The 72089-nt window shown below is 46.5% G+C and overlaps 2 protein-coding genes across 2 annotated transcripts; one reads left to right on the forward strand and one right to left on the reverse strand.

Annotated features, from left to right (window-relative positions):
• The first annotated feature begins 25640 nt into the window (after nucleotides 1–25640).
• Nucleotides 25641–29465, forward strand: LOC109778717 (asparagine synthetase [glutamine-hydrolyzing] 1). The gene is made up of 12 exons (XM_020337280.4): nucleotides 25641–25866; nucleotides 26290–26428; nucleotides 26551–26649; nucleotides 26770–26911; nucleotides 26997–27187; nucleotides 27308–27469; nucleotides 27572–27652; nucleotides 27889–28110; nucleotides 28221–28355; nucleotides 28449–28529; nucleotides 28628–28822; nucleotides 28933–29465. The coding sequence occupies exons 1-12, from the start codon at nucleotides 25787–25789 to the stop codon at nucleotides 29176–29178; spliced, it is 1773 nt and encodes a 590-aa protein (XP_020192869.1). The 5' UTR covers nucleotides 25641–25786; the 3' UTR covers nucleotides 29179–29465.
• A 9807-nt stretch (nucleotides 29466–39272) lies between these two features.
• On the reverse strand, nucleotides 39273–41279 carry LOC109778718 (protein PMR5). The gene is made up of 5 exons (XM_020337281.4): nucleotides 40781–41279; nucleotides 40483–40654; nucleotides 40203–40381; nucleotides 39938–40096; nucleotides 39273–39799 (listed from the first exon to the last, which is right to left on the reverse strand). The coding sequence occupies exons 1-5, from the start codon at nucleotides 41077–41079 to the stop codon at nucleotides 39475–39477; spliced, it is 1134 nt and encodes a 377-aa protein (XP_020192870.1). The 5' UTR covers nucleotides 41080–41279; the 3' UTR covers nucleotides 39273–39474.
• Nucleotides 41280–72089: the final 30810 nt, after the last annotated feature.

Below are 72089 nucleotides of genomic sequence, written 5' to 3' on the forward strand. Positions count from 1 at the left end.
TTTTGTTTTCTACTATGTTTCCCAACAAGTATCCACTATGTTCTGGCATTGTTGTTGTTATGACTTTGCTATGCTTAATGTTTCTCACTAAGGCCCGGGTGCCATGATTTCAGATCTGAACATATTATGCTTTCATGAATATACTCTCTCCGTCCGAAAAAGCTTGTCCCTCAAATGGATGTATTTAGCACCAAGTTAGTGTTAGATACATTCATTTGAGGGACAAGTTTGGGACAAGCTTTTTCGAAATGAGGGAGTATTTAGATGTTGATTTTACCTGCAAGTTGTATGCACCTGTTATTGTTCTGAACCCTAGACCCCCAAGGTGACAAGAATTGGGATATTGATGGGGATGCCTTTAACTGGAGGAGTTCATGTATTCACCATGTGTTAATGCTTTGTTTCGACTCTCTATTAAATGGAGCGCATTAATTACCCTTAGTTTCCATTAGGACCCTGCTGCCATGGGAGGATGGGACAAAACATTCCATGCAAGTTCTTACTGCAAGCACGTATGACTATATATGGAATACATGCCTACATATGATTGATGAATTGGAGCTATTGTGCATTGCTCTAGGTTGTGATAGTTACCTATTAAATCTCATCTAAATATCCATTGCTACTCCATGCCTACACTTTAATAGTATTGCCTTTTCTCACGTTACTACTACTCTACTGGATACAAATTTGCTATTACTTCCATTACTGCTACTGTTACTTTGCTATCATTGCTATCATATTACTGTGCTACTAATAAATAGTTGCAAGGAAGTGATTCTCAAGTGTGGTTGAATTGACAACTCAACTGCTAAGGCTTATAAATACTCTTTGGTCCCCGGTGTCGAATCAAGAAACTTGGGTGAAATACTGCCCTCGAAGACTATTGCGACCCCATACTTGTGGGTCATCAGTCACCTAAGACACGATCTTGCATGACGGAAAAAGTGGTACCGTCAAGAATTTATTTTCTTTGATGGAGCTTCAATGACGATAGGGGTGATGGCCGAAAAATGTCACCAGGCCATTTTTGGTGACGAAAATCATGTTTACCTGACACAAGGGAAAGGTCACAGAATAGGTGGCATTTTGTAGTGCTAGGGTTGACGTAGATTATATAGCCGGCCTCCACCGATTTCCTCCATGGATGTGGACTCTCCTCTTTGATTCAAGGGCTCTAGATGACCCAAGTTCAATCCCAATACCCCCCCCCCCACCACCACCACCACCACCTATGGCTAAGGACGTCGTGGAACAACCAGGAATGAAGTTCACGAACAATCGTGTGAGATCTAGGTGATTTAGCAGCTTTCTGGGGGTGGTACGATCGAGCCCGGTCGTACCTGACATCGTCATTCTCTTTGGACCCCTTTAGTATATTGTTCGACATTTATTCATACAAACTCCAATTTGGATGTTTTTTGGCTCGTTGGAATCACGTGAATGAGCCAGACACACCCATGGCATTGGCATTGGATGTTCAATTCCAGCACTTTGAAAAATGTGATAGTTGACACTCCAAGATGAGTAAGTCTAGTGCATGGAAGTCTTCCATATTGATCCCAACCTTGGTCTTTTCATCATTCTTGGTATTGCTACAAAACACCTATGGACACACCAAAACAAAGGAAACTAATAAAAACTAACAAAAACTATAAACTATGTAATGCTCATAGTGAAAAGTGTTCAAACTGGAAATCATGCATAATGGACAAGTAATTGGCTCAATAGGACATGATATATGGACATAAATGAAAAAAATGAGCTTTAAATGTGTATAAAATAGAGCCATCACCCTCCCCAAGTTTAAACCTTGCTCGTCCTTGAGTAAGAAGGTTTCCTACCTAAGCTCTTTGTTGCCAACTCTAAAGCTCCTATTGAAATCCAAATTCATATCCATATCGTTCGTGCAAGCTTGCAAAATTTAACTAACATGAGAGTAATACATGTAATCCACTTAGTTTCATTGGCATGGACGTCAAGAAAGAGGAAATATTTTCGTGAAGTTCAAATTCCCATTGCCAAAGGTTTAGGGAGAATGTCAAAATTATGTTCGGAACAAAGCAATGCGCGTCATAGACAAAATAAATATTGCATTAGTTATCGCTTGAAAAACACCAACCTAAGGCATACCAGATACAGTAGCAAGACCGTCTGTCTGCGTTAATCAATGTTCAACTACATATCTAGAGCTAAGCGCAAGCCTATGCCTCACACTTATTTGGGAAGATAGAATAATGACTGAGGTTGTAAGAAGTCAAAACTAAAGAGGCCTTGCATCAACGCAGATGACCATTAGGCAATGGAGAAGGCCTTATGATCGATGTTAATGCAAGGGGTAGGGATCTCCATGCAAGTAGGATGCACAAAGAGCTAAGAATATGGGATAGCTCTCATATGGACTAAGTGGGGGTTCATCCGACTTGCTTGCTCATGAAGACCTCGAGCTTTTGAGGAAGCTCATTATCAGAACATGCAAGCCAAGTTCTGTAATGTAGGTTCCCCACTAGTATATTATATGCATGAAACTTTCTACTTGAAAATGCATGAAGTGGTGCTACTTTGAAGCACTTTTGTGTATACTAAAAAGGATAATGGTGTTGATCCTTCTCTCTTCCTCACTGAAAGGATTGGTATGGTCGACTAGAGAGGGGTGATTAGGGGACTACAATTTTTTTAACTTCCTTTACAAAATTTAGGCTTAATAAGCAAGTAGGTTGTCTAGATACTCAACTAGGTGGACAACCTATATGAAAATTTCAATAACAAGTACAAGCTAGAGGTAGACAAATAATACACGCTTGCACAACGAAAGTAAAGATATAAGTAACCGCATGTTGAGGCAAGGATGTTTTTGAGCATATATTCAGTCCTCCGCGAGTATAAGGAATAAAACTCTGCATATTTGGGAGGCGGCGGTTGACCGCGAAAACAAAGATATTTTTTCTCTTAAATCCCAAAAAAGGAGATATGTTCTGATAAACCTGAAACTAGGCATGGTGTCATGATATGCCCTCATTAGGCCGTAGTAAATTTTTTAGCCGGGTTGAGGAAGTTTGTCATGCCACGTGCTTACAAGACGCAGCATCAGAGAGGAAGACTCGTAGTTACGAGAGGGGACGGCTCAAGTTTGAGGGCAAACCGGCGGTCCCTTCGTCGGACGGTCCTGAAACTTTTTTTCTGCCCCCGTAGGCCATTTTAAGTTGTATGTCAATTTTTGCCATTTTTCAAGGTTCATTTGATATTCTTAGGACATTATGTTCATTTCTATGCATTTTTTTGGCCAGCGTGCGTGCTTTTCATGTTTTTGGTTGTTTTGGAGCCATTTTGGCCTTTTGCCCCATTTTTGAAAAATGACAGAAGAGATTAAAAAATAAATGGGTCATGTCGTATCGGCCCGCGGACCTCACCTCAGGGATGAGCACATCACACGGCGTACCACGGGCTAGGCGGAAACATGTTTAGTCATGTGCCAAGCACGCGTGCTCGTGGGCCAGTCCACAAAAACGGCCCATTTGGTCAGCTATAGACATGATAACTGATGTAAGAATACCATGATAACTTTGCCCCCGATGGGGAGGGGGATTTGTTAATATATACAACGCAAAGTCGTACGATAATAAATGAACCGCGGACTTGATAATTTATGTACAAACACCGCGATAATTTTCGATGGGGCATAGGCTCCCTAGATCGACAAAAGCAAGTGACAAATTTGTCAGGTACGATCCAAACTTTATGAGCCGTATTTGTCTTCAGTTCCAAAGTTCCTATGCGGCAATACATCGCCTGACAGAAAAGAAAACTCAAAAAAGGAGAGGAACGCGTCATCGCGCGAGTATAACATAGGTTCTTCTTTTAGATTTTTTATGAGAGTATGCCCGTACCATACTTTTATAGAAGGGAGATGTCAGGACCGGTTTTCGGGATATTAATTTCCCAGAAAATGGCCCTTGTGCTCACCAGCCCCAGGATTACTGTTAGCTGATGAGGCACCAACTTGATACAAAAATTCCAAGCAAGGTACAAAATATGTAGTACAAGACCATTGTGGCCTATGAGTACAACAATTGGTTTCTAGTGGTTAAAGGCGGAAGCGGTTTGTGGTTCATCTGCGTCTATGGGACTCCATTTCCCACAGGAACAGCTGACCAGGATAACTCCTATCTTCGCGAGGCTGCTATCATTGCGTAGGTTCCGGGGCTGTCATCGCAATGCTCCTCTCCATGCAAGAAATATGGCCAAGACAATAGCCAGGGACAAGCCAGTGAGTACTTTTGAATGTACTTGCAAACATTATGAACACAGGTATAATATAACAAATGATGATTCATGCTCTGAAATATTCTATGATCACAACGTCCGTCACAAATTAAACAAAATCCATGAAGCACGCGAGCAGATTATTTATATAAAGCATGAGTATGCAATGTGGAAGTAGAAATAGAATGCACCGATCGGGTGTCTGAAGCGACACCTCGAAAAGATAATAATATAAATCATGCCTCAGTCGGGCGTCTGAGCGACACCACATAAAGGGCTTATAATTAAAAGAAATAACAAGCATGCCACAGTCGAGCGTCTAAGCGACACCACATAAAGGGCTTATAAATAAAAGAAATAACAAGCACGCCACAATCGGGCGTCTAAGCGACACCACATAAAGGGCTTATAAATAGAATATTCACAGTGAATATCCAGGAGGTAGAACCATCCCAGGGATACTCAATATTTCAAATAATATAATGGGTTAGTCGGTAATAATAATAATCATAATCATCACAAGTCACAAGTCATGGTCCAAGTTCTGGTTTGACAGTTTTCTCCTCCGAAGACCGACACTAAGACCAACACTAAGACTGACACTAGGCCCATCTCAGGCTGTAGTCCTTACCCATGGACATGGCTATACGAATAGGTTTAACCTCTGCAGAGGGTGTACTCTTTACCCACGAGTAACGGATTTCTATAGTCCATCGGGACTAGTTCCATTTACGGTCTTTTAATTGAAAACACACCTGACCCGCACACACCAGCTTAACTTACCGGTGTCTGGAATCACCCACGACACCTGTCAAGCAAAACTCTAAGTGGGGAGGCTACAACCTCGACTTAGCATGGGATCAAATTTATATCGCGCGCTCTAAGGGGTGCCCCCCTCTCGGTCCCAACCGGAAACACCCATGCCCCCGGACCAGGTGGCATGCCTACCGGATGCATCCGGTATCTTCCGCCATGGCCTCTCTGTACGGTGTGTGCTTGGAAGGGGTTGACAACTTACTGAACCGTACCCTACCTGCGGCAGGGACAAGTGGTAGCACGAAACAAGTATGAGGGTTACTGGAACGAGACTCGATCTACGGTCGACTCAGGAGGTTCAAGTATTCCCTGTATGATTAGCATAACAATTATATTTCAACTAACCGACAGAATCACCACTCATCATACCTCATCATGCCATACCGGACACACTCGTCTCGACGAGGAACTAGGGACAAGCTCGTGTCTACCCAAGACATCGACTTTCCCGGCTTCCTTCCGGTATGCATGAAAAGCTCACGAGGATGATCACTATCACCAGCATATCCATTTCTAACCGCAAAGAATCTCCATTATGCACTCATGCGTATGATTTTATCGTCACATAAAATAACGAATGCTCCATGTCAAGGTGGTGTTGTAACCGTATTCAAACAACACACAAAAATATTATGCCAGGGTTCAGAATGCTTGCCTTCAAGAGTATGCAAGAGGGAGTGCACTTTTTGGAAGTTGCCTTCTTCTTCAAAATCCTATTTTATGAAAATTTAAATTAACACGTAGTTTTAAAACAGTACAAAAGAGTTGTTTGGAAAATTTTCAAATAAATACTAAAATAAACTAGACAGAATTTGAGAAAGGTAGGAAAAGGAATCAACTCATTTGGAGTTATATTTAAAAAGTTACAGCCAGTCAAAGTTTAGTCAAAGTTCTGTTTTTAAATAAAACAGAAAAGAAAACGGTTCGAATACGTTTTCGAGACGGAGGAGACGTACTTTAGGGTTTGCGCTTTCACTTAAAACAGTGCGGGCCGTCGTTTTGCCACTGACAGTGGGTCCAGGGGCCCCACTGGTCAGGTTTGACCAGTCGTCTCTCCCTCCTCTTCCTTTGCCCGAGCGGAGGCGGGACTCCGGCGATCGACGCCGGCGAACGACGGCTCCTCGAGGGCATCCGAGGGCAGGGATGGACCCGCCAGACCGGGACGGTCCTCCCGGTGGTCGTTGGGTCGTCGGGGGTGGAAGGAGTCGCCGGCGGCGAGCTCCGCGGCGGAGGAGGCTTCGGGTGGTTTGGGGTTCTGGGCTGCGGTGGTTTTCGAGCGAGTTTGAGGTGTTGGGTGGCTCCGCAAGATCGAGGGGAAACGGGTGGTGGTGTTGGATGGACGGGGGAGGGTCTGGTTGCGACGAACGGCACCGGAAGGCGGCGGCGGCCGAACCGGCCGGAGTCGAGGAAGACGGCTACCAACCGCCGATTGCTGGCTGAGGGGGTGCTATGGGGGTGGCCTGGGGTCGCCTGAGTGCTCGGAGGAGCTCGGGGGCCTCCTTTTATAGCGCAACGAGGTTGGTTCCGCGGTGGTGGATAAGAACGACGGCGAACCGCCGTTCTGTAGTGGCCAGGGCGACGTGGCGGCGACGAGCACTAGCAGACGGGCTTGAGGATAGGCTCGGGCTGTACAAGGGGGCAGCTGGCGCGCTGCTGCGGCTCGGGCGGCGCCGTCCATGGCAGGAGTCCACTGTGGCCGGCCGCTAGCCGCCGTGGCCGACCTGACGGCGGCGCTGTAGGGCGCCAGGGGCGGCTCTGCGGCGAGGGAGGGGGCGGGCGTGCTGGCTGCGAGTGGGGAGAGGCCAGAGCGGGCGCGGGGAGGCGGCCGTGCGACGCGGCGGCTCGGGCGCCCGCACGTGCAAAACGCGCGCTCTGGGCGCGCCCAGAGCACGCACGAGACGTGCTCGACATAATGCCAGGGCAGCCTAGAGTGCTTGAGCGAGGCTAGCAAATAACAGGACTAGGTTAGAGCTAGTAAGGAGATCAAGGGACATGGTGGTTAGGTCAGGGGATCAAGTTCATCATGTAAACTTAAAATCGTGCCAAATCTGGCTATGCACACAGGGTGTTCGTCAGAATGCTAAGTGCATCTAGGCAACTCTTGGAGTGGCCACAAACTCCAGATCATAGTCTCTCTAGATGATAAAGAGGGTGGCAAGGTTAGTTGGTCAAGACCAGAAACTTGTTAGTGCAAATATTTGAGAAAATCATTTTTGAGCAGAAACTAAAAGCTATCATCTCATGAACCAAAAATACTCCAATGGGTCCATCCTCCTGGTCTTAAGGGTTTTGTAGGGAGGACTATAAGCAGGAAAAAGCTCATGGGCACTAGAGCAAAATAAATTAGGGTTGCAGTAGAAAAAGCCAAACTGGACCAGAGAGCCAAAGAGGATGATTTGCTCAAATTTTACAAAGAACACTCATGGGTTTTTGCATGAAGTTGAATTATATGCATCTACTGACATCCCCAAACACTTGGAAGATTTTTTAAAGAATATTTAAATAGGTTGTAGTGCAAAAATACCTACTGGACCAGATTTGAAAAGTTGGTGTAGAGCTCAAAATCTCCAATAACCAAAAGATATTTTTGCATAAAAGTGATGTGGAAACATCACATGACATCCCCAAATTTTGGTGAAAATTTTCAAGAATTTTCTGAAAGGGTTGTAGTGCAAATAGAGCTCTGAGACTCATGACAAATCCCTTTTAAGGAAATAAAGCTCAGAAGAAATAATTATGCAAACAACTCCACTGATAACAGAAATGTTTTATTGAGAGAGTATACAAGTCCAATAATATTTTTGGAAAGTTTCCACTTGAGGTAAAACCCCACAATATTAAAGAGAAGAGGGGTTCTGAAATCAAAAGATAAATCCAGAAAATAAAAATTTATTTTCCTGGCAAAATTTTAATTAATAAAACAAGGTCAAAATTTTGGGGTGTTACAACACTACCCCCCTTAAGAAAAATCTCGTCCTCGAGATTTGCTAAAAGTTGTTTTGCACATACATCGCTCTTACCAAAAGAAAAAAAATCATCCTACTTATGCAATAAAATGCGGCTATAGTGAGAGGGCAATAAGTGGTGTAAAACTACAGTGTGGTATACTGGCGTTGCGCGGGAAAAATCCACGGTTGGGGAAAACGAGATATTTCTACGTTGGATACAGTAAATTTAGAATAAATTCTAAATTTCTAAAATACGATGGTCGCACCCGAGAGCACAGTGCTCTCTCTGGCTGACAGGTGGACCCAGGGCCCACTGTCGGCCTCTTCTTCTACCTCTGGCTCTCTCCTCTTTCTCTCTCTCGCGTGCTTTCCCGCACTTTCTCCACCGGCGACGCCTAGCGCGTAGGGCATCTAGGCCGTACCGCGGTAGTGCGCGGCGTGCTAGCTGCCGGTGCAGCGTGCACTCACCTCGCGGGCCAGTGCACTGTCGGCACTGCTCGCGGATTCGCCTCCGAACACCGGTGATCGGGCGACGAGCGGCGCTGGTGGACCTCGCCCACCGTACACCGATCTCGAGCTATAAAAATGATCGCGGTGCTCCTTTCTTCTTCCTCACACCTGCCTCGCTTCCTCTTCTCCTTCCTTCTCCTCCATTGCTGTTTGCAGGAGCTCGAGACGAGGCTCTAATGGCGGAGGCGATGCCGGACTGGTACTTGATCCTGGTGTGCGAAGGTTTGGTGACGCTGATGGGGTTCTCCGTGCTCCTGTGCGCGATGATCCTTGATGATCGCCGTGATGCTGCCGCTCGAGTGTTAGCTCTTCGCGGTGGCGGTGATCACGAGGATTAGGTGCGGCATCGAGTGCTAACTGCTGTTAGTGTGTTGGGGCAACTTGCGCCCGAATGATTACTCACAAATCTCCCTTACTGAGACTGTGGTGTCCTCGGGTGTGATCAGTTAGGTGCAAAAAGTGCACGAGGATTTGTAGTTAGCGCACGAGGTCGAGTGGTTGTGGTTGTGAGTCTGCTGTTATGGTGCTGCGTGATTAAAAATCTATGTCGTGAAGAGGTATATGCTGCAGCAACTCAGGGAAAGAAATCTCACTTCAAAATTTATCGTGAGTGAAAATTAGTTACAGCAGTAAAACTACTCACATAACTGAAACCAAATATTTGATCCGTCGCACAAATTCAGGATACCACGCACAAGTTACAACACATAAATAAATGCTGGGATAATAAACATAGTGGTGACGTCTACAATAAAAACGGTAAATGGACAGGTTCCTGAGAAAACGTCTCTGGTACTGGGACACACTCCTCTTCTATCGGGGGAAGCGGATTGACTAGCCGATGAATGCGTCTCTCCTGGTCGGGTCTCAGTGGTCTGCCAATAGCTATCTGAGGATTTAAATCAGCGAGGCTTTGGAGATAACCCATTACCCGCTGAGTCAAACGTTCTTGAGCGATAACATACTGGGCAAGGTTGGCCAGTACTGGGTCTCTTTCAATTTGTCCACCAGGAAAAGATGCTACTTCTCCAGGTGCTGCATGACTCGGAAAATAATAATACCCTCGTTCGCTGGCATAGGGTACCGCGAATCGAAGACAAGCAAGCGCCTCGTATGCAGCAGCTTCTATGGCCATATGCGGAGTCGGCATGGATTTCCCCGCGAAGGAGACTTCCGTTGGGTCTTGGTTTGGGTTTGCGGGAGGGATGTGCACCACTGCCCAATATTTCGAGGTGGATGAGGTGATCCTCGATTTGAGCAACTCGTACTGGGGTGGATGGATAGCACTCATGGTACTGCAGGTAAAGTCCCACAATATTTTGACGAAACTACCTGGGGTTGCGTCTGGAGTTCTCAGGTAAATACTGGGGGTCGGCATGGCAAAGAAATGGTTGTGAGTGTTGTGCACAAGGTGAGGGGCACTTGGCAAGGTCACGAGGTGGCCTTTTATATAGCATTGGGGCTGGGTTATTTACCGCGATGAAGGATAACTAGTTTGCCGGTACTGCTCTATGGGGTTGGGGTCAATGCCACAGATACACATATCTCATAAATGTGACGCATTACTGTGGGTGTCGTCGGGGTGGCTTTGGTAGCTGCGCCCGGAATTAAAAATGCAACTGTACACTGACGTACTTATGCATGGCTACTATTCAAAAATAGGGGCGCACAAGCAGACAGCAATTAATTATGGTGATAAAGAATCACACAATTGCAAGGCGTAGAAATACCAAGGCTCGGTACTACTCGAGCGACTTAGTCTACTTCGTTAATGTCTAAGCGGGCTGGCCTTGCGGACGTCGAGGCTTCCCCACGGTTTTCACCGTCGGGATTAGCTGGATGAGGTTGAGGGTCTGCAGGGTCGGGGTAGCGATGATGACCATCGCGGGGTTTGTTGGCCACAATCCCGTTGGAGCGTGTTCCCAAAAGGCGACGAAGTGCTTCTGGGGACACCAACGTATTTTGGGCGATGACTGGGGCAGACCTCAAGGACTCGATCGGCTGTCCGAACAGCACGACTCGGTTGACGGCGTCGGGCTCATCTTCTCCTCTTGCCGGGGCTCGGCGAACCAGTTCTCCACGAGCTGCGATCAGATCAAGGGCGATTTGATCGAACAGTTCATCCAGTGCACTTACATAGCGCACCAGATGCAACAATGCAGGATCCGTCTCGTGATCTCCGTTGGTAACCTGGGGCGGCCTACCATACCCGTTACGGCTGGGGTAGTAGTAGAACGAGCGACAGTTAACTCTGGGCGACAAGTGCCGGAGTTGAACTATAGCCTCTCGAGCTGCTAGCTGGATGGCTTGTGGCTCAAAGGAAGTTGTCCTTTCAGTGAACCTGTAGGGGCGTTCTGGCGATAGACCCCTACCATAGATGTGTACAGTGGCCCAGAATTGACGGCTCTCACCGCTCATGAGTCCTTGGTACACAACATATTCTGGGGGCTCTTCTAATGCATAGGCACGGCGGGTGAGGTTTGCGAGCACGGTCACAAAACCTCCAAGGTTGGTTGCTGTGGTCTCATTGTGAACAATGGGGCCAGGCATTGTGGCTTGGTTTGGGGGTAGAGGCTGTGCTGTGCTGGGTTGAGGCTAGCGTGCCCTTTTTATAGAAAAGGGGACGGAGTCTTCCTTCGCACGCTTGCGGATGAGACATTCTAGGTGTCGGTCACTGGCGCGTGATCGACGGGCTAGGCTGATAGGTTGGGCACCGACTGCCAAAGGTGTCGGGGTCACTGTGTGGCTATATTACACGAGAAGCTTGGCCGGGGTTGGGTTATGGTCTGGTGGGTTGGTTAACCTAGGTTTATTGACCTGGCACAGATAGGATTAGCCAATGGTCAGCCTGGCTCTGATACCAAGTCTGTCAGGACCGATTTTCGGGATATTAATTTCCCAGAAAATGGCCCTTGTGCTCACCAACCCCAGGATTACTGTTAGCTGATGAGGCACCAACTTGATACAGAAATTCCAAGCAAGGTACAAAATATGTAGTACAAGACCATTGTGGCCTATGAGTACAACAATTGGTTTCTAGTGGTTAAAGGCGGAAGCGGTTTGTGGTTCATCTGCGTCAATGGGACTCCATTTCCCACACGAACAGCTGACCAGGATAACTCCTATCTTCGCGAGGCTGCTATCATTGCGTAGGTTCCGGGGCTGTCATCGCAACGCTCCTCTCCATGCAAGAAATCTGGCCAAGACAATAGCCAGGGACAAGCCAGTGAGTACTTTTGAATGTACTCGCAAACATTATGAACACAGGTATAATATAACAAATGATGATTCATGCTCTGAAATATTCTATGATCACAACGTCCGTCACAAATTAAACAAAATCCATGAAGCACGCGAGCAGATTATTTATATAAAGCATGAGTATGCAATGTGGAAGTAGAAATAGAATGCACCGATCGGGTGTCTGAAACGACACCTCGAAAAGATAATAATATAAATCATGCCTCAGTCGGGCGTCTGAGCGACACCACATAAAGGGCTTATAATTAAAAGAAATAACAAGCATGCCACAGTCGGGCGTCTAAGCGACACCACATAAAGGGCTTATAAATAAAAGAAATAACAAGCACGCCACAGTCGGGCGTCTAAGCGACACCACATAAAGGGCTTATAAATAGAATATTCACAGTGAATATCCAGGAGGTAGAACCATCCCAGGGATACTCAATATTTCAAATAATATAATGGGTTAGTCGGTAATAATAATAATAATAATCACAATCATCACAAGTCACAAGTCATGGTCCAAGTTCTGGTTTGACAGTTTTCTCCTCCGAAGACCGACACTAAGACCAACACTAAGACTGACACTAGGCCCATCTCAGGCTGTAGTCCTTACCCATGGACATGGCTATACGAATAGGTTTAACCTCTGCAGAGGGTGTACTCTTTACCCACGAGTAACGGATTTCTTTAGTCCATCGGGACTAGTTCCATTTACGGTCTTTTAATTGAAAACACGCCTGACCCGCACACACCAGCTTAACTTACCGGTGTCTGGAATCACCCACCACACCTGTCAAGCAAAACTCTAAGTGGGGAGGCTACAACCTCGACTTAGCATGGGATCAAATTTATATCGCGCGCTCTAAGGGGTGCCCCCCTCTCGGTCCCAACCGGAAACACCCATGCCCCCGGACCAGGTGGCATGCCTACCGGATGCATCCGGTATCTTCCGCCATGGCCTCTCTGTACGGTGTGTGCTTGGAAGGGGTTGACAACTTACTGAACCGTACCCTACCTGCGGCAGGGACAAGTGGTAGCACGAAACAAGTATGGGGGTTACTGGAATGAGACTCGATCTACGGTCGACTCAGGAGGTTCAAGTATTCCCTGTATGATTAGCATAACAATTATATTTCAACTAACCGACAGAATCACCACTCATCATACCTCATCATGCCATACCGGACACACTCGTCTCGACGAGGAACTAGGGACAAGCTCGTGTCTACCCAAGACAGCGACTTTCCCGGCTTCCTTCCGGTATGCATGAAAAGCTCAGGAGGATGATCACTATCACCAGCATATCCATTTCTAACCGCAAAGAATCTCCATTATGCACTCATGCGTATGATTTTATCGTCACATAAAATAACGAATGCTCCATGTCAAGGTGGTGTTGTAACCGTATTCAAACAACACCCAAAAATATTATGCCAGGGTTCAGAATGCTTGCCTTCAAGAGTATGCAAGAGGGAGTGCACTTTTTGGAAGTTGCCGTCTTCTTCAAAATCCTATTTTATGAAAATTTAAATTAACACGTAGTTTTAAAACAGTACAAAAGAGTTGTTTGGAAAATTTTCAAATAAATACTAAAATAAACTAGACAGAATTTGAGAAAGGTAGGAAAAGGAATCAACTCATTTGGAGTTATATTTAAAAAGTTACAGCCAGTCAAAGTTTAGTCAAAGTTCTGTTTTTAAATAAAACAGAAAAGAAAACGGTTCGAATACGTTTTCGAGACGGAGGAGACGTACTTCGGGTTTGCGCTTTCACTTAAAACAGCGCGGGCCGTCGCTGTGCCACTGACAGTGGGTCCAGGGGCCCCACTGGTCAGGTTTGACCAGTCGTCTCTCCCTCCTCTTCCTTTGCCCGAGCGGAGGCGGGACTCCGGCGATCGACGCCGACGAACGACGGCTCCTCGAGGGCATCCGAGGGCAGGGATGGACCCGCCAGACCGGGACGGTCCTCCCGGTGGTCGTTGGGTCGTCAGGGGTGGAAGGAGTCGCCGGCGGCGAGCTCCGCGGCGGAGGAGGCTTCGGGTGGTTTGGGGTTCTGGGCTGCGGTGGTTTTCGAGCGAGTTTGAGGTGTAGGGTGGCTCCGCAAGATCGAGGGGAAACGGGTGGTGGTGTTGGATGGACGGGGGAGGGTCTGGTTGCGACGAACGGCACCGGAAGGCGGCGGCGGCCGAACCGGCCGGAGTCGAGGAAGACGGCTACCAACCGCCGATTGCTGGCTGAGGGGGTGCTATGGGGGTGGCCTGGGGTCGCCTGAGTGCTCGGAGGAGCTCGGGGGCCTCCTTTTATAGCGCAACGAGGTTGGTTCCGCGGTGGTGGATAAGAACGACGGCGAACCGCCGTTCTGTAGTGGCCAGGGCGACGTGGCGGCGACGAGCACTAGCAGACGGGCTTGAGGATAGGCTCGGGCTGTACAAGGGGGCAGCTGGCGCGCTGCTGCGGCTCGGGCGGCGCCGTCCATGGCAGGAGCCCACTGTGGCCGGCCGCTAGCCGCCGTGGCCGACCTGACGGCGGCGCTGAGGGCGCCAGGGGCGGCTCTGCGGCGAGGGAGGGGCGGGCGTGCTGGCTGTGAGTGGGGAGAGGCCAGAGCGGGCGCGGGGAGGCGACCGTGCGACGCGGCCGCTCGGGCGCCCGCACGTGCAAAACGCGCGCTCTGGGCGCGCCCAGAGCACGCACGAGACGTGCTCGACATAATGCCAGGGCAGCCTAGAGTGCTTGAGCGAGGCTAGCAAATAACAGGACTAGGTTAGAGCTAGTAAGGAGATCAAGGGACATGGTGGTTAGGTCAGGGGATCAAGTTCATCATGTAAACTTAAAATCGTGCCAAATCTGGCTATGCACACAGGGTGTTCATCAGAATGCTAAGTGCATCTAGGCAACTCTTGGAGTAGCCACAAACTCTAGATCATAGTCTCTCTAGATGATAAAGAGGGTGGCAAGGTTAGTTGGTCAAGACCAGAAACTTGTTAGTGCAAATATTTGAGAAAATCATTTTTGAACAGAAACTAAAAGCTATCATCTCATGAACCAAAAATACTCCAATGGGTCCATCCTCCTGGTCTTAAGGGTTTTGTAGGGAGGACTATAAGCAGGAAAAAGCTCATGGGCACTAGAGCAAAATAAATTAGGGTTGCAGTAGAAAAAGCCAAACTGGACCAGAGAGCCAAAGAGGATGATTTGCTCAAATTTTACAAAGAACACTCATGGGTTTTTGCATGAAGTTGAATTATATGCATCTACTGACATCCCCAAACACTTGGAAGAATTTTTTTAAAGAATATTTAAATAGGTTGTAGTGCAAAAATACCTACTGGACCAGATTTGAAAAGTTGGTGTAGAGCTCAAAATCTCCAATAACCAAAAGATATTTTTGCATAAAAGTGATGTGGAAACATCACATGGCATCCCCAAATTTTGGTGAAAATTTTCAAGAATTTTCTGAAAGGGTTGTAGTGCAAATAGAGCTCTGAGACTCATGACAAATCCCTTTTAAGGAAATAAAGCTCAGAAGAAATAATTATGCAAACAACTCCACTGATAACAGAAATGTTTTATTGAGAGAGTATACAAGTCCAATAATATTTTTGGAAAGTTTCCACTTGAGGTAAAAACCCACAATATTAAAGAGAAGAGGGGTTCTGAAATCAAAAGATAAATCCAGAAAATAAAAATTTATTTTCCTGGCAAAATTTTAATTAATAAAACAAGGTCAAAATTTTGGGGTGTTACAGGAGATACTATAGCACGATGCGAACAGAAGCTCTAGCACACCATACCCAACAATAAACAAAAAGACTACTTTATTCACAAAATGTTGTAACCCTCCAACACCGGCAAGCTTCCAGTTAGTGATCTCCTCCGCAATATGTAAAACCACCTGCTAGGGGCCTAGTTGTTGCTCCCTCCGCCTGAACACCCATGCATTTCTTTGCTTCCAGAGCGACCAAAACGTTAGCACCACTAGTGAGTCGAATCCTTTCCTGTCCCTACCACCGAAAGCACTGCGAGTGTTGAGCCACCACTGCACCAATGTGTCTGAAGAGGAAGGCCTAGTGAAGAGGAAGGCCTAGTGAAGGCCAGGCTATAGTGGTCGAACACACGATGCCACACCTCCCCGGCATAGCAACATTGTATGAGTATGTTGTCTGCGTTACCCTCCTCTTGCAATCACGTGTAACAACGGATGGAGCATCTTGCAAGCCATGGCGAGCGCGACGATCTGAGGTCTAGATGCGGTACTGCACAGCCAACCAGATGAATATCTTGCACTTCAATGGAGCCCGACATCTCCAGATGCATGGGGTGGGAGGGAATCTCGTTAGACCTTGGCACAGCCTGGTGTGCGTGGAGAGAACAGAGTAGGACCCGGCTGTGTCGCAAGGCCAACTGAAGGCGTCGGGGGTCGGGGTGCCTTTGGGAACCTGGTCAATGGCATGCCGCAGGAGGTAGAACTGCATCTGTGTCGTCAAGTTCAGATCGCCTTGAATGTCATACTCCCAACAAGTGTCTATCAGGGCCTGCCTAACTGTATGCCTATTCCTCGTTTTGGTCAGCACCAACGATGAGATCAGCGGTGCTATGTTCTCTGGTGACAGGCCGTTTATCCATCTATCATGCCAAAACAACACCCGGTCTCCATCTCCAACTCTGAACCGGACCAAGCTATTGAAGAAAACCCTAGCATCTGTGTCTATCATCCAGCCATGCCCATGCCAAGGCATGTCCGTGTCGGTTCTCCGCAACCACTCCCATCTGAGCGAAGTGCCAGGCCCTGTAGCTGAAGGTTCTTGACCCTGAGCCCTCCAAAGTTCAGTGGGTGACAAATTGAGTTCCAGGCCACTAGGAATTGTCTGCCATTGCAGGTGGTTTTGTCATCCCAGAAGAAGGATCCCAAGCAGGCGTCGATCTCCTCAAAGACCCAAAGGGGTGCATCCATGATCAAGAGGTGATGAATGGGCTGCGTGGAAAGAATGGATTTCACCAGGGTTAGCCTTCCCGCTCTCTGGATCATGTCGCGTTGCCATGTCGGGAGTATGTGTCTAACCTGATCGATAAGAGGCTGCCACTCCGTCCTTGTTAATTGATGGATAGAGAGCTGGAGGCCTAGATACTTGCGAGGGAAATCACCGAGCTCGCAGTTTAGGATTCCCACCACTTTGTTCCTGTCGATGTCTGATCCCCTAGTCAACGTGGCTGTAGTTTTCGGGTAGTTCACCCTATGGCCTGAGCTCCCCAAATATATCCAGGGTCGATCTGACGAAGCTGAGGTCCTGGACAGTAGAATTGATAAATAACGCGACATTGTCCGCATATAGGGACATCCTTTGCGTGGACTTAATGCCCATGATCATGTTGACCACTCCTTCCTCCATCGCCTTCGAGAACATGCCTAATAAGGCATCCAGAGCAATTACGAATAGTAGCGGCGAGATGGGGACTCCCTGCCGCAGACCGCACGCATGGACGAAGCTTTCTTCCGGCCACTCCATTGACCATGACCTTAGTACTTTATGATTGGAGAAGAATGGCGATCCAGCCAAGCCAAGCCAAAACCTTTCTTACGGAGCACCTTGAAGAGAAAAGGCCACGAGAGGGAATGAACGTGGAATGAAAAGCTCTTGAGATGTCCAGCTTGAGGAACACACCTGGTGATTTCTGATCATAGATCTTCCGAGTCACTTTGCGCACCAACAAAAAATTGTCATTATATTGTGCCCCTTAATGAATGCCAATTGATTAGCTCGTACAATGTCCTTCTACGCGGCCTTGCCCAATTTGCCAAAAGCTTTGTGAATAGCTTGGAGAAGCTGTGCAGCAAGCTTATAGGCCTGAAATCATGAACCTCAGTCGCATTTGGCCTTTTGAGGATCAACACGATGAGTGCCTTGTTGAGCTTGCCGAAACCGTGGCCATCACCCAAGTGCAACTTAAGCAGTCCAGCCATGATGTCATTTTTAATAATCGGCCACGCCTTTTGGTAGAACGCCCCTATGAACCCATATGGTCCGGGAGCGTGGTCAGGGGGTAGCTCCTTTATGATAGCCCAGACTTCCTCCATGGTGAAAATTTGCTCCAAGTTTTGTAGGGAAATCGCCTCCATCCCAACATAGTCAAGGTCTAGCGTGTGATTCTGAGCCTTGTCAGTTACAAGTAGGTTTTCATAAGCCTCCGAGAAGATCTCAAGTTTGTGCTCCTAGTCCGTAACCACATCGTTGTTATGATGAATGTGTGCGATGAAGTTTTTGGATCTTCTACATTAGCTACTGCTTGGAATAACTTGGAGTTCACATTTCCCTCCCGTAGCCATTTGACCCTCAATCTCTGCCTCTGAATTGTCCTCTTGAGGGATGCCAAACCCAATCGTGAATGCTTTAGCGTGCGGCAAAGCCATAACTCTTCCATGGTGAGACGGCGGTTTTCTTGCACCTGATCAAAGCGAAGGATGATCCATTATGCAACCGCCATCATGATCTTTACATTACTAGTCTTCTTTTCCCCCAAAGCCTGTAACGCCACTACCGTCTTTCTAAAGAGGGCAGCGAGCCTTTTAAACGGGTCGACAATATGGTCGTCAAAGATCCAAGCATCCTTGACAGCTTGCTCGAAACCTTAAAACTTTGTCCAATACAGCTCGAAGCGAAAGCGCCTCTTAGCGCAACATAGCGCGTTTGTGGAGAGGTGTAGAGGTGCGTGGTCCGAGATTCCTGAGGACAGCGCTTGAAGCAAATTTTCTGTATATTCAAGCTCCATATCAACCGAGACTAGCATGTGATATATCTTAGTCATGGTTAGCGCCTCCCGCTCGTTTGTCCATGTGAATCACCCCCGGTGCATATAGAGCTCCTTTAACTCATGTTAATCCACAAAGCTCCGAACCTGTTCTTGATGTTCCTGTTGAGATTATTGTTGTTCTATTCGGAAGCTCTTAAGATCATGTTAAATTCTCCCAGAAGCATCCATGGTCTCGGGCAGACCATGCGCCTTGCCGTCAGCTCGTCGAGGAACGCAATCTTTGCCTCGTCACCTTGAGGTCCGTACACCGCCATGATCCACCAGGAAATCCCCTCCTTTGTGTGCACTTTCTGGTGATACTATGAGTGTCGAGAATGATGTTGTCCACCTCAACTATAGTTGAATACCAAGCCAAAAGGATCCCCCCACGTGTCTCGTGGGCCAATAAGTAAGCGAACCATCCACCGATGGCCCAAGACATTGCATTACTAGGAATTGGTCAATTACATCCAGCTTTGTTTCTTGCAAGCATACCATGTTCACCTTAGTCGATCCTATGAATTCTCTCGGCACCTTCCTTTTAGCCGGGCTGTTTAACCCATGCACATTCCAACACAAAAGCTCCGGGTTGTAATCCATGAATAACAATGGATGCCCGACACCGGAAGAAGCTGCCCTCTCATGCACACGGTAGGGCGACACAACCCCTCTCTAGCTCCTCACGGGAAGGCATGGACTTGCCGAAGATTGCAGCGAAGACACCCACGTGCTGCTCCCTAAGTGGGGAATCGAAAAGCTCCTTGAGATCCTTGACCTCTTCTCCATCGACTTCAAGGTCCTCATCAAGGTCCTCATCCCCTATACCAAGCACGTGCAAGAGCACGTTATCCGCTGATGAGGCCTTGGAAGCATTTGTTGCTGGCCGTTTGGAAGCCCTCGTGTTCTGCCTTGGCATGAAGAGTTCCGCCTAAGGTCGAAGCTTGGAGGCTTGCACCTCGTGGATGAGTGGCAGCACCAATTTAAAGATGATGTTGGAGCAAAATGCCTTAAACCAATCGTAAGCCAGCGTTTCCCGGGGGATCATTCCATCCATGCTGTTAAGGGCGCTGGAGGGCAGAACAGGTGCGTCCAAATTTGAAGGCGCCACACGTGCATGACTGTATGTGCATGCCTCCATGCACGGGCCATATGCATGATTCCAATAAAGGGTCCCGCCCGATGGCATCGATGCATGCTCCTCCTCCACGCCTTCATTAGTCTCCGTGCCCGTGTGGGTAGCAATCGCATCATCCTCGACACCAACTGTGTGATCCAACCTCGTGGCTGTGTCAAACAGGTTGTCCTTTTCCTGAGGGCCCACCAATAGCCTATCTTCCAATGCCACCTTGCTGCCCTTGGGATTACAACCTGGCCCGCCGGCCCCGCAGACATGATGCTACATGGGCCCACATCAGATGGTAGAGGAGGCAGCTGCAACTCTGCCACCCGCGTAGGATCTGAAGCCGGATCCACCCCATTGGGCAGGACCCCACCTAGGATCTCCATCAGCGCGGGAGCAGGCCCACCAAAGGTGTCTACGGGCTCCACCACCAAAGCACTCGAACCTGTTGTCCTCTCGTCCATTGGCTGACGGGTAATCATGGGCTCCGTCACCCTTTGGATTGCCACTCCACTCCCCTCGCTCTGTAGGAGAGCCGTTGAGGGGGCCACCAGCTGCAACGACACCAACCGCTCCACGCCCAAGTTTTGTTGCTGCACCAAAACCACAGGCAGTGCCGAAGAATTCTTTTAGTTTTTAATTGGGAGAGAATTAGAACTCTTGTTTCTTACACCTAGTGAAAAGTTTGTTTCTGCTTAAGGAAAAAAAGCTTACAGTTCTAAGATAAAAATGTTAGTGATCCTAAATAAGGAAATAAACAGAAATATGAGTAATAATAATAAAGTAGTTAGCACAATTAGTCACCATATTGATAATAACATTTTTTCAAAACTGGTTTCCAGTTTTAGCATTAGAACTTCAGTAATCACCGTAGAAATCAAAGATGCTAGGAGTGAAAGAAAAAAACAAGTGGCGGATTCATCGAATCTTGGCAGCATTAGAAAGCGCCCACGTTCAGAAATAGAAACGAACATCCCGGAATATCTTAATCATATCCAAGATGCTCCCAATAATGGCATTGTCTGCATCATCCATATGGTCATCGCAGATCCAAGCATCCCTGACAGCTTGCCCGAAACCTTCCAACTTTCTCCAGTACAGCTCGAAGCAAAAGCGCCTCTTAGCGCAGCATAGCGCGCTTGTGGAGAGGTGTAGAGGTGCGTGGTCTGAGATTCCTGAGGACAGCGCTTGAAGCAAACTGTCTGTATGTTCCAACTATCAACCGAGACTAGCACGTGATCGATCTTGGCCATGGTTAGAGCCTCCCGCTGATTTAACCATGTCAATCGCCTCCCGTGCATATAGAGCTCCTTTAACTCATGTTCATCCACAAAGCTCCGCAACTTGTTTATGATGTTACTTTTGAGGTTATTGTTGTTCTTGTCAGAAGCTCTTAAGATCATGTTCAAATGTCCCAAAAGCATCCATTGGCCCAGGCAGACCATGCGCCTTGCCCTCGGCTCTTCGAGGAATGCAATCTTTGCCTCATCGCCTTGAGGCCCGTACACCACCGTGATCCACCAAGAAATCCCCTCCTTTGTGTGCACTTTCCTGATGATACTATGAGTATCGAGAATGATGATGTCCACCTCAACTTTAGTTTAATCCCAAGCCAAAACGACCCTCCCACATGTCTCATCGCCGAAAAGTAAGTGAAGCCATCCAACGATGGCCCAAGACATTGCATTACTAGGAATTGGTCCAAATTTCATTACGAGAATGATGATGTCCACCTTTCTTTCTTGCAAACACACCATGTTCACCTTAGTTGAGCCTATGAACTCCCTCACCCCTTCCTTTTAGCCAGGGTTTTTAACCGACGCACATTCCAACACAAAAGCTTCGAGTTGTAATCCATGAAGAACAATGGACACGTGACACTAGAAGAAGTCGCCCTCTCATGCACACAGCAGGGTGACACAACCCCTCTCTAGCTCCCCACGGGAAGGCATGAACTTGCCCAAGATTGCAGCGAAAAAGCACACGTGTTGCTCCGTGAGTGGGGAATCGAACAACTCCTTGAGATCCTTGACCAATCCCAAGCGCGTGCAGGAGCATGTTCTCCGCTGACGTGGCCTTGGAAGCATTCGCCGCCGGCTACGTTGGCGTGAAGGGTTTCGCCTGAGCTCAAAGTTTGGAGGCTTGCACCTCGTGGATGAGTGGCGGCGTCAATTCAGATATGATGCTGGAGCAAAATACCTTAGGCCGATCATAAACTAGCGTCTCCTGGGGGTCATTCAATCTGTGACGTTAAGGGTGCTGGGGGCAGATCAGGCGCGTCTAGATTTGAAGGGGTCGCGCGTGCCTGATTGTACGTGCATGCCTCCATGCATGGGTCATGTGCATGATTCCCATCAAGGGTCCCACCCGACGGCATCGATGCTTGCTCCTCCTTGATGCCTGCATTGGCCTCTGTGCCCGTGCATGGGCAGCAATCGCATTATTCTCGACACCAACTGTGGGATCCGGCCCCGTGGCTGTGCCAAAGACGTTGCCCTTTTCCTGGGCCCCCACCAATAGCCTATCCTCCAATGCCACCTCACTGCCCTTGGGATTACAAGTCTGGCCCACCAGCCCCACAGACAGGATCCTACTTGGGACCACGTCAAACGGGAGTGGAGGCGGCTACAACTTTGCCATCCGCGCAGGATTCGAAGCTGGCTCCACCCCATTGGGCAGGATCCCACCTGGGATCTCCATTGGCGCTGGAGCAGGCCCACCAAAGGTCTCCACGGGCTCCACCACCAAATCGCTCGAACCTGTTGTCCTCTCGTCCATTGGCTGACGGGCAATCGTGGGCTCCGTCACCCATTGGATTGCCGCTTCACTCCCCTTGCTCTGTGGGAGAGCCGTTGAGGGGGCCACCAGCTGCAATGACACCAACCGCTCCGCGCCCGTGTTTGGTTGCTGCACCAAAACCACGGGCAGCGCTGATGAATTCTTTTAGTTTTTAATTGAGAGAGAATTAGAACTCTTGTTTCTTACACCTAGTGAACAGTTTGTTTCTCTTTTAAAAAGCTTATATTTCTAAAATAAAAATGTCAGTGATCCTAAATAAGGAAATAAACCGAAATACAGAGTAATCATAATAAAGTAGTTAGCACAATTAGCCACTATATTGATAATAACATTTTTTCGAAATTGGTTTCCAATTTTAGCATTAGAACTTCAGTAATCACCGTAGAAATCAAAGATGCTAGGACTGAAAAAAACAAGTGGCGGATTCATCGAATCTTGGCAGCGTCACAAAGCGCCCGCATTCAGAAATAGAAATGAACATCCCGAAATATGTTAATCATATCGAAGATGCTCCCAATAATGTCGTTGTTTGCATCATCCATATGGTCGTCGTAGATCCAAGCATCCCTGACAGCTTTCCCAAAACCTTCCAACTTTGTCCAGTACAGCTTGAAGCAAAAGCGCCTCTTAGCGCAGCATAGCGCGCTTGTCGAGAGGTGCGTGGTCTGCGATTCCCGAGGACAGCGCTTGAAGCAAACTGTTTGTATGTTCCAACTCCCAATCAACTGAGACTAGCACGTGATCGACCTTAGTCAAGGTTAGAGCCTCCTGCTCATTTAACCATGTGAATCGCCTCCCGTGCATATAGAGCTCCTTTAACTCATGTTCATCCACAAAGCTCCGGAACTTGTTTATGATGTTACTTCTGAGGTTATTGTTGTTCTTGTCAGAAGCTCTTAAGATCATGTTCAAATGTCCCAGAAGCATCCATTGGCCCAGGCAGACCATGCGCCTTGCCCTCGGCTCTTCGAGGAATGCAATCTTTGCCTCATCGCCTTGAGGCCCGTACACCACCGTGATCCACCAGGAAATCCCCTCCTTTGTGTGCACTTTCCCGATGATACTATGAGTATCGAGAATGATAATGTCCACCTCAACTTTAGTTGAATCCCAAGCCAAAAGGATCCTCCCACGTGTCTCGTCGCCGACAAGTAAGTGAAGCCATCCAACGATGGCCCAAGACATTGCATTACTAGGAATTGGTCAATTACATCCACCTTTCTTTCGTGCAAACACACCATGTTCACCTTAGTTGAGCCTATGAACTCCCTCACCCCCTTCCTTTTAGCCAGGTTGTTTAACCCACACACATTCCAACACAAAAGCTTCGAGTTGTAATCCATGAAGAACAATGGACGCCCGACACTAGAAGAAGTTGCCATCTCATGCACATAGCAGGGTGACACAACCCCTCTCTAGCTCCCCACGGGGAGGCATTAACTTGCCCAAGATTGCAGCAAAAATGCGCACGTGCTGCTCCCTGAGTGGGGAATCGAACAGCTCCTTGAGATCCTTGACCAATCCCAAGCGCGCGCAGGAGCATGTTCTCCGCTGACGTGGCCTTGGAAGCATTCGGCGCCGGCCCTCGTGTTTCGTGTTGGCGTGAAGGGTTCCGCCTGAGCTCGAAGCTTGGAGGCTTGCACCTCGTGGATGAGTGGCGGCGTCAATTTAGAGATGATGCTGGAGCAAAGTACCTTAGGCCGATCGTAAGCTAGCATCTCCTGCGGGGTCATTTCATCTGTGACGTTAAGGGCGCTGGGGACAGATTAAGCGAGTCTGGATTTGAAGGCGCCGCGCGTGCCTGATTGTACGTGCATGCCTCCATGCAGGGGTCATGTGCATGATTCCCATCAAGGGTCCCACCCGATGGCATCGATGATTGCTCCTCCTTGACGCCTGCATTGGCCTCCGTGCCCGTGCATGGGCAGCAATCGCATTATTCTCGACACCAACTGCGGGATCCGGCCCCGTGGTTGTGCCAAAGACATTGTCATTTTCCTGGGGGCCCACCAATAGCCTATCCTCCAATGCTACCTCACTGCCCCTGGGATTACAAGTCTGGCCCGCCGGCCCCGCAGACAGGATCCTTCCTGGGACCACGTCACACGGGAGCGGAGGCGGCTGCAACTTTGCCATCCGCGCAGGATTCGAAGCTGGCTCCACCCCATTGGGCAGGACCCCACCTGGGATCTCCATCGGCGCGGGAGCAGGCCCACCAAAGGTGTCTACGGGCTCCACCACCAAAGCGCTCAAACATGTTGTCCTCTCGTCCATTAGCTGACGGGTAATCGTGGGCTCTGTCACTCTTTGGATTGCCGCTCCACTCCCCTTGCTCTGTGGGAGAGCCGTTGAGCGAGCCACCAATTGCAACGACACCAACCGCTCCGTGCCCATGTTTTGTTGCTGCACCAAAACCACGGGCAGCGCCGAAGAACTATTTTAGTTTTTAATTGAGAGAGAATTAGAACTCTTTTTTCTTACATTTAGTGAACAGTTTCTTTCTGTGGTTTAAGGTAAAAAAGCTTATAGTTCTAAGATAAAAATGTCAGTGATCCTAAATAAGGAAATAAACTGAACTATGGAGTAATAATAAAGTACAATAGTTAGCACAATTAGTCACCATATTGATAGTAGTAACATTTTTTGGAAACTGGTTTCCAAATATAGGCATTATAGCTTCAGTAATCACAGTAGAAATCAAAGATGCTAGGAGTGAAAGGAAAAGAAAAACAAGGGGCGGATTCATCGAACCTTGGCAGCATGAGAAAGCGTCCTCGTTCAGAAATAGAAATGAACATCCCTGAATATGTTAATCACATCCAAGATGCTCCCAAATCTCAATAATGGCGTTGTTTGCATCATCCATCACACGAGGAAAAAAAAACCTAAACCAGGAGGAGGCATCGCAGCGAAGCACAGCCGGCCGTTGATGAATCCGGCCTCCCGGGCCCACCCCCAGCCCTCTCTGCCGCCGTGGATCGTAGATCCGACGGCACCGCCCGGCGCTGACGCGGGCGGCGGGGCCCACGCTGACTGGACGACGCTGCATCCGGAGGGGATAAACTCCCGCCGCGCACGGAACCCTCCCAACCGACACCCGCCACGTGTCCCCGCAGCGAGGGTGGGAGAGCTCCCCGGTCGCAGACGCGAGGCCCCGGAGCCGCGCGGATCGGCTATAAATACGGCGCGCGCATCCGCTAATTCCCGCATCACCTCTCAACACGAGCATCATTCACTCTCTCCTTCTTCTCCAACCTCATCCACCCCCGAAACCCGCGTCGTCCGTCGCCGCGTCCACCATGTGTGGGATTTTGGCCGTCCTCGGCTGCGCCGACTGGTCGCAGGCCAAGAGGGCTCGCGTCCTCTCCTGCTCCCGCAGGCAAGCACCTGTCCTGCACTATCCATGCACCTCCCCCCTTCAAATCCCTAGCGCCCGGTTCTAAATTCTAATGGCCGCCCGTATCGTCGGCATGATCTTGAGGTTCTTGTGTGGATCGTAAAACAAAATGTCGTTGATATATGTGTACATACATAGATACCTTGCCGGAAAGAACTAAAACAGGATCGTCCAACACTTTTTTTTTTGTTTTCCGTTCTTGTTTCTGTTTTGTCCTCGTTAGCCTTTCTCGTCGTTTTGTTGCATATGATATGAGCCCGGAAAGAATCGAACAGTAAGGGCAGATCTGGAAAAACAACACCGGAATCTTCCTCTTCGTTAAGCCTAAGCTCCCTGCGCTTACTGTTATTTGATTGCTCTGTTCGTGGCACGGCTTGTGGATTTTGACTCGGTATGATTTTGCAGGCTGAAGCACCGTGGGCCGGACTGGTCCGGGCTGTTCCAGTGCGAGGGCAACTTCCTGGCGCAGCAGCGGCTCTCCGTCGTCTCCCCGCTCTCCGGCGACCAGCCCCTCTACAACGAGGACCGGACCGTCGTCGTCGTGGTATGCATATATGTGCGCTGTTGCTTTGTGCGCGTGGTGTGTTTGCCACGTCCTGCAAGTAGACTGCTTGTTCTCCATCGCCTATCGTTTTCTAACTGTTGGTTGCTGTTGTTGATGAAAAGGCCAATGGAGAGATCTACAACCACAAGAAGATCCGCAAGCAGTTCGCCGCCAAGCACACCTTCACCACCGGCAGCGACTGCGAGGTTATCATCCCTCTGGTAAGCGAGATCGTTTCGGTTCCGAGCTGCCGAAATTAGCTTCGCAATTGCAATTAAATGAGCAAAAGAACAAAACTGAATACTGACGCCGACCACCCCTGCTCCTGCTGCTGTCTCAAGTATGAGGAGTACGGCGAGAACTTCGTCAACATGCTGGACGGCGTCTTCTCCTTCGTACTGTACGACACCCGCAACAAGACGTACATGGCCGCCCGCGACGCCGTGGGCGTCAACCCCCTCTACTTCGGCCGGGGCAGCGACGGTACGCACGTCAACCCCGCCAGCTTCTGTCACCACAGATTCATCACGTCTGGACTGCGACTTATTTGTCTGGTGTGCTCTCGCAGGCTCCGTCTGGATTGCGTCTGAGATGAAGGCGCTCCACGAGGACTGCCCAAAGTTCGAGCTCTTCCCTCCGGGGAACCTGTACTCGAGCGCCGCCGGCGGGTTCCGGCGGTGGTACAACCCGCAGTGGTTCGCCGAGCACGTCCCGGCGACGGCGTACCAGCCCCTCGTCCTCAGGGAGGCGTTCGAGAAGGTGCATAGCATACCACCACGCTGACCGTAGCACCACGTGATACTTGCTTCTGTGTACGGTAGGTAGTGTGACGGTGACTGACAGTGGAGTCGCCCATGTGTGCTGTTTTGTTTTGTATAGGCCGTCATCAAGAGGCTCATGACTGACGTGCCCTTCGGCGTCCTCCTCTCCGGCGGCCTCGACTCCTCTCTCGTCGCCTCGGTGACCAAGCGCCATCTCATCGAGACTGAAGCCGCCAAGAAGTTTGGAACTGAGCTCCACTCCTTTGTCGTCGGCCTAGAGGTTTATTTTTCTTCACATGTTTCTGTCTTCTCCTACTGTTTCTTCTTCTTCTTCAAGAACCATGGGAATCTCATGTTTCTAATATGTTGCTGCGCATTGTAGGGCTCACCTGATCTGAAGGCCGCGAGAGAGGTAGCTGACTATCTTGGAACCATCCATCACGAGTTCCACTTCACCGTCCAGGTAAAGAAAAGCAAATAAAACCTCAAGCCTCAGGACATCTTGATGCTTCATGCTTGGCATAATAAATTTGCGATTAAAACCCAACAGAAGAGTCACACTGACAACCCCGGAAATTTGAGATTAAAACCTTAAGCCTTAAGACATCTTGGCATATAGTAAATGAAAAAGACTGCTCACTACAGACAGCGGGGGATCAGAGATTCAGAGGTACTGATGAGTCATTTTGTCCTGTTTAGGATGGCATCGACGCCATCGAGGAGGTGATCTACCACAACGAGACGTACGACGTGACGACCATACGTGCGAGCACGCCGATGTTCCTGATGGCGCGCAAGATCAAGGCGCTCGGGGTTAAGATGGTGCTGTCCGGGGAAGGCTCCGACGAGCTCCTTGGAGGCTACCTCTACTTCCACTACGCCCCAAACAAGGAGGAGTTCCACAAGGAGACATGCCGCAAGGTGCTAACTGAAACTGAATTTACATAGCTAATTAATAATACTGCACAAACAACCAAGATACACTCGTCAGATTCTCTCGGATTTGACGCGAAACTGATGTGAACCCGCAGGTGAAGGCGCTCCATCAGTATGACTGCCTGCGCGCCAACAAGGCCACGTCGGCTTGGGGGCTGGAAGTCCGCGTGCCGTTCCTCGACAAGGAGTTCATCGACGTCGCCATGAGCATGGACCCCGAGTGGAAACTGGTACAGTCTCACTCATCTCTGCCATAAAGTTCAGGTTTGTTATATTTTTTGTCTGAATTTTTCTGACGCTTTCTTGCTGTTGCTGCGACGCAGTACGACGCGGATCTGGGCCGCATCGAGAAGTGGGTTCTGAGGAAGGCGTTCGATGACGAGAAGGAGCCTTACCTGCCAAGGGTACAGACACCACCTTCTTTGAGCTTTTCAGAAGATCAGATATCCAGCGTAGTATGCACAGGGGGCTGCGTTCTGAACTAATGCTTTTTCTGCAACAGCATATCTTGTACAGGCAGAAAGAGCAATTCAGCGACGGCGTCGGCTACAACTGGATCGACGGCCTCAAGGCTTTTACTGAGCAGCAGGTGACTGACGAGATGATGAAGAACGCCGCAGAGGAGTACCCCTACAACACCCCCATCAACAAGGAGGCGTACTACTACCGGATGATCTTCGAGAGGCTCTACCCTCAGGTAATTGATTAATAATTCAGAGAGATACCAAGCAGTTTAACTGACGGATTCTATACCCATTGGAAGGATTTATTTACTGACTTGCAAGGCAAAAATCTGAACTGATGCAGGAGTCGGCGAGGGAGACGGTGCCGTGGGGCCCGAGCATCGCGTGCAGCACGCCGGCGGCCATCGAGTGGGTGGCGCAGTGGAAGGCCTCCAACGACCCCTCCGGCCGGCACATCGCCTCCCACAACGATGCCGCCCCCGCTCACGCCCACGCCAACGGCAACGGGGCGGTGGCCAACGGGAAGGCCAACGGGAACGGCACGGCGAACGGGAACGCCAACGCCAACGGGACTCTGGTCCCGTGCTAGCCGTCGCCGCTCGCGCTAGCTGGTTCGTAGGAGCGTGCGTGCGTGTGCGCGTGCCCTCGGACTGATGGCCCATATGCCGTTGGCGCCGCGGCCGGTGCTGTTGTTGTGTACTCCCAACTTGTTGTACGTTTCTTCAGTGTTTGTTGTGTGTGCGTGTGCGTGGGATGGAGCTCGCGGTCCGAGCATGTGGCGGGGGCGAATGTGATGGATCGCCTGTACAACAAGATCGTGGATCAAGTGAACTAGTATGGTGTACTATTGATCGATCCGCCTTATGTTTCCTCAAATGTGCCCCGTTCTTTTCTTTGTTGTAGCACGTGATGTAATGCCGCCTTCCCTGCCTCACTCTTCGCTCCTGAAACCAGTTTCCTTTTTTTCCTTTTTGCGATTGCTGAAACCAGTTTCGTTTCGCATTCGCCAAAATAAGGCCTTCTTTGGTTTGGTGAAATTTTAAAGGAATTCTATAGGACAGGATGTCTATTGGAAAAAATCTTTTAGAGCTCTTTGGTTTGTAGGAATAGAATTCTGTTTCTATGGCGAAATTCTTTCTATTCTTCACATTGTTGGAATATTAGGCAAGTTCATGATTAATTCCAGTAAATAATTCATGACTAGAAGAGATACTAGCATGCAATAATCTAGCAAACTAGAAGAACAGCAAGACATGCATGACAGCAGCAAACACGTAACAATAGCTGTAGAAACAGACATGAACAGAGGATGTTGGACGTACTGATCGTTAGCTATTATGGGTGCGACAGTGTTGATGACGATGTTGGCGACGATCTGCTGCTGACGGCGATGAATACGACGATGAGTATATATATACAGCTACCGGCTGCGGCCAGAGATACACCGAAAAAACACCTAGGGTTTTGCCTCATCTCACAACTTGCGCCGCCATCGTAGTCTACTCCATCCCAAACGCCGGCGTGCATCGGCGCGTGGGAGAGCAGGTCTCCGGAACAGTTCGTCTTTGCGATCCTGCACCGGGAGAGGACGAATTAGGTTTTTGGGAAGCGTTGTGCGCGACTGCTCAAATTCGTCATCACGGGTCGTCTTCCGTCCAAGTCGGGTGGTGCTACTCATCGTCGTATTCATCGCCGTCAGCAGCAGATCGTCGCCAACATCGTCATCAACACTGTCGCACCCATAATAGCTAACGATCAGTACGTCCAACATCCTCTGTTCATGTCTGTTTCTACAGCTATTGTTACGTGTTTGCTGCTGTCATGCATGTCTTGCTGTTCTTCTAGTTTGCTAGATTATTGCATGCTAGTATCTCTTCTAGTCATGAATTATTTACTGGAATTAATCATGAACTTGCCTAATATTCCAACAATCGAAAAACCTAATTATAGGCAATTTCCTGAGTTAACTATGGCTGGATTCGCTGATGCACTGAGGCCGGATAAGTTTACCGGTGTGCACTTTAAGAGGTGGCAGGTGAAGACCACGCTCTGGCTTACTGCTCTGAAAGTTTTCCACGCTAGTGTTGGTGCTCCAGAGGGAATGACCAACGAAGATCGGAGAAAATTCCAGGAAGCCAATACTATGTTTGTAGGATGCATTCTGAGTGTTCTTGCTGACCGTCTGTGTGATGTGTACATGCACATAAACGACGGAAAAATTCTGTGGGATGCACTGAATGCAAAATTCGGTGCAACAGATGCAGGCAGTGAACTGTACATCATGGAGAGTTTTCATGACTACAAGATGGTGAATAACTGTTCTGTGGTTGAACAAGCTCATGAGATACAGTGCATTGTGAAGGAACTTGAACTCCTTAAATGTGTTCTACCCGACAAATTCGTGGCTGGGTGCATGATTGCAAAGTTGCCTCCTTCATGGAGGAATTTCGCCACAACTCTGAAGCATAAGAGACAGGAGATATCAGTTGAAAATCTGATTGCATCTCTTGATGTTGAAGAAAAAGCTCGGGCTAAAGATACCACTGAAAAAGGAGGTGAGGTTCAGCCTACTGCTAACATAGTGCAGAGGTACCCACAGAACAAGAACAAAGGGAAGAACAAACCTGTTTTCAACAAGCCTACCAAGACTACTACCTTCAAGAAGAAGAAGTTCAACAAGGCTGAGCTAGAGTGCTACGCCTGTGGGAAGCCTGGACACTTTTCCAAGGAATGCCCTGAACGTGCAGACCGCAGAGGGAAAACAAGCTCCAAGACTGTCAACATGGTGACCGCTAGCAATACTGATGGGTATGGTAATTTACCTATTGTGCTTTCAGTATTTCAATCATCTTCGTGGTGGATTGATTCGGGTGCTAACGTTCATGTGTGTGCTGACATCTCCCTGTTTACTTCTTATCAGGTCGCAAGGGATTCTTCCGTCCTAATGGGGAATGGGTCACATGCTTCTGTTCGTGGCATTGGCACGGTGGATCTGAAGTTTACTTCGGGAAAGATCGTGCAACTAAGGAACGTGCAGCATGTCCCTACTATGAACAAGAATCTAGTTAGCGGCTCCCTTCTATGTCGAGATGGATTTAAGGTATTTTTAGAGTCCAATAAAGTAATCGTGTCAAGATTTGGACAATTTATAGGAAAAGGCTATGAGTGCGGAGGCTTGTTCCGCTTTTCTCTTTCAGATTTTTGCAATAAGTCAATAAACCAAATTTGTGCTAGTGTTAATGATGATGCAAGTATTTGGCACTCTCGTTTATGTCATATTAATTTTGGTTTAATGTCTCAGCTATCCAGCATGAGTTTAATTCTGAACTTCACAGTTGCCAAAGGTTCTAAGTGCCATAGTTGTGTGCAATCTAAGCAACCTCGAAAGCCTCATAAGGCTGCCGAGGAGAGAAACTTGGCACCTCTAGAACTCATACATTCTGATCTTTGTGAGATGAATGGTGTGTTGACAAAAGGTGGAAAGAGATATTTCATGACTTTGATTGATGATGCGACTAGATTTTGCTATGTTTATTTGTTGCAAACTAAAGATGAAGCATTAGACTACTTTAAAATCTATAAAGCTGAAGTTGAAAATCAACTAGAGAGAAAGATCAAGCGTCTTAGGTCCGATCGTGGTGGAGAGTATTTTCCAAAAGTTTTTGATGAATTTTGTGAGGAACATGGTATTATTCATGAGAGGACGCCTCCCTATTCACCTCAATCAAATGGAGTGGCTGAGAGGAAAAACCGCACATTGACTGACTTGGTGAATGCCATGTTAGACACTGCTGGTTTATCTAAGGCATGGTGGGGGGAGGCTCTATTGACTTCATGTCATGTCCTGAATAGAGTTCCCAACAATAATAAAGAAAAAACCCCTTATGAGGAGTGGGTTGGGAGAAAACCATCACTTTCTTATTTGCGCACTTGGGGATGTTTGGCAAAGGTCAATATTCCTATTCCTAAGAAACGTAAACTTGGACCAAAGACAGTGGATTGTGTCTTTCTAGGTATGCTCAACGGAGCATTGCTTATAGGTTTTTAGTGGTAAAATCTGAAGTACCTGATATGCATGTTGATACTATAATGGAATCTCGTGATGCAACATTTTTTGAGAACATATTTCCTATGAAAGATATGCATAGCATTGCTAGATTTTCTTCTGAGATAATTCCTGAATCTAGTACAACTGATGAATATTTCGAACAATCACATGAGGAAGTCCTTGAGAAGGATAACAATGAAGTTCCTAGAAGGAAAAGGAGACAAAGGATTGCAAAATCCTTTGGTGATGATTTCATTGTATACCTTGTGGACGACACACCCAAGACGATTGCAGAAGCATATGCATCTCCGGATGTAGATGATTGGAAAGAAGCTGTTCATAATGAGATGGACTCAATTCTTTCTAATGGAACTTGGGAACTAACTGATAGACCATATGGTTGTAAACCTGTGGGCTGTAAGTGGGTGTTCAAAAAGAAGCTAAAGCCTGATGGTACTATTGATAAGTACAAGGCGCGGCTAGTGGCCAAGGGCTACACTCAGAAAGAAGGCGAAGATTACTTTGACACCTATTCACCCGTTGCCAGAATGACCACCATTCGAGTGTTACTTTCCTTGGCTGCCTCTTATGGTCTTATCATTCATCAAATGGATGTAAAGACAGCTTTTCTCAATGGAGAGTTGGAAGAGGAGATCTATATGGATCAGCCTGATGGGTTTGTGGTAAAGGGTGAAGAGAGAAAGGTGCGCAAGTTGTTAAAATCTTTGTATGGTCTGAAACAGGCACCTAAGCAATGGCATGAGAAGTTTGAAAGAACTCTGACTTCTGCAGGATTTGTCATTAACGAGGCTGATAGGTGTGTTTACTATCGCCATGGTGGGGGCAATAGTGTCATATTATGTTTGTATGTGGACGACATACTGATCTTTGGTACAAACATTAATGCAATTAATGAGGTCAAGTCTTTTCTATCAAAAAGTTTTGACATGAAAGATCTGGGAGAAGCCGATGTAATTCTAAATATCAAACTTATTAAGGATGAGAGTGGGATTACATTAACGCAATCTCACTATGTTGAGAAGGTCTTGAACCGATTCGGTTTTATGGATAGCAAGCCTTCTCCAACACCTTATGATCCCAGCGTGACACTCAGAAAGAACAAGAAAGAAACGAGAGATCAATTAAGATACTCTCAAATTGTCGGTTCACTCATGTACTTAGCTAGCGCTACAAGACCAGATATCTCTTTTGCTGTGAGCAAACTGAGTAGGTTCATGTCCAACCCGGGTGATGATCATTGGCATGCACTAGAAAGGGTCTTGCGCTATCTGAGAGGTACTATGAGTTACGGAATTACTTATTCAGGGCATCCTGCTGTGCTAGAAGGCTATAGTGATTCAAATTGGATCTCCGATGTTGATGTACTTTACGCAACAAGTGGGTATGTATTTACTCATGGTGGTGGCGCAGTGTCATGGAGGTCTTGCAAGCAAACCATATTGACGAGGTCAACTATGGAAGCAGAATTAACTGCTTTGGACACAGCTACTGTTAAAGCAGAATGGCTGCGTGAGCTCTTGATGGACTTGCCGGTTGTTGAAAAACCTGTACCGGCTATTCTTATGAATTGTGATAACCAAACGGTTATCGCTAAAGTGAACAATTCTAAAGATAATACAAAGTCATCAAGACACGTGAAAAGACGTTTGAAGTCTGTCAGGAAGTTGAGAAACTCCGGAGTAATAACTGTTACGTATATACAAACAGACAAAAACCTGGCAGATCCCTTTACAAAGGGACTATCATGAAATGTGATAGATATTGCATCGAGGGAGATGGGTATGAGACCCATAGATGTTACACCATAGTAGTAACCCAACCTTTGTGATCGGAGATCCCGTGAATTAGGATCTGGGAAGAACAAGCTATTGGTTAACTGAGGAGAGTAATAACTTATGATCGTCTCCAAGTGAAGATGCAAAACTCTCAGAGCTGTAAGGCAGGTTGGCAACATGCCTTAATGTGGTTCTATTGGCTATAATTAGCAAAGATGCTGTCCTACAGAGCAGTCTTGAAAGAACACACCTATATGAGTTCTGACTGTAAACGTCGCAGTCTATGAGATTTGGGTGATCTCTAGTAAGCTCACGAAGAGACCAGGGAGTATGACGTATAAGCTCCAAACCGCGGGGTAGCCTACTGGCGGTCAGGTACTGGTTAAGACTTTGAGTGAAACCTGTTCACACAAAACTAGCAATTCAAGGCATAGTCCATTGTCAAGTTGTGAATGGATGTAGCTTAAAGTTCTAGGCAGAAGTTTAACTTAACAGTCTCTGCTGAAACACTGGTATATTAAACAAGTGGTGAGAGAAGGCAAATCTCTAAATGGGTATTTGAGATCTGGTTGGGGATTGTTAGAATTAATGGGCTAGGCCCATAGCAATTTCTGAAATCTCAAAGCCCATGTGTAAAATGGCAAGTGGTGGTGCTAAGTTTAGTCCCACCTTGGAAGTTGAAGAAGAGTTGGACCTCTTTATATAGTGGGTTCTCTCCACCACTCTAAGTGGAGTGTGAGAAGAGAAAGGGAAAACCACACGCGCGCGCTCGCTCGCCTGGCCGTGGCGTGGCGTGGCGTGGCGTGGCGTGGCGAGGCGAGGCGAGGCGAGGCGTACATGCGACATGCGCGTGAATGGTCCGCCGAAATCCGGTTCGTCTCCTTGCAGGAGCGCAGCTTCCTTTTGCCGTTTTATTTTTATGTCTTGGCAGACAAGTTTTTGATTTCTTGTCCGGTAAGTATACGAATTAGAAACCGAGTCGGTTTGGGATTGTGGTCGCGACACAATACCGCCTCTGGTCCTAATATATATACAGCTACCGGCTGCGGCCAGAGATACACCGAAAAAACACGTAGGGTTTTGCCTCATCTCACAACTTGCGCCGCCATCGTAGTCTACTCCATCCCAAACGCCGGCGTGCATCGGCGCGTGGGAGAGCAGGTCTCCGGAACCGTTCGTCTTTGCGATCCTGCACCGGGAGAGGACGAATTAGGTTTTTGGGAAGCGCTGTGCGCGACTGCTCAAATTCGTCATGACGGGTCGTCTTCCGTCCAAGTCGGGCGGTGCTACTCATCGTCGTATTCATCGCTGTCAGCAGCAGATCGTCGCCAACATCGTCATCAACACTGTCGCACCCATAATAGCTAACGATCAGTACGTCCAACATCCTCTGTTCATGTCTGTTTCTACAGCTATTGTTACGTGTTTGCTGCTGTCATGCATGTCTTGCTGTTCTTCTAGTTTGCTAGATTATTGCATGCTACTATCTCTTCTAGTCATGAATTATTTACTGGAATTAATCATGAACTTGCCTAATATTCCAACACACATTTCATAGAAAAATAAATATTAGCCTAGATTCAATGAAAAATCCTATGATGTAAAGCAATGACATCTCTTCTTCGCATTCCTATTCATCAAATTTGATATACATGACATCTCCGTGACTTTTCAATTTCTATAATTTTTCTACCCTATAAATCAAAGGAGGCCTAAATGCATCAGACGCTCGTCAGAAAATCAGAACTGGGCATGGCCGTGCAAGTGCCTCATGTGCGGGCTTTTTTTTTTCTTTTCAGAATCGTGCCTCATGTGCATACAAGGAGTGCTCCTATTCGGGGCCTTGTGCGCAAATACTGACTAATAACGCCTGGGTCACTATAAGGTGGGCCACGGCCCAGCACTCCCGCTCGGGTCGCTAGCGGTAGTCGCCTAACTCAGATTTTTTTTCACTACGCTGGCTTAGATATTTGGTCATGTTAGCCTTAAAGAACTAGCCGTTGGAGAAACAACCAAAACAACTGCTAGAAAAAACAGGTATTGTTTTCTTTGATAAAACATCATAATTTAAAGAATGTTCAAGAAATAAAAAATGTTCATGAATTCAAACTATTTCATAAACTAGAAAATATTTGGAATTAGAAAAGTACACAAAAATTGAAAAAAGTTCACTAATTCGAAAAATAGTTTCAAATTTGAAAAATGTTTCCCGAATTAGGAAAATAATAATAATAAATAAGCACGAAAAAACCGAGTGAAATACAAAAAGGAAAAGGAACAAAAACACATGTAGAAAATAACAGTGAAAGAACAAACGGTCTGGAAAGTTCTAGCTTCCACAAGCTCTAAAACCGGAACCAGATTTCGCTCGAAAAATGCTAAATGGGCCGGCCCACACAAATCGACCAAGAGGGAACATGTGCGCTGCAAAACCAATAGCCTATAAGTTCCCCCAAATAAATATAGCCTACAAGTGGTGTTATAGGTGCCAAATAGGAACTAGCATCCAGAAGCAGAAGAACGGGAGCCATTCCCAACAAAATATTTATCGATTTTCTATTTTATTTTCTAATCTGCTTTCCGGCCTGGGTTTTATTCCTTCATGTTTCTTTTAGGACTTTTTTGTGTGGTGACTGAAACTAGTTTTATTTCACATTTGCCAAACTAAAATGCATCGGAAACTCGTGAGAAATTCAGAATAGCATTTGGGCGTGTAACTGCCCCATGTGTAGTTTTGCAACCGTAACTTGGATTAAAATAATTTATATATGTAATTTTATCAGAAAAATGTGTAGTTTCTAACCGTGCTACTATTTGTTCCTATGAAACACTTTAAAATTATGTTTATGACATAACCTTAATTAACCTAATTAATTGTTATGCTGTATTTTCAAAAATGCTAACACGCAATATAACCTTTATATATATTAAGTATGTTAGGAGGGTGTATATATTTGGATCGGAGGGAGTATGAATGATTAGTTTGACTGGGCATGTAGGAGTAATGAAGAAAGGAGAAAATAAGGGCGTGATATTCTTTTTATTAATCTTCAGTATATGCAGAGATGACTTACAACACATTTAATAAAATCCTTTTATTGATTTTTCTCACGACTTGGTGCAAATTCGAAACATTGCTTCAACTTACAAATAATGCCTTTGTATGAAGTTTTTTTGAAAATTAGGCTCCTTAAGATCAGAATAGTCGTAGAAAAGTCATACCAAAAGTATTTTATGTGTAGCATGCTTCTTAATGTAATACTGATATGAATTTCTGCTACACCTCAGTATGCGTCTCTCTGTCGTGGCCGCGCACAATTCGAATGTTGTTGGGCCGTGCTGACGAATATTTCAGTGTACATGTCAATTATCTCCCCCGTTGCAACACACATGCATATGTGCTACTAACGCTAAATGGGCCTATTCACATAAATCGACCGACGGGGAACTTGTGCGTCGCGTACCGAATAACCTACAAGTGGCGATATATGTGCCAAATAGGAACCGGAGTCCAGCAGAACAGGAGCGATTCCTAGCAAAATATTTAGGGATTTTTGGTTTTGTTTTCTAATCTGATTTTCGGCATGGTTTTATTCCTTCCTGTTTCTTTCAGTATTTTTTTCTTTTTATCATTTTGTTTCTTTTATTACTATTTTGTTCTTTTTATTTGTATGTTTTATATGCTATTTTAATGCTTCTCTTTTATATTTAATTACATGAAGATTTTTTTAAAATGAGTAAAAAATATATTTTAGTTCTATGTTTTATCTTGTTAATTCATTTTTTACTACTTCCTTTTCTTTTTTGGTTATTTTTGTAATCATGTATTTATATAATGTGCAAAGTGTTTCTATAATGTTCACTTATTTTAAAAATGATCATCATTTGAAAAGGGTCATTGTGTTTGATTAAATGTGCATACTGCATTCAATATATTTTTCATCATGTATACAAAACATTCAACATGCATTTAAAAGTTGTCAGCGTGTATTTCAAATAATGTGATGGGTGTATTTAAAACGTTCGTCATGTGCTTAAAATGTTCTTTGAATATCTAAAAAACATGTAACCATGTATTTTAAGAATGTTCTTCCCATATTTTATTTTTACTTATTTTCCTTTTTGTTCATTTTAGTTCTTTTTTTCAGTTCTTTTTTCTATCTTGTATTTATACAATGTTTTAAATAATTTTTAGAAAATCAATTACAAGACCTTCTTTTTATTGTGATCATAGATTTGCTGTTTCCCAAAATAATGAAAATGTTTATTAAAAATTTCGTATACAGGTTCGACTCCTTCGTCAAACTCAAGCTTGCTTGCCAAAGTGGTTGATTCGTTGTTAGTATATCTTTAATTTAGTGCTTCCCCTGAAAAGGCGATCTTTAGTTCTACTAGTGATGTTTATAGATTTAGATCGAAAGCAGTTCTTTGGATAGATTTTCCTGTGTACAAAATATTTCCCCCGTCAAAATTTGACTGATGGACCCTTATTTGTGCAAAATTAGTTATGTAGTCCCTCTGTCTCAAAATAAGTGTCTCAACTTTATACTAACTTTAGGACGGAGGGAGTGCAAGTTAGAAACTACTTGGGGCAATTTCTTCGGAGAAAGATTGAGGAAATTTTTGAGATGCGTGTTGGATTGCGGTCTATGGATATAAGGGTGTAATGTCTATATGTTATCATGACATATATGATTTGACCTAAAAATGCAATTTAATCAATAACATCTATAATTTTGATTCCGTACCAATAATATTGTGATTCCTTTGTAGCAGGGTATGGAGCGTTTTGTTTGCACATACAATTCTCATGAATTTTAAGCACATGGTAAAAAAAAATTCGTTGCAAACGTACGGGCATGTTTGCTATTACTAATCAACGTGTGGGCTACTGTTTGTCATTCAAAGATCAATGTACATCCTCATCAATCATGTCTACCTATACCGCTCACATGACACATCCACAGCGGAATCAGAGGAAAATAATTAATACCAACACTGCAGCTGCAGCATCTGGCCAAATGCAGGTCCAGTACGGTTGCTATTGGTAGAAGAGCAAGGTGTAGAAGAGCTGGTTCCAGGTGTCCGGTAGGCCCGGGAGGCACCAGTGGCTGCAGTCGGCGGAGCCGGCGGGGTTGCCGCGCTGCGCCGGCGAGAAGTCGCCGCTGTAAACCGACGGATGCGCGTCCTTCCGCAGCGCCGACAGCGCCGTGATGTCGAGCAAACGGACCGGGCTTTTCATGCCCTGCAGCACCGTTTTCGTCACCTGCTCCTGGCCCATCGGCTGCGCCGTGGAGTTGAGCCCAGCCAATGGGACCGTCTCTCCGTAGCAGTTCTTGGACACCGGGTTGGGCCACTCCTTGGAGCTGCTCGAGCCCAAGCCAGACAAAAAAGTCGCGTTAAAAGTGTATTTATTCTTAAAAAAATACAGTGCAGTGTAATACAGGGTGTGAGCCATGTGTGATTACTTAGATGGGTGCAGTGCAGAGGAGTTAAGTTAGTACCTGTAGTGGGTGGGGGACATGGACTGGAAGAAGACACGGGTCTTGGCCGGGTCGACGTTGAGGTCCACCCAGTTGGCCCATGTGGTCATCCCGCGCTGGAACGCCACCATCCTATCCATGTCCTCCGAGTACCGCCCGCCCTCCCCCATGTAATCCCACCTGCACACAGCACACACAGTCACACACACGATGGTGTCAATTTTAGCTTGTGCACCCGGTAAACGAAGCTAAACTGGAGAGGAAGAAACTGGGCGGGCGTACGTACCCCTGAAGCGCGCCGGTGTGCGTCCACCAGTGGCCGGAGTTGAAGGAGAGCACGTCGGCGCCGCGCCATGCCTGGGCGTTCTCGGCGATGTCGTCGAGCATGAGGACCCGTTTCCCCTGCACCACGTCGATGTCCACCAGGTACGGCGCGCGGTAGAAAGACACCACCAGCTCGTACTCCTGCGGCCCGGTACATGTCCAAGTAGTTGTAGTTAATTTCGCCCAAATTCCCGAACAGCAAGAATATCGAGGGCGTGTATGTGCATGAATCGCGCACGTACCATGAACCTGTAGGTATAGAGAGGGTCGGCGGAGACGAGCTGCGACGGCGACTGCGGTGCGGCGGCGTGCAGCAGGCAGACGAGCGACTCCCACTGGTTACGGCCCAGCGAATCCCCCACGAACATCACCGTCTTCCCCTTCATCCGCGTCAAAAAGTCTGCGCCGTCAAACCTACGTACAGCGCTAGTCATGTCACCAAGACGTACCACCACATCTCTGCAGCATGCATGTCATGCACGACCATGGCAATCACCATGAGTCATGGCGCAGTTTGTGTACAGTCACGTACGTACGTACCTGGGTAGCTCGCAGCTGGCCGGCTTCCAGCGGTACCGGAGGTAGTCGGAGTCCGGCCGGCCGTAGAGCTGGCAGTTGAACTCCGCGTCGATGACCGGGCACTTGTAGCCGGTGTAGGCAGCCTCGGCGGAGCCGTCGTCGCGGACCCAGCTGCCGCTGAAGACGTCGCAGCCCTTGGGCCCGGGCAGGACGTCGCGGCGGTGGCGCCGCCCGAGCCCGACGGCGAGCGCCGAGGCGGGCAGAGAGAGGGCGTGGAGGAGCAGGACGGCGAGCACGGAGCTCTTGCACAAGAGCAGCATCTTCTTCCACAAAGAGAAGAGAAGGAAAGGGAAAGCGAAGCCACCTTTCCTCCGGCGCCTTTATACCACCGCCCGACGAATCGATCACGAGGCGGCTCTCTTGCCGCGGCGGATTAGCGACGGAGGCGGCTCGTGGGTCGTGAATGAATGAAGAGAGAATTATTAGGAGAGCGACTGGGCGGGGCAGGGGAGGTGTGCATGTGAGGGTAAGATCGAGTTGCCGGCCGATTACAGTTCACGTGATGCAGGGGTTTGCGGCGATCGTCTTAGCATTAGCAGTGGGGCACTACACACCATGGAATCTATGGATTTGTTGTTGCCCTTCCCTTTGGTGCACGTAGACGTGGCCTTGGGTGCATGGAAAGATTTGAGTTTTGGAATTCGTGCGGGCATCGAAATGGAATGTTTATGTCTGCACTGCACGCACCGTCGAACGCGGAAAGCTTGTTTTTGGAATCCGGGGTAGATTTTTTCTTACCTTTCCTTCCTTTTCAACGTCTATTTGAGGCAGCGAATCTGAGCTGACAAGATGGCACAGTAGGCTGGACTGTTTGCACGTTGTCACGGGCCAAGCTAGTCCCCTCTCGATAGTCTAGTGGCTGCCATGGGTCCATGCTGGATGTCGGATCGGGAAATGTCTGCAGCTTGTGGCCGCATGCACTTCAAGAGAAAAAAAACCAAGGAACAGAAGAACGACTGAGACAGTGGACCAGTTTTGGCACCAGTAACCACAGTAATTTTACCTCCCTCGGTTAACCCGCTCTTGTGTATTTCTTTTGAGAATTACTCTTTCTTTTGAGAATTAAAGAGACGGCAATATCTTGATTCTCCGTTTCATGCCCTTTTTGGGCGCCTTTCCCTAAAGGCTGTGACTTTTGGAGGAAGTTTGCATTTCACAAGAAAGTGATATGCGGTGATAATATGCTTTCCTTCTTGCTTGACTTTTTCATGCAAGGAGGAGGATTGAACGACCACGGTCTTTAGCTGCAATGGATGGGACTGGGTCTCTCGGGATTTGTTCCACCGATTTGGTTGCCGGGCTTCTAGCAGAATTTGTCATTCATGAGGATCATTTTTCTTTTAAAAAAATTAATTCCTTCTAGGGACAACCATGGGTAACAGTTACTGTGATCAGAATATGGACTTTTAAATAATAAATAAAAGGCTACGTGCATCACTCGATGCAAAGACCGAAAGGCATTCCCTCCCGCTTTTCGGGAAAAAAATACACCACTGAACCACCCAGAGAGAAAGAAGATGCGAGTGAACTGAAAGGCAAAGAGAGTTTACGACGAGCAAGAAAAAAAATGACATCAACTCGTGAACCCTCTACTCTGCTCTGACAACCATCGATAAGAGCAACTTTGGCAGTCATTATATAGGCCCGATCATAATAATAACTGTTATTATGACGATTTTGGGCAAACATTCCACTCTAGTAGAGCCGCTACTCAATTCCGGATTGTCATAATTGATGAAGGACGCTTCATATCGAGCTCCCGAGTCACCATGTTTGGAGGCTATGGGATGTTGCTTTGAAGCGTGTTCCATTGCCAATGACATAGATGAGCAGACGACCATGGCTTCGGGAAGCGGCTCAATTAATGGTAGATGCCACCTACCCAACTGCCATGTGCCCCTTCCCACCATTTTTCCCGTAGCTTGCGCTCTTTCCCACCACCTTTTCCTGTCGTCGTCACGTTTTTTCACCACCCACCACTATAAAAAGGTCTACCCTCACCACTTCCACCATGACGCCCGGAGCTCCTCTTTCTTTCTACTTCCCTCTCCACTTTCATCCGAACACTTCCCCTTCGATCAGACTGGGTTCCGCTATTGGAGGAGGAGTATTGGCTGCTCGACGAGGAGCAAGCAACGGAGGAGTCCGCCAGCATCGTTGATTAGGAGGAGTGGGATCACTGCAATGCGGAGAACGCAGCACAGGAGGATCCCGCCTTCACCATTGAGTGGCCGGATTGGGGTCCCAAAACGCACACCATCGTTTAGGAATTCGAGAACGACAACGTGAGATTCCATACTCCTGTATGGGCAATAGAGGCCTCTCCCGCGCCACGTGCAACGGCGACTCCCCATCACCTCGCTGTTGAGGAGGCACATGATGAGCGTAAGCTACTGATACATGCATTTTGCATCATGTTTTCCAACTGTTATTTTTATCGTTTTAAAGTTATATTTCACATTTTGACAAAATTCTAATGCCTTTTATCTTAAATTGCAAGTTACATCACAAGAGGGAGATTGTCGGCACCTGGAATTCTGGACCTGAAAAGAGCTACAGTAGAGATAACTATTCTCCTGAGTTCCAAATGACCTGAAAATTACGGAGATTTATTTTGGAATATATAAAAAATACTGGAACAAAAATATACCAGAGAGGGCCCACCATGGGCCCACAAGCTCAGGTGGCGCGCCCTCCCCCTGGGCACTCCATGTAAGCTTGTGGGCCCACAAAGGTATCCCGAAGCCCATCTTCTGCTATATGAAGCCATTTTTCCTACAAAATCTGAAGAAGACTTTTGGGAAGAAGCACCTCCGTCTCGAGGCGGAACCTGGGCAGGAGTACTTTTGCTCTCCGGTGGAGCGATTCCGCCTGGGACACTTCCATCCGGGAGGGGGAAATCGAAGCCATCGTCATCACCAACGCTCCTCTCTTCATGGCAGGACTCATCTCCATCAACATCTTCACCAGCACCATCTCATCTCCAAACCCTACTTCATCTCTTGTATCCAATCTTTGTCTAAAACCTCAGATTGTTACTTGTGGGTTGCTAGTAGTGTTGATTACATCTTATAGTTGATGCTAGTTGGTTTACTTGGTGGAAGATTATATGGTCAGATTGTTAATCATATATTTATCTGCTCTAATCATGAACATGAATATGATTTGTGAGTAGTTCCATTTGTTCTTCAGGACATGGGAGAAGTCTTGTTATAAATAATCATGTGAAGTTGGTTTTAGTTCAATGTTTTGATGATATGTTATGTTGTTCTTCCTCTAGTGGTGTCGTGTGAATGTCGACTACATGACACATTACCATGTTTGGGCCTAGGGGAAGGCATTGTGGGATTAGTTTCTAGATGATGGGTTGCGGGAGCGACAGAAACCAAAACCCTAGTTTATGAATTGTTCTATAAGGGGTTGATTTGGATCCATATGTTTCATGCTATGGTTAGATTTATCTTAATTCCTTTCTCGTAGTTGTGGATGCTTGTGAAAGGGGGTAATCATAAGTAGGTTGTTTGTTTAAGTAAGAACATCACACATAAAAACTTATCGAAGCAGTGAACACGAGTCCATGAATCATGAGGAAAATAACTAGATGAATTCCCATGTATCCTCGATAACGTTTTGATCACTATAGGAAGTACTTCCGGCTTGTCCTTTGCTATAATACGGATTGGGACACCTTGTTGCACCTTGTTACTTTGGTTACTTGTTACTTGTTACGAATTATCTTGCTACCAAACTATCTATCACAACTACTTTACAACACATGCAGAGAATACCTTGCTGATAACCCCTTATTAATTCCTTCTGCTTCTCGTTGTGTTTGACACTCTTACTTATTGAAAGGACTACGATTGGTCCCCTATACTTGTGGGTCATCATGACTCTTTTTTGGCCCTATTGCTTGGAAGTGAAGCGCTCTTGGTAAGTGGAATTTGATAAGGAAACATTTATAATATGTGCTGAATTTTATCTTCACTTGTTACTACGGAAGATAATGGGCTTGTTCGGGGTATCTTCACCTTGAGCAGAAGTGGTAAGAGTTGAGACTCCACCTACTCAAAATATTTATTTTGAAACCCCTTTTGGTGTATTGGAAAAATTTCATGCTAATCCCTATGCAGGGATGGAACAAGATTGTTTAAGCTTGCAGGTTTATCAGAGGATGAAGTTAAGAAGAAATTATTCCCTTTATCTTTAGAGGGAAAATCAATGGCATGGTATAGGCTATTGGATGATCTTGAAACATGGGACTTGAACCTACTGAAGCTGGAATTCCATCAAAAAATATTATCCTATGCACTTGGTTCATCGTGATCAGAATTATATTTATAATTTTTGGCCTCGTGAAGGAGAAAGTATCGCTCAATCCTTGGGGAGGCTTAAGGACATGATTCTAAAATATCCCAATCATGAGATCTCAAGAGATGTTATTGTTCATAATATTTATGCTCGACTTTCTCATAATGATAGAACAATGCTTGATTCTTCTTCTGATGGTACTTTCTCAAAAAGAAGTATTGAATTCAAATGAGATCTTATTGAAAGAACTAAATGCAACTCTGAAGATTGGGAGGTCGACAAAGGTAATGAATCAGGTATAAATCTTGAGTATGATTGTGTTAAGTATTTTATGGAAACATGTTTTTCATAAGTTTAGTGCAAAATATGCACTTGATTTGGAGATAGTAGCTACATCCTATGAATCTTTTGCTGCTCATGCTGATCTTCCTAAAGTGAAGTGGTTTAAATTTCATCCACCTATTAAATATATTTGTGAAGAACCCATTATGGCCAATACTGGAATACTTGCTGACACTGCTAACCATGTTGTGCCTACTGCTTATATTGAGAAGCCCCATTTTTTGGTTAGGATTAAGGAACATGCTAAGGCTACAACTGTGGTTCATAAGAGTAAATCTTAAAGCACCTAAACCCTCTGAACAAATTAAAGTAGGATCTTCTATTACAATGGTTAAAGATCTCTTGGTTGATAATATTGATGGTCATGTTATATACTTTTGTGAGGAAGCCACTAGAATTGCTAAAATTGCTAGAAATGAACAAGATATGCTACATAAGAATATGAAAGTTGTTGGCATGCCTGTTGTTTCTGTTAAGATGGGAGATCATTGTTATCATGGTTTATGTGATATGGGTGCTAGTATAAGTGTTATTCCTGTCTCTATCTATCAAGAAGCCATGCATGATATTTCACCTACCGAGATAGAATAGATTGATGTTACTATTAAGCTTGCAAATAGGGATACCATTTCACTGCTTGGAATTGTTAGAGATGCTGAATTCTTGCGTGGTAAGATTCTACTAATTTTCTAGTACTTGGATCACAACAAGATAACTTTTGTCCCATTATATTTCATAGACCCTTCTTGAATATGTTGCTAAAACTGATTGTGTTAAAGAAAAAGTTATGGTTAAGTTTGGTGACGTATCTCATGAATTTAATTTTCTAAGTTCACTAGACAACCTCAGGATAAAGATTTACCTAATAAAGATGTTATTTTTGGTCTTGATTCTATTTTCGTGCCTCCTACTGATCGTTTAGAGCAATATTTGTTAGATCATGAAAACGATATGCATGTGAATGAAAGAAATGAAATGGATGAAATTTTCTTTAGGTAAGAGCCTATCCTTAAGCATATTTTGCATGTTGAAATTTTGGGAGATCCTCCTCCAACTAAGGGTGATCCTGTGTTTGAATTAAAGAAATTCCCTAATACTTTGAAATATGCTTATCTAGATGAAAAGAAGATATATCATGTTATTATCAATGCTAACCTTTTAGTGCAAGAAGAAAAGAGATTATTGAAAACTTTGAAGAATCATCGTGCTGCAATTGGATATACTCTTGATGATCTTAGAGGCGTTAGTCCTACTCTATGCCAACATAAAGTTAGTAAGGAGCCCGATAACAAACCAGTCGTCAATCATCAACGTTGCTTGAATCCTAAGATGAAGGATGCGGTAAGAATGGAAATATTAAAGCTCTTGCAGGCTGCTACTTGTGAGATGCGTTGGGATTTTCCTCGAAGAGGAAGGATCAAGCAATATAGTGGCAGATAGTATTTCCCTTAGTAGAGAACCAACGTTATCGAATCACTAGGAGACTCACGCAAACTGTAGGAACGAAGTATGTCTACCAGAGGGGGGTGAATGGGAGTTTTAAAATTTATTTTGAAAACTTCAAAACTCTCAGAACAAAGTAGCGGAATGAAGGATAATAGATAATAGTGAATGGAAGAAAACTACCGAACTAAAACTAAGCACAGTCATCGAAGGAAATCACATGATGGTAAACATACATACAAGGAATACGAATGGAATAAAGTGAAGTAATAACCAGTGATGCTCGATGGAGACAAAGGATTTGGTAGACCAATTCGTCCTTCTACACAAAGACTATGTTTGGTTGGAGGGGTTGTGATTTAACACAGAAGATAAACCCTCTTCACCCTATTCTCCTCGACAATTGGTTCGTCAACCAATACCGATTACTTGTGGTAGATACTTGAGGTGATCTTCAAACCTTTACAGACTTCTTCTTCGAGAACCACAATCACACTTGGTCTCTGAAGGAAATGACACCTAACCATCTAGAGAGTTTGCAGCCCTGAAGAGTAATAGGTCGAGCGTACTGGACTTAGAATCGAGTGATGCTAAACCACTATCTAATTCTTCGGCTCTAGGGTTTTTCTCTCGGTGGATTTTATATTCAAATCACTCTGGAGAGGTGGTTGCTCAACAATCTTCCTAGAATCAAATGGAGTAGCAACCAAACGAAGTCAATGTGGCGTTGCTATTTATAGCCGCAATCTTCCCTAATGGGAAATGACCATTTTGAACACGCGGTCTAGCCAATGGCCAACGACATGTTTGCAACGGTCAGATTTTTGAAGCAACGGTAACATTACTTGAGGAACAAGTAATGCTAACTCTTCGGTCCGAAAGAAATCTCTCGTAGCGAAGAAGATCACAATCCCTTGCTGGCAAAAAATTTCTCAAAACATAAAGAGGTTTCTCTCACAACTTTCATAGGTTTGAGTTTAGCATCAGAGAACCTAAGCTTCGAACACTATACCCCTCTTAATAGTATGGCAGTCCTATGACTCAATGAAAGAAAAGAGGAACAATGAAACAAATGCTACATCTTCACTTCGTCTTCGACTTCCTTCAGCTGCAGTCATTTTCTTCGGAACATAAGCTTCGTGAATAATGCTCACTACAGCGCAGGGCATATTCTTCGAAGTTAATAGCGAACTCCTCGTGACTTCAGGGACTTGTTACTTTGCGTGTACTAGCAAACACACCAGCCCCTTACTGTTTATGTCAAAAATCTTCAAAAGATAAGGAGGCAACTAATTGCACCAACAATATTCCCCTTTTCGAACGATTATTGACAAAACAGATAATCATCAACGAGAGAAAGATGTGCGATAAAGAACAAGATGAGAGTGATAAAGTGTTACAGTTCTCAAGGATGAAATATGCTCCCCTGAATGTATGCATGCATATTAATTTGTTTCGAAGAGATAATCCAGCAATAGATATACTGTATGGAGGAGATTTTATTCATTCAATATAATGATTAGCACATATGGGATAAGATCCATTTTTAGTAACTGTGCAATCATTCATAACACTACAAAAAAATACACTTCCGTGATGATACATGTTTGTCACAGTAGGTCACGTTTTCTGTCATGCATGTACATCCATGACAATTTTATGATAGAATCAAGATAGTCATACATGTGATGTTGTAGAAGTGTTCCATGACATTACCAAAATTATCATCACGGAAGTGTCCACTTCCATGACGATAAATGACGCGTCGTGGAAGTGTTTTTGTCAAGGATAACCGACACGTGGCATCCACCATAACGGGTTGCCGTTAAGCTATCGGGTCCGGTTTTGATCCAATAACCCGTTAACAGCCTAGAACAATGAGGATTTTCCACGTGTAAAATTCTCATTGGCCGGAGGAAACACGTGTTGGCTCACCGTTGGGACAGATATCATCCATTCATTGGACAGGAGGCGCCTATGATACGTCGACACGTGGCATGACCCAACAGAGGCCCATTCCGGTTAGGGGTGGGCATAAAAACCGTGAACCGAAAACCGGAGCCAAAAAAACCGGGACCGAAGCCGAGAAACCCGAAGACCGATGCTGCAGTTGTATACTCGGTTAGCAAAAATTAGAAACCGAAATTACTTCGGTGCGTTCGGTCATTGGATAAGGTTGACCGAATTCACCGAACTGACCGAATACTATATACATCCCGTCCCAACGAAGCCCAATAGCCCATCCATACGAAGCTTTTCCAAGCCTTTTTTCTTGATCGAAACAAAACAGCCTCGTACCGCACCTTATCCCCAAACGAGCTCCAGGCTTCACCCACGCATATCCAGCGCCGCCGCCTCGCACAGTCCCAGCGGCGGCTGGCTGTTCCGATGGCCCATGGCTCCGACACGGCGCGGCGGCAACGCCCATACTCCCACGCAGCGGTGGCCGAAGGCGCACCTGGCTCCCAAGCGGCGGCGGGGGCAGCGCCCATGGATCCCACGCGACGGCGGCGGGGGCAGCGCCCATGGATCCCACGCGACGGCGGCGGCAGCGTCCATGGATCCCACGCGACGGTGGCCGGCGAAGTCATGGCTCGCATGTGGCAGCGAGCCAACCACCATCAACCCTTCACAGTCGGCGGATGTACCGAGGTTTCCCAACACAATGTTTGTTGGTTGTTCGTTGTTTCTTTTGACTCCTGATTTCATTTTCTTTTTTGAGGAATTGAATCCTGATTTCTTGACCCATAACAAATACGGTGTATCTCAATGCTCTTCGGTTGTAACCGAGGGACCGAACCGAATTATCGGTCCACCGAAGTCTCGGTCATCGTTTTTTGGTAGGACCGATCGGTCATTAAATTTGGGAAACCGAATTTTAAGATAACCCGAAGCACCGAACCGAACGGTTCGGCCTAACCGAATGCCCAGCCCTAATTCCGGTGAAAAGGCCGGCCCGTTTGACTTTGTCAAAAGGTAACGGGCCGGCCCATGGAAAGCCTGTTAACGGCCTGTTCGTATATAGCCCATTTACGGCCCGCTAACTCACGGCCCGTTACGGCCTATCGTAATTAAGCCCAGTAGCTTCATCTGGGCCGTCCAATATGATTCCAACCCGTTGTAACTTCCGGCCCATGTATGGCCCATGATGTCTTTCGGCCCATACGAGGACATTTGTAACTCTTGGCCCATTAACGGCCCATGGTGAATCTGGCCCACAATGAAAAGTGTATTGCTTTATACCCATTAACGGCCCATTATTCCATTGGGCCGTTTCCAGCCTGTGTTATCTTTCAGCCTTCTCAGGGCCCATTTATTCTTGGGCTCATTTCCAGCATTCGGTTGCTTACGGCCCGTTACTGGCCTTTTCTGCTTGTGGACCAAATTCAGCCCGTGGTTACAATCCGCCCGTTTGCGGCCCGTAAATCCGTTCGGCCATTTTCATAGCGTCATCAAATACGGCCGATTAACGACGACTCGTTATGGTCGGCCCATGAACGAACGATTCCAAATCTAGCCCATTTACGGCCCATAATGCGGTCTGTTATTGGTCCATGTTTGGCCGATCGATCATACGGCCCGTAGAAGGCCCATTGATGCTACGACCCTTAGAAGGCCCATTGTTTCTATGGCCCTTAGAAGGCCCATTGTTTCTACGGCCCGTAGGAGGCCCATGGTAACTACAATAAATATGTAGCCCATTGTTATTGTGGCCTAGTTTTAAAAAATAGGTTATTGCGGCCACTAGCAAACTCTGGAAAAGAACTGCACTGACTACAAGCAAACAAATAAACAAGACAACAAGGAAATAAATAAGCAAGCAACTTACGCTAGGCTATCACGGCTATTACACATATTACATCCACTAGGCATCAATGTTTGCCACCATTGCAAATATAGGGAACAAAGCATCATATCATATACACTGGTTGTCAAAGTTGGCGACCAGTGCAAATAAACGCTGCAGCAAAACAAGTCCAGAACTGAAACCACTTCAGAAGAGCTCAAGAAATAATATCCTGGGCACCCATAATCCTGGCAAGATGCTTAGCAAGCTTATTAACTTTCTCTTGTTTGGCGCTTAAATCCTCCAGCGCTTGCTGTTGCACCAGAAAGTATGCATCTGAATTCTGCAGGGACTTCCTTAGTCCTTCAGCTTCCTGTTGCAGCACATCTGATCGATGTCTTTCAACTTGAAGTTGAGACTCAAGAAGATGAACTGATTCAGGCAGCGAGTTCGAAGAGCTTGTGCCAGCAGTAGTGGCAAGTAACTCGAACACTACATCAAGACAGGACTTTTGGGTTCTATCACTGTCGTCAAGATAGTTTTTATCAGCTTTCTTGGAGACCAACAGGGATGTCTCACTATCTTGAACCTTATCTGCATTACTTACTTTACCATTGCATAACGGGGTACTGTTCTCCAATATTTTGTCCGCATTCTAAAAGAGAAACAAGCAGACACATCACAGGTTTACCATGTTGTATATGAAACTCATTTTGGTAAATCAGTTTAGTAGTGAAGTGGACAGGATAACAGCATGAAACAAACATATATCTATGTACCATGGTCACTTTATGGTCTATATCATTCTAGCTTTTGTTGCCAAATCAAGATAGAGACACGGTTCAAATAATATTTGTTCAAGACAAAGCAGAATAGACAGAATATAATTGTGGGAAACTACAGAGCAATAACAACACTTGTAATGTGCATGACATGAGAACATAACTGTTTATTCAATTGAAATTGAAATCAACATAGAGCAAGTTACAACAGCAAACCGGTTAAAGAAAACAGGTTTAAAACATACTTGTTGCGCCATTGGAGTTTCAATTCCATCCTTCAAATTTGAAAAAATAGTTGGTATGAGTAAATACAGTGATGCAAGAGCAAAGGAGTATGAACCATAGCTACAGAACCTGACCTGAGAACAATTCTTCTTCTGCTTTAAGCGTTGAGTTAGGATTCAGAGTGGTGGTCCTCGTTCTTTGGGCACTGCAGTTCCCTTACTAACTGCTCGTGTTTGGGTGCTCTGTGGTGGAGACGGTGTTGTGTCAACTGGAACTGGGTTACTATCTGCTGGGGTTGGGGTTAGAAGGGGTGTAGCTGGTTCTCTGTCCAACTGGGTAGGGGTACAATCTGCGGGAGCCTAGGTTATGTGTGGTGGGGCTGGTTCTTGGGCAAGTACAACCGTGGTTCTATCTGCATCAACTGGTAGCACTATATTTTCTGAAGACCGTGTTGTTACCCCCTTAGATACTGCCATCACCCTCTCCAATTCAAATGGCTGATAGACAAGAAAAGTAATTGAATGTACATACATTGTATGATAGACAGGTGCAATGGATAGTGGGGAATAAAAGAGGGCATGAAATAATTCACATTTATGTTGTATAACCAAACAGGATAGCATGACACAATTTCACATATATGATGGCTAACTAAACAGGATAGCATGACACAATTTCATATATATGATGGCTAACTAAAAAAGATGGAAAGACATAGTTCAAAATATGATGACTATGTAAACAAGATGACATGATATAACTATATAATGTGTTTATTAAATAGGTTGGCATGCCATAATTCACATACATGCCACCTATGGAAACATGATAGCATGATATAATTCACGGATAGAATGACATAATTCAAAATATGATGACTGTAAACACTAAATAGGGTGAGATGATATAACTATATGATGTCTTTACTAAATGGGTTGCCATGCCATAATTCAGATAGATGCTGTGTATGTAAACATGATGGCATGATATAATTCAAATATATGATTTATATAGTAAGCAAGTAAGCAGATGGCAATCCATATATGATGTAAAAACTAAGCAATGCAAGACAACATGCATGACATGAGTAATATAACCCTGCCAAGTTTGAGCATAGACCTCAGGGGGGAAATAGGACTAGTCATCAGTCTCTGCATCCTCCTCTGAGGAGCTCTCTGTAACCAGCAAGATGTCTGCTTCAGCAGGTAGCATTGTCTGCTCTAAATACCTTGTTTTCACTCCAGATACTTCCATCACCGCTTCAAATGGCTGATGCACAGGAAGAGTAGTTGAATATAAAAACGTCGTCGACAAATGGAACATGCAATACAAAAAAATTATAGCATGATATAATTCACATACATGATGATTGGCTAAACAACATGGCATTGCATAATTCACATATATAATGCCTTGCAACAAGATAGCGTTGCATAATTCACATATATAATGTCTTGCAACAAGATGGCAATGCATAATTCACATATATGGTAATTAGACACTAAATAGGTGGCATTCACACAAAGCATGTCTAAACTAATCAAATGACATAGCAATGCATGACACCATACGCACGATATGAGCAACATAACCCTGCCAAGTTAGAGCATACACCTCGGGGGGGGGATAGGATTGGTCATCTGTCTCTGAATCCTCCTCTGAGGAGCTATCCGTAACCAGCGAGATATGCGCTTCGTCAAATAGCATAGTCTGCTCCGAAGACCTTGTTTTCACTCTAGAATTTTCCATCACCGTGTCAAATGGCCGATGCACACGAAGAGTAGTTGAATGTACTAACATTGTTGACAAATGTAATACGTAACAAAAAAAAGGATGGTCTGATATAATTCACATATAAGATGACTGGCTAAGCAGGATGGCATTGTAAAATTCACATATATGATGCCTGGCTAAACAAGATGGCGTTGCATAATTCACATATACGATGAAGAAACTAAACATATGGCATTCACACAAAGCATGTTCAAACTAAGCAGATGACATATTTGATGTATAAAGTAAGCAATGCAAGGCACCATATGCATGATATAACCAACATCAGCATGCCAAGTAAGAGCGAAGACCTCAGGGGGTAAATAGGAGTGGTCTTCTCCTTCTGAATCCCCCTCAGAACAGTTATCTTCCTCTCGATTACAATCCTAAATGGGTGGAGGGAGGCTTCCTTTGCGCCTACCATGGAGCGATGTTTGCATGAAATTTTATTGCCACACAAGGCTCGTCTCTTTTGCTCTACATGTTCAGTTCCATTGTGTACAATAACTGACATGCATAGGAATAAAACATAGTGAGATTATGTAAGGAGTGCATGCAAAAAATCCAGAGTGATGGTAGCAACATGTGGATAGACCCAAAACCAATAATAGCAGGCAGATAATGGCTTCAGTTAAAAAATACAGATAATGGCTTCTTTACTGTTTGTTTCCCACCCAACATGAAACTCATAGTAGACACCAGAGATTAACCAGATAGTAGATAGATACTATTGATTGCGGCCCCGATATGTACCCCACAACCATTTAAAAACTCAATTTTGACCATTAGTTTGGAGCTGACTCAGAGTCTAATCGGTGAACAGGACGATAAAGTAGCGTGTAATATTAAGCGATGCATAACGTAAGCAGACATGAAAGAGTGTGACCTCTCTTGCGGACCCGTGTAGTCCTTGAGGTCATCTACTCGGTTGATGATGGCAATGCAGTTGTTGTGGCTGCCGGCGGCAGGGAAGAAGATCTGAGGCGGCGAAAGACAGTCTGGAGACCGGATCCCTGCTGCGCTGGACCCTTCTATCGTTGGAGCAGCTGAGCTGGGGTTGACGACGGCGTAGCAGGAGCGAGACAAACCACACAAGGTTTTCTTTGACAACTATCTATAAGAGAAGTAATTCTGTAAGTGATCGTTTGAATTGGAGGATTCTAACAACGCATGGATAGGAAACACACAGTAATAGGATAGGAATGCATGTGCAAAACAAAGAATTTAAAAACATAGGATTTCTGCCAATATGGGTGTTTGGTTCACAAGAATTGGAAGATCACAGGATACAAAGAAGCATGGTGAGATTAAGTCAAACCACAAGAAAATGTACGATTATAATGCTATTATGCTACTATCTCTTAGTCTTGTGCTTCATGAATAGGAATTTGAAAAGGAGGACAAGTGGATATTAAAATTCCTACGGTTTTTCTTTCAAGAAGACATTAAAGGAATAAATCCAACAGTTTTCCTTTGCTCCATTCCTTTGAACCAAATGCATGAATAGTAGTAGCATAGGAAACTTTCGAATTCCTATGTTTTTCCTTCAGTTTTCTTTCAAGCACTGGCGATTCTAGTAGGCAGGCATGAGCAGGGAAAAGCCTACACTCAAAAAATGTTCTTGTGCTACTTCTACTACTTTGGACCCAGGCCACTGCCCTACTAGCTCAACTCCCAGGCTCATCTACAAATGCACAGCTCAAACATGCATAGATAAATAATAATGGCGTTCAAGAGAGTCCATCACGGATAGCTAAGTTGCCTGGTACCTCACTGCTTGTCATATAGTAGGAGAAACTAATCGTATTTCACGTTACTACGTGTGCTCAGTGGATAATATATATATAACATGTAGAGTAAAAAAGCGATGCAACAAGTGTACAACCTCTTTGTCGAAGCCATGTCAATCTCAGCGTGATTGGGTTGATCGGTGAGGATGCTCTGGCTGATTTGGTTGTCGGAGGAGGGGAAGAAGATCTTAGGCGTCTGGAGATGGAGCCCGGGGTACTGCTCCACTGTGATGGAGGGTTTCGTCGTTGGAGCAGCTCCGGTGAGTTGTACGACGGCGAGGCTGAAGTAGGACAAGAGAGACAACGTTAACCCGAGTGGAATTCTAATAGCATCTCCAATAAATGACGTAAAATACATAACCACAAAGTGCTAGATGTAAAATAGATCAGTCGATCATCTCTGAACTTAACTGTCGAAACTGAATTTAACTGTCGAAACTGAATTTTGCTGTCGAAACTGAAATTTACTCTCGAAACTGAATGCACTAGTAGTAGAAAAGCAGTAGCAGCAGCAGCGCGTGCGAGAGCTAGGGCAGCTGGTCGTGTCGCAGCATCTCGGGTAGCAGCTGCAGGGGCTCGAGGGAGAGCAGGATCTCCTGGTCGTGCAGCAGCAGCGCGCGCAAGAGTAGAGCAGCAGTGCAAGCAAGAGCAAGAGCGACAGCAGTAGCGCAAGCAAGAGCAAGAGCGAGAGCAGCAGCGCGAGCAAGAGCAAGAGCAGACCAGGCAGGGGACCAAGAGCAAGAGCAGAGTAGCAGCGCGAGCGAGAGCTAAAGTAGCAGCAGCTCCTACTGATGTGGACGTCACTGCCGAGGGAGCGACGCCGTGGAGGAAGTGGCCAGACGCCGCCGTGGATGGAGCCGCGCCATGTCGGCTCGGGACCGAGCGCCGGCAGCACCGTGAGATCCAATCAAGAATAAAATGCGGTGATTAGTGTACAACCTCTTTGGTTTCGCTAATTAGGCCTCAGCTTCATCCGAGGAAACGATGATGATGCTGCTCTTCCGGTGGTGCAGGTGAAGACGACGGTGTGGGAATGGAGGTGGCGTAAATGACAAGGGGAACGTCGGGGCAGCTCCTTGGAGGTGGAGAATGGGGTGGCTGAACCGGCGGGATGACGAGATCGATGACGGATTCTCATCCGGTACGGTGGATGAGGGACGTCGAGGTGTTGCTGTGGACGACGTCATCGGGGAAGAGGCTCCGGCTGGGTGGCGGACGGAGGAGAGTGTGGGGCTTCGCGGGTTTTCGCGGCCTGAGTGTACGAATGGGTGGGCGGATGGGATGGGAGTGGGGAACCATGGCTTAGGAACGCGCTTGTCCAAAATGTGGGGTAATTTACGGAAGTACCCACACCGATTTGAGCTAGGCGGTTCCTTTGGTTCAGGGGTATCACGGGCATTTCGCGTGTCGGGATTTCGCAGGAGGTGGGAGTTTTCGCGCGCGTTGTAATTTTGGGATAGCAAGGCGCGGGTTAAGATGGAGGGAGTTTTCGGAGCACAACGAGACAAAGATATATCTTAAATATTTCCGGGTAACAAGGCACGGTTTGAAATTTCCGGACAAGCCTAACATGTACTGTACCAAATCAATTCGCACTTCCGTCGACGAAAAAACAAAAAGAAATCAATTCGCACCACACAAGAGAGTCTAGTCCCGTGTACTGTACCAAATCAATTCGCACTACAAATGCCATTCAAAACTTTGAATTCATGTTATGTTCAATTAAAATGTTTCGCTATGTGTATAATGCATGCAACCTGCTACTCAAATGAACGTTTTAGTGCATTCCAAACGTATATACTACCACTTCAATATGAACTAAATTTGAATTCGTTTCTCTATTTGAATAAGATGTACAATCATGATTGTTGTGAAGTCAAACCATTTGAATTTGTTTCTCTATTTTAATAAGACCTGCAATCATCATTATTGTCAAGTTAAACCATCGTTTGTGTATTATCTTCACAGCACACCACATGATTACTGTCGAGTTAGATATGAACTATGTGTACTATATGAACTCGAACTCGATTTTTTGAATCCACTTTATGTTGATTTCAAATCACAGTACATTTCAAGCTCTAGCTAGATCTTCATAATCTAAACCATGTCTCATATGTATAATGTGTTTATCACGTAATGTATGGTGCCCCGCCCCCTACGCCTACAAGTATTTAGATGTGAGTTACAAATGCCACACATTACCACAAATTCAAAAAATGTGAGATTGTTCGATATATAATATTGTATAGATTGTTCGATATTTAGTTGTAAGCTGCAAACGCCACACATTATCACAAATTCAAATAAAATGTCAGATTGTTCGATGTATAGTATGGTTTAGATTGTTCGATATTTAGCTATGAGTTGCAAACACCATGCATTATCACATTATGGTATAACATGTGCAAAACCACAGCACGCGTATCACCGCTATATTCATGCATGAATATGTGTGACGCCCCCGATTCAATCGTACACTAATCATACACGCAAACGTGTAAGATCAAGATCAGGGACTCACGGGAAGATATCACAACACAACTCTAAAATAAAATAAGTCATACAAGCATCATAATACAAGCCGAAGGCCTCGAGGGCTCGAATACAAGTGCTCGATCATAGACGAGTCAGCGGAAGCAAAAATATCTGAGTACAGACATAAGTTAAACAAGTTGCCATAAGATGGCTAGCACAAACTGGGATACAGATCGAAAGAGGCGTAGGCCTCCTGCCTGGGATCCTCCTAAACTTAGTCCTGGTCGTCGTCAGCGGCCTGCACGTAGTAGTAGGCACCTCCGGTGTAGTAGGAGTCGTCGTCGATGGTGGCGTCTGGCTCCTGGGCTCCAGCATCTGGTTGCGACAACCAGGAAGAAAGGAAAGGGGGAAAAAGGGGAGAAAAGCAACCGTGAGTACTCATCCAAAGTACTCGCAAGCAAGGATCTACACTACATATGCATGGGTATATGTGTAAAGGGGCATTATCGGTGGACTGAACTTCAGAATGCCAGAATAAGAGGGGGATAGCTAATCCTGTCGAAGACTACGCTTCTGGCAGCCTCCATCTTGCACCATGTAGAAGAAAGTAGATGGTAAGTTCACCAAGTATCATCGCATAGCATGATCCTAAACCAACGATCCTCTCCTCGTCGACCTGTGAGAGAGCAATCACCGGGTTGTATCTGGCACTTGGAAGGGTGTGTTTTATTAAGTATCCGGTTCTAGTTGTCATAAGGTCAAGGTACAACTCCAAGTCATCCTGTTACCGAAGATCATGGCTATTCGAATAGATAAACTTCCCTGCAAGGGTGCACCACATAACCCAACACGTTCGATCCCATTTGGCCGGACACACTTTCCTGGTCATGCCCGGCCTCGGAATATCAACACGTCGCAGCCCCACCTAGGCACAACAGAGAGCTCAGCACGCCGGTCTAAATCCTATGGCGCAGGGGTCTGGGCCCATCGCCCATTGCACACCTGCATATTGCGTGGGCGGCCGGAAGCAGACCTAGCCTTCCTAATACAAGAGCAGGCATTCCAGTCCAATCCGGCGCGCCCCGCTCAGTCGCTGATGTCAAGAAGGCTTCGGCTGATACCACGACGTCGAGTGCCCATAACTGTTCCCACGTAGTTGGTTAGTGCATATAGGCCAGTGGCCAGACTCAGATCAAATACCAAGATCTTGTTAAGCATGTTAATTGAAGTATCCGCGAACACCGACCAGGGCCAGGCCCACCTCTCTCCTAGGTGGTCTCAACCTACCCTGTCGCTCCGCCACAAAGTAACAGTCGGGGGCCGTCGGGAACCCAGGCCCACCTCTACCGGGATGGAGCCACCTGCCCCTTCAACCCCCATCTCCGAACAGTTTCATAAGTAATGTAACAGTATAAAGTATATAACATATGCCCGTGATCACCTCCCGAAGTGATCACGGCCCAGTAGTATAGCATGGCAGACGGACAAGAGTGTAGGGCCACTGATGGAACACTAGCATCCTATACTAAGCAGTAGGATAGTAGGTAAGGGTAACAACTGTAGCAACAATGACAGGCTATGCATCAGAATAGGATTAACCGAAAGTAGTAACATGCTACACTACTCTAATGCAAGCAGTAGAGAGAAGGAATAGGCGATATCTGGTGATCAGGGGGGGTTGCCTGGAAGCTCGGCCGAGAAGGAGGGGTCGTCAACACCATAGTCGTACTGGGTAGCAGCGGCGTCGGTCTCGGTGTCTAGCGAGAGAAGAGGGGGAAGAAACAATAAATATAATGCAAACATAAGCATGACAATGCATGTCATGACAATGAGCGGTTCTAGGTGTGCCCTAACGTGGTAGGAAGTGATACCGGCGAAGGGGGAAAACATCCGGAAAGTATCCCCGATGTTTCGCGTTTTCGGACAGATGAACCGGAGGGGGAAAGTTGCATGTTCGCTATGCTAGGGACGTTTGGCTAAAAAACAGACTGCATATTCGGATTCGTCTCGTCGTTCTGAGCAACTTTCATGTACAAAGTTTTTCCATCGAGTTACGGATCATTTAATATTAATTTTCAAAGTTTTAATTCATTTTTAGAATTAACAGAATTAATTTAATTAGAAAATGCCATTATGACATCAGGGTGATGTCAGCAGTCAACAATCAGTTGACTTGGTCAAACTGGCGCATGGGTCCCGCATGTCATAGGCTGTTAGCTAATTAACCAAGTTAATTAGTCTAGTTAACAAATTAGTTAATTTAATTAGCTAATTAGGTTAGTTAATCAGGGTTAATTAATTAATTTTAATTATTATTATTATCCTTTTTTTGACAGGGGCGTGAGGGGGCCCCACTGGGCAGTGGCCCATTGGGCCAACCGGGTGTGCGGTTAACGGGCGCGGATGCGGCGTGGTCGCCGCGCGTGGGCGCCGGACCCGGGCGGCGCGGGGCGGCACCGCGGGGCAGAGGCCAAGCCCCGGGGGCGCCGGGTGCCGAGTGGGGGAGGGCCCAGCGAGGCGCCGAGCAGCGGATGGCGTAGCGGGGTGCCGAGGCGAAGCAGGGGCGGCCACAGCGGCTCGGCGATGGAGGCGGGGCGGCGAGCAGGAAGCAACAAAGGGGAGCAGCAGCGAGTGCAAAGGCCAGACGAGGCAGGCAGCAGCGGGAAGAGGGCGGCAGGGCGGAGCGAGGCAAGGCGGGCGGGCGCTGCGGCGGTGGGCACGAGGAGCGGGACGGCGCGGACGGACCTGCGGCGCACGACGGCGGGGTTGGTGGCGCGGCCGGGCGGCACTGGACGCGCGGGGGGGAGAGTAGGCGGGCGCGTGCGGAGAAGGGCGCGGTCGCCACGGGCGCTGGGCGCTAGCGAGGCGCCGTTGCGGGCGGCGGAGCACGGAGAAGCGCGCAGGCGCGCGAGCAGGGGCAGGGGGTCGCGGTGGCCGGCGAGGGGTGGCCGCGGGCGCAGTCCCTAGCGGCGCCGAGAGTGCGGGCCGGGCGAGGGCGTCGCGCACGAAGGCGCGGATGTGGGTGCGACGGGGTCATGGTGAGCGCGACGCGAGGGAGAGAGGAGGTCGCAGGCCTCACCGCGGGGCGTGGGGTCAAGGGCAGCGGGGCTCGGGAAGGTAGACGGGGACGACGGCGTTGTCGGAGATGGGGAGGCAGGCCGACGTGGTGGTTCCGATGAGGAAGCGGTTCGGGCGACGGCGCGGTCCAGCAGCGTCGGGGGACGGTCGTCGCCGGGCTCGATCCCGATCTAGAACTGGATCGGGGTGGGGGGGAGAGCGAACGAGTGGGGGGGGAGTGGGGTGTCGGTTAGGGTTTGGATAGTGGTGTATGTGTAGGCGGGGGGTGGGCCGGCCAGTTGGTTCGATGGCCAGCTGGGCCGTTCGGCCCAGTTGGCCAGGGGGTTTCCTCTTTTTTGTTTTGGTGTTCTTTTCTTTTTGTTTTTCAATTACTTTTCTGTTTATTTAATCTTTCAAATTGTTTTAGTTTTGTAAATCATATAGTTAGCACCCAAATTAGTAATAGTAGTTATACCACTGCCACAATTATTTTTGTAGTTATAAAAATTGGTTTTCAATAATTTAATCATTTAAGAGATGTTTACATAATTGTTTCAGCTACTGTTTTACTTATCTTAGAACATTTAGTTACTTTATAAAAATGTGGTTTCTTCATGAAATAATGTATGAATTATTCGTCGCAAACCGAACATTTTAGTTTTAATGTTTTGAAAACTTTTGATGTTTGCCATTAACTCAAATTTAAAGTTGGATCGGTTTTGAACTAACCCGAGATTAACTCTAGTGACCGAGGTGACGTGCCCTCATTAGCAGGGAATTACTGTAGTCTAATTATACGGGCGTCACAATTCTCCTCCACTACAAGAAATCTCGTCCCGAGATTTTAAGGGGTGGAGTAAGGGGAATATTTGGTTACAAAATTCTAACGAATCTTCTCGGTCTTGGTTGCACTTCTCGAAGAGGTCGATCCATTACTTGAGGTCTTCATTCTCTGCTTCAGTTCGTCATGATGAAGTCGGCATCCTTTCTTCGGGAACTCCATCGTACTTACGAAAGAATAAAGGGTGGGTGTTCCAGAAGAACGGACCTCTGCATGGTTGACTATTTGGTCGATAACATCGGGGGAAGGTGGCGGAAAGTAACTCTCGAATTGAAACTTAAGAAAAATATCAAGAGCAAAGTAAGGAGGTATCATGGGAAGTTTCAAGCAGGTAGGCAATCGTTCGTTGACTGAAACAAAGTGAGAAAGGGGTTCAGCGCAACTAGAATAGTATTGTGTCTAATACCAGAATAGATCACTAGGAAGGTGGCTCGTGATTTTTCATACGAAGCGAAGCATGAGGACTAACTTTAGAAACATGGGTGTACAGGAGAGTCAGGTTTCGATCCTGTGGAGCTGTGGGTTATGGGCCCACCATGTGGGTTAACTGCAGGAAGGCGCTAATCAATTTGCACGGTCAAGATAGCAAGGCAGGTCAGAGTATCGCCTGTCAGTTATGTCAGCAACAACATCAGTACCAAGGGCGAGGGACGAAGTGAACCATTTTCCTGCTTGTTGAAACGAGGCGGACCAATAGGAAAAGTTCTCGTCCATCGGTGGTTACCAGAATATCATCAACAATAGTAACATGGTTTTACTGACCGAGTTGTACACCACGGTGTTTACATAAGCAGGGAGATATTATTGCTTATGCCATATAGATCCCAGAAAGGTTAAACAAAACAATGGAAAGGAAATTATGCTTATCAGATTAAACAAAACAATAGAAGGGAAAATGTGTTTAAACACATACTTCAGGGGTATATTCTTCCCAAGGACAAGCAGAGCATGATATCCATGACATGATATAACGTAGAAAAGCGAGGAAAGGGGAGAGAAATATCACGACATTACCCATACAACGGTGTCTGGGGTAATTAATAAAGAAATTTTAGCATTGTGCTTCAAATGTTCTTATTGAAAATCGGAGTACCACATACATGCTTCGAGATAGCGTTAACATGGTCTTTAGGTAAAGGTCAGGCTTTGGATACACAAAGGATCCATCAGGAACAATTGGTTGAATAAGTCTTGCCATTTCCTCATGGGAGAATGGATAACCTTGTTAAGAGGAAACTATATCAATAGGGCCTTCGGCCAGCGGTGCTAAGCAAAGACACCACCTTATCGGGTTAAAGACCAATGTTGTAATTCTTAAAAATATATTCCAACCATCATATCTGACCGAGATTCAGATCTGATTGGTGTTAGGATAACTCAGACTCAGGATGCCTGAGAAGAAAGGTGCAACACAAATTGTCGAGATGACATTGTAAGATTCTTGGGAAATGAACCATGGAAGCAAGTTCTGAATCATGAGTTCATCATTAAACCAAGGAGAGGATGAGGAGGTGGCTGGTGAACTCAACGACAATATATCGAGATTAACAAAAGATGGATTTCCACAATTATCTGAACAAGGAGATAACAATTGTCAGATCAAATGATATAATGATGTACGCTCGAGGAAAACGTACACAATTGAACAATGATAGAAAGGTGCACCCGAAATATGGGCTTAGGTAGCATGATCAATGTTTAGAATGGGGATTCAATAACCAATAGTCTAAGAACGAACTGTCGACCATTAACTTCAAAGCAATAGGGTTGCTAGAAGTATAGAATCCAAGCATTACCATTCGCTTGTTGGCATTCCAGTCAGAAACAACACGGGGACCAAGAAATGAATGGGGATGGCGAGAAATATCACTTGTATCAAGAATTCTTAAGAGGTGGAGCAATTCTCACAACATCCTTAACATAAAAGACGATAATAGTTCAAGGTAGAACATAACACAAACTGGATAGCAAGTTGCATCCATAACAAGAACAAGTTTGTGATGAAAGGATGGTAAGGATGTTGTCGATGGTAACTCAAATTAACAAGGGACGAGGATGGCACTTATCATCATGAATTTGAGTGATATTCTGGAAGGAGTCAAAGCGTTGATGATGCTCACGACAATCTTTGTCGAGAGGCTCCACAAATAAGAAATCGAACAACGGCTGCATCAAGCAAAAGGACTGATGCAGCGGAAGATTATTGGAACCATGGATACGACATCACCTCGGAATCAAGCTTGTTGTCCGAGGTGAACGATAAGATGAGGAAGATCGACGTAAGCTTAACTCATCGTCGAAAGTTGTGCTCCGAGAATAAGGACCAAGTAGCACAGTTAAAATTTAGCACGATAGTGATATAGCCAATTAGGCTAGAAATGACGTGATCGAGTACAAACTCGTCAGTAAAGAAGATTACTAACAGTTGTTGAATCGCAATGCGGACTCGATTCAGTTGTCGGTGTCCTTGAGGGGTTCTAACAACTCAGAACCCGTTTGGAAAATGGAATCGGCAAGAATATTAGTTGATGAAGAACTCATAAGAAGTTATGTAGTTCCATAGTATTCTCGAGATACCATAGGGTAATACTCGAAGGTAGATCAGAATAGAAACTGAACTGGAGTGTTGACTTGCAATAGCAGATACTTTAATCTTGTCATAATAGACGAGGCAATGGAATGGTTTCCTTTCAGATGTATTGCATAAGGTTAGCATGGTCAAAACCATAACTGCAAGGGATCCAATTTACTACACCGGAGGAATTATTCGAATGATTAAATATCCTTGCAAGAAGCTTTCATGATAAGTTCCACATCGTGTTCGTGTGCATGAACACAAATGTTAAAGGTCGACTCCCACTACTGCAATGCATAACCTTTCATTCACTTCTTATTTACGAAGAAGTTGTAGTGTTCAAATTTTTTCCGGCGAAGCACCAGAAGAGCATGACTCGTGAAAACTTTCAGGTTCACATGGATTAAGGAAGGCATAGGTTTAACCCATCGGGGTATTTTAGAAACATATACCACAAGTTTCAAAAGTAGATACACAAGCTCGAAAGCAGAGCATGGTTGGCCAAGCAGAGGATACAATTTACCAAAGGCATTATGTATCAGGGGAAGGACTCACAAGGTGATTGAATATGAAGGACACTGTCGGATAAAAATCCAACAATGGATCGGGCGATCCACAACGAAGCTCATGTGAGTATCGGTACTCACTCAGAGGAAGAAGAATGCAGAGGCATCGGATTCAAGAATCACCTGATTAGTCTGATGCTTAAATAGAAAGAAATTATGGTTTCTAAAATGAAGGATCAGAAGCAGACGCTCTGATCAAGGATGGATAAGTTGACAACACTTAGTTGGACAATCAATAAAGGTTTGAATTGCCGAGAACCAACTCATGTCTGGAATGACGTCTGAGTCGGGAAGATAATTTTAAAAAGGGTAACCTGATGACTGCGTGCGTATGCACATATTGAATCAATACGCTCAAAATGACTAAGACAAGGGATGCTATCGAGGACTACTAGTCATACGGAATTAACCATAATGTAAGCAGGCAAGAATTTCAAGAATAATAGGCTGCAGAGGATTTTCGAAAGATCGAAAAGTATTCCGAAGAATTTTGTGAGACACATGAACAATTGAGAAGAACGGATCCTCGATAAATGCGGGGAAAAAACCCGTAAGGGTTTTCATGCAAAATAAAACTGCAAGACAGTAAACTCAAAGGATTCTCGGGACAACAGAGAATAGTTCGAGGCATCTTGTAACAACAAGAGCGACGAGAAATGATCATGAGAATGACAAGTGCATGTAGATATCCATAGGGATATATCGGTGGCAGTGAATTGCAAAGGCGATGAGCACAAGGGTCTCGGGAAAATATCGAGGGATATCCTCAGAATCTTCTGTCGAAGCAGGTGATCTTCCGGAATGAGGGCTCTCCGGGAGAAATAGTTACGAGAACCTAGAGTTAGAGTTAGCAAAATCATTTAACCCGAATAGAAGAGAGATCAGAGTCCCAGAGTATAGACGAGGAGTAAAAGATCCTAATACCACCCAATGGCGACGTGGGCCCGTAAGCCACACAACCATGTTAGTAAAAACCTTTTCAATGACTAGACACAACTTCGGCCAAGGAGTTTGGAAGGGGGATCCTACAGGCAGTCGGCTCTGATACCAACTTGTGACACCCCTGATTCAATCGTACACTAATCATGCACGCAAACGTGTACGATCAAGATTAGGGACTCACGGGAAGATATCACAACACAACTCTAAAATAAAATAAGTCATACAAGCATCATAATATAAGTCGGGGGCCTCGAGGGCTCGAATACAAGTGCTCGATCATAGACGAGTCAGTGGAAGGAACAATATCTAAGTACAAACATAAGTTAAACAAGTTGCCATAAGATGGCTAGCACAAACTGGGATACATATCGAAAGAGGCGTAGGCCTCCTGCCTGGGATCCTCCTAAACTAGTCCTGGTCGTCGTCAGCTGCCTGCACGTAATAGTAGGCACCTCCGGTATAGTAGGAGTCGTCTTCGACGCTGGTGTCTGGCTCCTGGGCTCCAGCATCTGGTTGCGACAACTAGGAAGAAAGGAAAGGGGGGGAAAGGGGATAAAAGCAACCGTGAGTACTCATCCAAAGTACTCGCAAGCAAGGATCTACACTACATATGCATGGGTATATGTGTAAAGGGGCATTATCGGTGGACTGAACTGCAGAATACCAGAATAAGAGGGGGATAGCTAATCCTGTCGAAGACTACGCTTCTAGCAGCCTCCATCTTGCAGCATGTAGAAGAAAGTAGATGGTAAGTTCACCAAGTATCATCGCATAGCATAATCCTAACCCAACGATCATCTCCTCGTCGAGTTGTGAGAGAGCAATCACTGGGTTGTATTTGGCACTTGGAAGGGTGTGTTTTATTAAGTATCCGGTTCTAGTTGTCATAAGGTCAAGGTACAACTCCAAGTCGCCCTGTTACCGAAGATCACGGCTATTTGAATAGATAAAGTTCCCTGCAGGGGTGCACCACATAACCCAACACGCTCGATCCCATTTGGCCAGACACACTTTCCTGGGTCATGCCCGGCCTCGGAAGATCAACACGTCGCAGCCCCACCTAGGCACAACAGAGAGGTCAGCACGCCGGTCTAAATCCTATGGCGCAGGGGTCTAGGCCCATCACCCATCGGACACCTGCATCTTGCGTGGGCGGCCGGAAGCAGACCTAGCCTCCCTAATACAAGAGCAGGCGTTCCAGTCCAATCCGGCGCGCCCCGCTCAGTCGCTGACATCAAGAAGGCTTCGGCTGATACCACGACGTCGAGTGCCCATAACTGTTCCCGTGTAGTTGGTTAGTGCATATAGGCCAGTGGCCAGACTCAGATCAAATACCAAGATCTCGTTAAGCGTGTTAATTGAAGTATCCGCGAACGCCGACCAGGGCCAGGCCCACCTCTCTCCTAGGTGGTCTCAACCTGCCCTGTCGCTCTGCCACAAAGTAACAGTGGGGGGCCGTCGGGAACCCAGGCCCACCTCTACCGGGATGGAGCCACCTGCCCCTTCAGCCCCCATCTTCGAACAGTATCATAAGTAATGTAACAGTATAAAGTATATAACATATGCCCGTGATCACCTCCCGAAGTGATCACGGCCCAGTAGTATAGCATGGCAGACGGACAAGAGTGTAGGGCCACTGATGGAACACTAGCATCCTATACTAAGAAGTAGGATAGTAGGTAAGGGTAACAACTGTAGCAACAATGACATGCTATGCATCAGAATAGGATTAACCGAAAGTAGTAACATGCTACACTACTCTAATGCAAGCAGTAGAGAGAAGGAATAGGCGATATCTGGTGATCAAGGGGGGCGGGTTGCCTGGAAGCTCAGCCGAGAAGGAGGGGTCGTCAACACCATAGTCGTACTGGGTAGCAGCGGCGTCGGTCTCGGTGTCTAGCGAGAGAAGAGGGGGAAGAAACAATAAATATAATGCAAACATAAGCATGACAATGCATGTCATGGCAATGAGCGGTTCTAGGTGTGCCCTAACGCGGTAGGAAGTGATACCGGCGAAGGGGGAAAACATCCGGAAAGTGTCCCCGATGTTTTGCGTTTTCGGACAGATGAACCGGAGGGGGAAAGTTGCATGTTCGCTATGCTAGGGGCGTCTGGCTGAGAAACGGACTGCGTATTCGGATTCGTCTCGTCTTTCTGAGCAACTTTCATGTACAAAGTTTTTCCATCCGAGTTACAGATCATTTAATATTAATTTTCAAAGTTTTAATTCATTTTTAGAATTAGCAGAATTAATTTAATTAGAAAATGCCATTATGATGTCAGCATGACATCAGGGTGATGTCAGCAGTCAACAATCAGTTGACTTGGTCAAACTGACGCATGGGTCCCGCATGTCATAGGCTGTTAGCTACTTAACCAAGTTAATTAGTCTAGTTAACAAATTAGTTAATTTAATTAGCTAATTAGGTTAGTTAATCAGGGTTAATTAATTAATTTTAATTGTTATTATTTTTATCCTTTTTTTGATAGGGGCGTGAGGGGGGCCCCACTCGGCAGTGGCCCATAGGGCCAACCGGGTGTGCGGTTAACGGGCGCGGATGCTGCGTGGTCGCCGCGCATGGGCGTCGGACCCGGGCGGCGCGGGGCGGCACCGCGGGGCAGAGGCCAAGCCCCGGGGGCGTCGGGTGCCGAGCGGGGGAGGGCGTAGCGGGGCGCCGAGCAACGGAGGGCGTAGCGGGGTGCCGAGGCGAAGCAGGGGCGGCCGCGGCGGCTCGGCGATGGAGGCGGGGCGGCGAGCAGGAAGCAACAAAGGGGAGCAGCGGCGAGTGCAAAGGCCAGACGTGGCAGGCAGCACCGGGGAAGAGGGCGGCAGGGCGGAGCGAGGCAAGGCGGGCGGGCGCCGCGACGGTGGGCACAAGGAGCGGGACGGCGCGGACGGACCTGCGGCGCACGACGGCGGGCTTGGTGGCGTGGCCGGGCGGCAGTGGGCGCGCGGGAGGGAGACTAGGCGGGCGCGTGCGGAGAAGGGCGCGGTCGCCACGGGCGCTGGGCGCTAGCGAGGCGCCGGTGCGGCCGGCGGAGCACGGCGAAGCGCGCAGGCGCGCGAGCAGGGGCAGGGGGTCGCGGTGGCCGGCGAGGGGTGGCCGCGGGCGCAGAGAGTGCGGGCCGGGCGTGGGCGCGCGCGCGAATGCGCAGACGTGGGTGCAACGGGGTCATGGTGAGCGCGGGGCGAGGGAGAGAGGAGGTCGGGGGCCTCACCGCGGGGCGTGGGGTCAAGGGCAGCGGGGCTCGAGGAGGTAGACGGGGACGACGGCGTTGTCGGAGATGGGCAGGCAGGCCGGCGTGGTGGTTCCGACGAGGAAGCGGTTCGGGCGACGGCGCGGTCCAGCAGCGTCGGGGGACGGTCGTCGCCGGGCTCGATCCCGATCTAGAACTGGATCGGGGGGGGGGGGGGGAGAGCGAACGAGTGGGGGGAGTGGGGTGTCGGTTAGGGTTTGGATAGTGGTGTATGTGTAGGCCGGGGGTGGGCCGGCCAGTTGGTTCGATGGCCAGCTGGGCCGTTCGGCCCAGTTGGCCAGGGGGTTTCCTCTTTTTTGTTTTGGTGTTCTTTTCTTTTTGTTTTTCAATTACTTTTCTGTTTATTTAATCTTTCAAATTGTTTTAGTTTTGTAAATCATATAGTTAGCACCCAAATTAGTAATAGTAGTTATACCACTGCCACAATTATTTTTGTAGTTATAAAAATAGGTTTTCAATAATTTAATCATTTAAGAGATGTTTACATAATTGTTTAAGCTACTGTTTTACTTATCATAGAACATTTAGTTACTTTATAAAAATGTGGTTTCTTCACCGAAATAATGTATGAATTATTTGTCGCAAACCGAACATTTTAGTTTTAATGTTTTGAAAACTTTTGATGTTTGCCATTAACTCAAATTTAGAGTTGGATCGGTTTTGAACTAACCCGAGATTATTTATAGTGACCGAGGTGACATGCCATCATTAGCAGGGAATTACTGTAATCTAATTATCCGGGCGTCACAATTCTCCTCCACTACAAGAAATCTCGTCCCGAGATTTTAAGGGGTGGAGTAAGGGGAATATCTGGTTACGAAATTCTAACGAATCTTCTCGGTCTTGGTTGCACTTCTCGAAGAGGTCGATCCATTACTTGAGGTCTTCATTCTCTGCTTCAGTTCGTCATGATGAAGTCGGCATCCTTTCTTCGGGAACTCCATCATATTGATAATATTGCACGTACCCACTCTTATTGATAATATTGCAGTTCTACCCTCAGTTTGTCTAGTAGGCCTCTCCCACCATCTTCGAGAAGCAACTCCATCACCCATCCAGCACTCTAGCCCTCTCCCTCCCTCTCTCTCTCCTCTCTCTCTCTCTCTCTGCCCCAACCTATTTCCCGTCCTTCACTTATGTATGTATGTCGACCGATCTCCCTCAAGACATAGCTGGGTCTCTCCTTCTCAACACATATACGAGTCGTTCTACCTCTCTAGTTAGGTCTCTGCCTCCCCCTCCCCCCACACACCGATACATCGAGCGCTCTAGTCATGTCTCCCTGCCACACACAAACTTGCCCTGTGCCCTCTGACGTTCCGGTAGGTCAGTCGCCCTATATCTTTGACTTGCACACACACAATTTCGATGGATCTCTTCATCGATCTCGCACCCACCCACTTGATCCTCTCTTCTACTCTATCGATATCTATGACCCCTCCCTCTCTTCTCATGGATCGCCCCCTCTATATATGATATAGATAGGCCTCTATTTCACACACATTGCATGTGTCAAATTTTTGTTTGAGATATCATCGACACATATTCCCACAAATACATTCATGAAATCACACCCGCCAACAAAAAACACTCAAGAACGCACACGCCAGTCTAGGTTTGTATCTCTCTCACACACACCCACGTAGGTGGGGGACGTGCACGAAGAGAAGAGGTGCACGCACGGCGCACGTACTCCCGTCTCTTTCCCAACCACACCCACGCGGGTACACGGTGGAGCTCATTTCTGTACGAAAAGGCAGCCCATGTGGTAATTTGATACGTGTATTGGTTGTCCACTTGATGGAGGATCGTCTACCACGGGTGAACAAACAAATTGCGACTTGACGCATTATGTTAAAAAAGAGGCAAACCATGTGGGGCCTACCTTAGAGGCAAGGCTCTATACACTGGAGATGCTCTGTACGTATTACTTTTGATGTGTCCCGTCAACTCGCATAATGAGGAGAAGCTTGCTTAGTACGCCGTCTCCCCCGCCCACGGGCACGGTGGCTCGTAGGATGAGGTGAAGCTTGCTTACTACGCCTTACGCCCGCTCCCTCGCCCATGCGCGCGGTGGCTCGCAGGACGAGGAGAATTTTTTTACTACTCCCTCCATTTACTCCTCGTCGCTACCTTGGTTAGAGAGATTATCATATTTTTTGATATATATGTCCTTTAGTAGATTTCAATATGAACTACTAGTACATACTCCAAACACTGATGTATATAGACGTATTTTAGAGTGTAGATTCACTCATTTTGCTCCGTATGTAGTCCATATTGAAACGGACGTAATAGTACGCACTCTCCCTCGCCCCTCGACCCTCGCCCACGTGGTGGACATGCAGCAATTCATTCGGTCTTAAATAGCCAGAATGGTATATACTGCAGTACCATTATTGCTCGACTTCCCGAAGAGGCGAAGAGCCAAGCGCAAGGTTAATATTTTGGAGATGCCAAGTGCAAGGTTTATAGGAGAACAAGTAGTAGTAGTACTAGTAGTACGTACCAGTGGTATGTACTGTACGAGGAAGAAGGCAACAAGATGTATGTTTTGCGTGACAGTCTCTTCTTACAGGACGTGCTAGACCTAGTGGACCTCATTGTTGCAATGGGACTACTCCCTATCATAGATGGCACGATTCAGAGTGGTGGGCAGCAGGCATAATTCGGAGCTGCTTAGTCTTAAACGCCATGAAGAAGTCCCATCGAAAGGAATAGCCATCCTCTACACGTGCTCCTATGTAAAATGAGTAAATGAGACAAAAAGAGAAAGAGACAAAGTAAAAAAAAAACACCAGCCTTAGATCAAGCCCTATTGTATCAGTGAATGATATTTCTACGTCGTGATTGACATGGCTATATTATTAACCATGCTACGAGGTAGAAGCGGATTTTTATCTATTCACAGAGGTAGCACTGGATGGATATTCAATGAGGAGTGAAATGATGGCTACTTCCTCGGTCAAACATAGAGAAAGGTGGGCCTCGTGATTTCACGGCTTATTAGTCATTATTACTGCCTATAATCTTTGCCCATATATAATAATCGCGTGGTAGTACAGTAGTGGGCTATACTTTTAATAACCATGCTCGAAGA

Source organism: Aegilops tauschii, chromosome 4 (genome assembly GCF_002575655.3).
Source record: "Aegilops tauschii subsp. strangulata cultivar AL8/78 chromosome 4, Aet v6.0, whole genome shotgun sequence".
Lineage (NCBI taxonomy): Eukaryota > Viridiplantae > Streptophyta > Magnoliopsida > Poales > Poaceae > Aegilops > Aegilops tauschii.

Excerpts from the sequence above, each read along its gene's own strand:
- LOC109778718 (XM_020337281.4), bottom strand. The coding sequence starts at position 41,079 with ATGCTGCTCTTGTGCAAGAGCTCCGTGCTCGCCGTCCTGCTCCTCCAC. Across the intron at positions 40,655-40,780 it reads GCCAGCTGCGAGCTACCCAG|GTTTGACGGCGCAGACTTTT; the intron begins GTACGTACGTAC and ends CGCTGTACGTAG. Across the intron at positions 39,800-39,937 it reads ATGTCCCCCACCCACTACAG|CTCCAAGGAGTGGCCCAACC; the intron begins GTACTAACTTAA and ends GGGCTCGAGCAG.
- LOC109778717 (XM_020337280.4), top strand. The coding sequence starts at position 25,787 with ATGTGTGGGATTTTGGCCGTCCTCGGCTGCGCCGACTGGTCGCAGGCC. Across the intron at positions 26,650-26,769 it reads GCGAGGTTATCATCCCTCTG|TATGAGGAGTACGGCGAGAA; the intron begins GTAAGCGAGATC and ends TGCTGTCTCAAG. Across the intron at positions 28,356-28,448 it reads TGGACCCCGAGTGGAAACTG|TACGACGCGGATCTGGGCCG; the intron begins GTACAGTCTCAC and ends GCTGCGACGCAG.